This window comes from Pelophylax lessonae (genome assembly GCF_965119305.1).
Source record: "Pelophylax lessonae genome assembly, chromosome: 11".
Lineage (NCBI taxonomy): Eukaryota > Metazoa > Chordata > Amphibia > Anura > Ranidae > Pelophylax > Pelophylax lessonae.
In genome coordinates, this window is record NC_138778.1 from 130810698 (window position 1) to 130882786 (window position 72089).

The following is a 72089-nucleotide window of genomic DNA, read 5'->3' on the forward strand; positions in this document are numbered from 1 at the left end:
TCCCGACCCCCTGTTCTCCTCCCCTCTTTCTGACCCCCTGTTCTCCTCTCCTCTCCTCCTGATGCCCTGTTCTCCTCTCCTCTGTTCTCTTCTCTCCTCTGTTCTCCTCTGTTATCTCCTCTCCTCTGTTTCTGACCTTCTGTTCTCTTCTCCTCCTGATCCTCTGTTCTCTCCTCTCCTCCTGACCCCCTGTGCTCCTCTCCATAGCACCCCATGTCTGACCCTTGACTGAGGGGGGCATTGGGTGGAGCTTGGGCGGTACTTTAAAATGTGGGAGGGGTTATCAAATTTACCTTCGTGCTGAAGCTCCTGGTCTTTTTCCCACCTAGCCACGCCCCTGCCCGGGGGAAGTTCTTTTGGTATATCGCTAGGACAGGCCATACATTATACTTTTTTTTTTTTTTTTTTTCTCCATTTAACCAGGGATTTATTGAATGGATTTCTAAAATGTTTTTCTCCCCAGAACCACAAGGATACCCCTGGTCTGCAAGATGTGCTTCTGGATGCAAAACGATCTTTCAACACACCTGAAAAGAGTTTGCAGGAAGAATGCAGATGAGGCCGAGATAAAGGAACTTGTCAAAGAAGCCCGGTCGAAGATGCAGCATGTGGTCCGACATCTGAGCATCGTTTCATCCGAAGACCTGGAGCACCCAAGTTCGGTCAGGCCTCTCCAGTTTTGTGTAAGTTTTCTTGAGGCCAGGGGAACCATTATCCATCCCGAGTCATCAGGAAGACAACGGTACGTATTAAACATTGCTTTATTTAAAACAGGTTTTTAGAATGCTATAAAACTGCATAGACTCATTTATGGCTCTTACAGATCCGATGAAGAGACCACTGAAGAAGCAGAGGGAATGGAAATGTAAGGGGAGCAACCAAGGTAAAAACCGACATATTAACATGTCTCTCTTGTGTTCATACAGTTTTGCCTATTGTACTTCCTCCTTCCCATCCACTCGTCAGAGCCTAGAAATGTCAGGACTGTACAGGAAGCATTCAGTGGATTCGCCTTGGATCCAAGGATATAAAAAATCCCTGGAGACTTCAGAATCCAAGGAATTCATCAGACGGCAGGTAAAAATAGAGCCAATATTTCACACACTGCAAAGTTAATCTGAACACTTTTTTTTTAGGAAGGCCTCTTTTAAAGTTTATGATCTTAAGCGATTGTAACCCCCATTTTTGATAACAAACCTGTCATACTTACCTGCTTAGTGCAATTGTTTTGCAGAGAGCAGCCCTGATCCTGTTCTTCTCAGGTTCCCCCTATGCTTGTGGCTCCTCCATTCAGAGTGCCCACCATAGCAAGGTGCTTGCTATGGCAACACTAGTACAGACTCTCTTCAAAGCCATTCATTCTTCATTTTCAGGTGAACAAGGTGGCCCGATACCTTTACTACGTGGACTCCGAGGAGGTTTCGTTGAAGTGCATCCTCCAGCCAGGAAGGATCATCGACTTCTTCCAGCAGCTTGAAGAATTTGAAACCGGCAAGTCCACTGCACTCAATTATCTGGACAGCATTCACAAATTTGCAAGGCACGTCGCATCAGAACCAAGATGCCTGGAGGATCCAACTTCAGGATTTCTCGACCTTCTGAAGGATCTACGTGTCAAGATTAACAAGAAAGCTGCCAAAGCAAAAAAGGAAATGGGGTAGGTGACACTGATGGCAATAAACATTGTAGGACTTGAGCTTGAAGACCAAGACCGGCTGACCGTCCTTTATTTTCTGGAAGCGCTCCTGACATTGCAGCATCTACAGAAACCAGCTGTCATTCAAAACATGACCGTGAGTGTTCTACAAGTCAATAGTGTTTTACACCAAATGTTTTATTGGGTGTCGCTTACACAGACATCTGCCTGTTTTTTTTTTTTTTGTTATCCTTCAGGTACATCAATGGCTGCTGAGGGCACGCGAGACCGTCCACTTCAATGCAGAGGTTGTGGATGTAACCGTTGTCAAGGTGGATGTCGGAAGCTCAGTGGCCCCCCGAAGATGGCTACCGTGGTCTTGGAAGGATCTGAGGAAGTATGGTTTAACACATATTTCCAAAAGACTCAACCTTTTTGTTGAAGACCTCCTCCTCCAGCAAAGGGGACCACTTTTTTGTCAACAGCGAGGAGGGAAAGCGCATGATCTTTTATGACCTTACACAGTACCATAAGAGGCAAGTAAAATGTAAAGTTTGCAATTGAAAAGAGAACTGGATATCACCAAACCCCACGGACTCTGTATATGCCCCAATGAGACCGTGCAAATGGTTGTGGTTAACCCAAAATGGGATTTTATAGGTGAGGCTTACCAGGTATATTTGTAGATAAACAATAATAGTGGACCAAAAGGTAATAAAAAGATTTTATTTGTTACTGTGATTTGGTTTTATGATGAAATTGTAACAAATAAAATCTTTTTATTACCTTTTGGTCCACTATTATTGTTTATCTACAAATATACCTGGTAAGCCTCACCTATAAAATCCCATTTTGGGTTAACCACAACCATTTGCACGGTCTCATTGGGGCATATACAGAGTCCGTGGGGTTTGGTGATATCCCGTTCTCTTTTCAATTGCATTATTAATAGGGATGTGGTGCAGGCTCGCTGGGTCTACTGGCATTCAGGCTTGGCGCTTTTTCAATTACTCATAAAATGTAAAGTTTGTCATGCAGCTATGCCACTAATGTGTAAAAGGACTATGAGGTAACCAAAACTTTTTTTTCAGTTTTACAGCCATGTCAGACAACCAACTAAAACAAATCTAACGCAAATCTCTCGCTCTTTAGATTTAACCTGCTTACAGTTACCAGCAGGCAAGGGAGGCTTTCGAGCAGTGCTGTTTGTCCCAGTGCGATGACTAAGTGAAAGATCTTCTGGAAGACTACTTCGGCCAGTCGAAGAAAAGTGAATATATCGAAAGCAAGATTGTGAAGGGTGCCGTAATGGCGACGAGGATTCAGAAAGACTAGACGCCTTCTACTTCAGGGTAGATGTATATTGTTGTTAGGAATTTAGAAAGACGCAATGTAAAAATTTTGAGTAGGTTACTGTTACTAACGTGTGTTCAGATTTGGGCTTTAACACTTGTATTAAAGTGGTTATAAAGCCTAAACATCCCTGTGACGGAACAGGACACCCGGACTGGATATCTCCGCCAAGAAGCTGCTTCCTAAGAAATCTGGAACACGGGATCCGTGAATCTGGCTATAGTTACCCCAAGAACTCGACAGTACAAGTTTTTGGGTCAAACCAGAATGAACTGTTTATTAAACCAACTCAGACTTTTATACATTTGAGAAGTATGTCATTGGCCAGTCAAATATTTACACAAAACATTACACAATAGTTACGATAATGAGGTAGGGCTGACCATGATATCATTAACATACCAATTAACTGAGCACTTAAATCATCCTAGGCGGAATGCACAGAATGCTAGCAGGCAAACAATAGATGACACGATCAACCACCTGAACAATCAGGGATCTCATGCCAGGCCAGACACACCGGCATCGAGATCCCAAAGAACAATAGACAGCATTAAAGTGTAACACATCCCCACAGCAGACAATGGGTTGCTGTGTGAAGGGCAGATGGCTTGAGTTGATGAGGCTACCAAAAAGAATTGCTCCACACAGACAGTGGCCAGGAGTCTAGCCTCCTAATTCTGTGACAATCCCTTAATGCATTCCTTGCATTAAGAAAAAAAGTTTAGTCCTCAATCTCTCCCCCATCACCCCCTTATACTTGCCTGATCCCTCATTCAATCCAGCACTGTGCACATCTGCAGGTTTTCTCTCCCCTTACTCCCTGCCGAGGCACCAGAAGCCATTGGCTCCCACTGATGTCAATAAAACCCAGAGATGAGGGAGTGGGGGGCAGGGCCAAATTCCATTGTATATGGCCATAGACAGCAGTGCTCGGGAGCAAGCCTGCGCAAGTGCCCCCAAAGGAAGCAGCTTCCTATGTGGACACTGGAAAGGGAAGAGGCAGGGTACCCGAGAAGAGGTGGTTCGAGCCACTCTGTGCAATTCTATTGCACAGAGAGCACGCAAGTATGAACCTCTGTGGGTTTTTTTTTTTTATTTTTTCATTTTATATTGACAATCAATTTAATGTTTAAACACCTTTTTAATTTCTAGAGCCACAAAGACAAGGATACAGGGTGATGAAGAGGCGCCATTCGATGACAAGGAGGTGGCCTTCTGGGAAGGTCCTAGATGTGTTTCCAGTGGGACTCGACAAACCGCCGGGTCTGAAGGAATGTCGCATCTTTACTGCGGAACACCAAGCTTACTGCTACAAGAGGTGGCAAAGGCAGCAGTACGCGATGCGTGTCAATGAGATCGTCGGTGAGGATTTATATTCTCTATCTATATAAAAGTACCGTCGGGCCGCGGTGCTTTCCCCGCTTTCATCAAATTTAAGACCTGTTGGATTTCTGTCATCGTTATTGGAGCATCTAATTCTTTAGTAATTTCTGCTGTTAATTTAGGAAGTTTGAATGCAGTTATATATTCCTCCATTTGTGTTGTTAATGGATTTTGTTCTGGGAGGTTATATAAGGAGTAAAACTCTCTAAATGTCTGAGCGATTTGTCTGGGTAATGATATTTTATTACCTTTTAGAGGATATAATTTGTGGAATACAGTAAAACCTTGGTTTGAGAGTAACTTGGTTTAAGAGCGCTTTGCAAGACAAGCAAAATTTTCAAATAAATTTTGACTTGATATACAAGCAATGTCTTGATATACAAGTAGCCTCAAGTCACAGCTGAGTATAAAAGAAGAAGAGAGGTGCTTCTAAGTGTAGCAATATGGTTACATTTAATGAAGGTACAACATTTAGCAAATCACGTGGTTGATGATTAAAACAGGCACATCTAAGGATGCAGGCATCAGGGGTAAAGCTGTCCACATAGACCATCCTCCGCACCGCCATCTACGTCATCCCTTCCATGCTGCCCCTCGCTATCAGATCGCTTTACTCCAGGGTGGTCTTCCCGGTCAGTCAGGATTACAGACTAGCAGCCGGTGGTTCAGAAGATGGTCTATGTGGACAGCTTTACCCCGGATGCCTGCATCCTTAGATGTGCCTGTTTTATTCATCAACCATGTGAGTTGCTAAATGTTGTACCTTCATTAAATGGAACCATTTTGCTACACTTAGAGGCGCCTCTCTTCTCTTTTGATACTCTGTAGCTCCTGCTGGATTTTGCTTCCAATCCCCTTGTGGAAGCGGCTATTTGTGGATGGACATTTTATGGTTACACAACCTATCGCAATGCTATAATCTTTTTATATGGACTATAAATTGAAGGATTTATGAATAAATGGTTGTGGAACGAATCATCTGAGTTTCCATTATTTCTTATGGGGAAACTTGCTTTGATATAAGAGTGCTTTGGATTACAAGCATGCTTCCGGAACGAATTATGCTCGCAATCCAAGGTTTTACTGTATATGTATGGTAGCTGTTTTAATATCCTTTACGGCTTTCGCCAGTTGTCTCCCAAATTTATTTCCTGACTCATAACCTATTTTACGGCATCTTTGTAGGGAAGCTTTGGCCTTGTATCTCAGTAGGTCCGCAATTTGTTTCCACAGAGAGATCATCTCTATCTCAGGCTCCTCTAATAGTGATCTTTTATAATTGATCTCCAGCTCATGTAGTGTCGAGAGCATTGATGTTAATTTCTTCTCTTTCTTTTTTAACTCTAGAACCATGTTTGATTAATATTCCCCGAATAACTACTTTATGTGCCTCCCACAGAATACCCGGATCCCCCTCAGGGCTCTCATTAATCTGAAAGTATTGTTGTAATTCCTCCGATATGTCCCTTAGGATCTCCTGGTTCTGTAGGAGGCTCTCATTCAGTCTCCAAAACCGATTTGTAAATGAAATGGTTTCAGAGAGTGAATATATTAACATAAGTGGGGCATGATCGGACCAGGTTATGTTTCCAATTTCTATTTTATGTATAGCCTGTAAATGTCTGTGGGGGATTAAAAAGTAGTCTATTCTTGTGTATGTCTTATGAACCGAGGAATAATAAGTGTAATCTTTTTCTCCCATATGTAGTAATCTCCATGCATCCACTAGTTGATGTTTATGTAGGTCTTGTTTTATACGTTTACCTATTCTTAGAGGTGTCGAGGAAGACCTGATTAAAGTATCTATCTTGGGAGTCAAAGAAACATTTAAATCCCCCCCTATTATCAACTGGTCTTCTGAAAAATTAATTTATTTAAAGTCAGTGAAATAAAAATATCTTGTTTCTGGTTTGGTGCGTACATAGTTGCCAATGTCACTTTCACTCCTCCTATTGAACCCTTAACAAAGGCAAATCGTCCTTCGGGGTCCATTTGTGTCTCCTGTGGTGTCCATGCTAATCTATTAGAAATGAGAATTGAAACTCCTTTCGATTTAGACAGTACCGTATATACTCGAGTATAAGCCGAGTTTTTCAGCACACTTTTTTTGTGCTGAAAACGTCCCCCTCGGCTTATAATCGAGTCAAGGGAAAAAAAAATAAAAAATTCCCTGTCCGCTCCGACGGGCTTAAGCTTTAAAAATGGCGCCACCCGTCACATACATGTCACCGCGCACGCGCCGCCGCCGCTCGTGTAATTTCGGCTATTCCCGGCCGGGAATAGCCGAAAGTATACGAGCGGCGCGTGCGCAATGACGTGTCGGCGCCGGGCGGCGCCATTTTTAAAATGAAGGCGCCTCTGGAACAGGTAAGTGAAACAGCTTCACTACCTGCCATTATGCAGGGCTGCAGGCACACTACAAGGGATGCAGTGCTGCGGGCATGGTCCACCTGTACCATCTGCATCTCCTGTAGTATGCCCACAACCCCGGATCCTTTTGTACCCTGCATTCTCCTGCACCATGCCAGTACCCTGCATTCTCCTGCACCATGCCAGTACCCTGCATTCTCCTGCACCATGCCAGTCACCCTGCATTCTCCTGTACCATGCCCGCCGCCCTGCATTCTCACCCTAGGCTTATACTCGAGTCAATGATTTTTCCCATCTTTTTGTGGTAAAAGTAGGGGCCTCGGCTTATACTCGGGTCGGCTTATACTCGAGTATATACGGTATATTAGTTGAGTGGTATCCCCATGGGTAATTTTTATTTCTAAGAATAGGTAATTTATTTTCTTTAAAATGCGTCTCTTGTATCATTGCCACATCAATTTGGGACCGTCTTAAATCGTTCAGTAACATGTGTCTTTTTTCCGGTATGTTAAGGCCTCTTGAGTTTAATGTGGAGTAAAATATATATACTATATAAGTAAATACCCTCGCACCTCTGGAGAAAGCCTAATTTAAATCAATAAGTAAATAAATAGATTAAATAAATAAATAATGATGTGTATCTAGTGAAGTGAGTATTAATTAGCAGCTGCTATAGTTTAAAGTGTATAGGAGTTGTAGCCCCCATGATGGCAACTCTTAGCAAAACCTGTCTACTACCAGAGCTTGCAGTGTGAGTCAAGGACCATAGTGAACCACAGAGCCCAGCAGTCACCTACAGGCTTGGGAAGCCACAAGCTCGCAAGGTCTTGTTGCTATAAGGCACTCAAGACCCATCAAATCCGGTGAGTGTGCACCCCTTATGCTACAAGTTATGCTGATATACCAGCAGTTTGAATACTGGAGAAACCTTAATAGGACACTTTTTTGCACAAGATCACAAAGGAACTTCATTTTGATACTTGTCTAATATTTTAAATATTTTGATTGTTTTTACATTTATATATTTATGCACTAATATATTCTAGTTTTATTTGATTCATCACCATGCACTTTATTCTATTTGCTATCACCTTTAGGAAATACATTTTCCTCACTAAATTGTTCACTATTCAGGTGTGTGAACAAGGAATTGCTCACCCCTGACTGTTTAAAAGCAAGCGCTATATTAACCCCTCTGGGGGCTACAACTCCTCTTGAGTTTAATGACATCACTTTTATGTTGGCCATTTGTCCCTACTATGCCAAGAGAGGTAGGTAGCTAGTCCTATATGGGTTTTTATGGTTGGACATGGCCTCAGGGTGAGATCCCGGCTCTCTCTTTCCCCCCCCCCCCCCCCAACCTCCCGGATCCCACATTATCTTACATTTTATTAATCAGCTCATAACTATTTAAAGAGGAAGTAAACCCTCCTCTACAACTTGTACCTATAGGTAAGCCTATGATAAGGCTTACCTATAGGTACTGTAAATGTCTCCTAAACATGTACCGTTTAGGAGATTTTTACCTTACATGCAGCCAGTGACTTCACTGGCGCATGCGCTCTGAAGGAACGGGCGCTCGTGCCGTTCCTTCAGAGTCCCGTGCCGTGACTGTCGGCTCTCGCGCGCGTGCGCGGGAGTGACGTCACCGCGTTTCCGGCCAATCAGATGGCCGGATGCCGCGATCCCAGAAGACGGGCGACTGGACAAGTCGCCCGTCATAGACGTGAGTGAGCGGCACGGCGGGGGCTCGTTCTAAGGTAAGTATTGCATAATGAGCTAGTATGCGATGCATACTAGCTCATTATGTCTTTCTCTTGCAGGGTGGAAAAAAAAACGAGTTTACAACCTCTTTAATATAATCTTAATATTACTTTTTAATATTTTCCCCCCTATTACCCTCCCCTCCTCTCTTCTCCATGGTCTAAGATCCTATTCCCGTCCACCAGCTCAATCTCCCCCCTAGTATTCTCCACTTCCTATCTTCCTAAAATAGAGGGGGGTAGGATGACTAAATCCCCTACCGTCTGTATATATATCTGTGTTTACAGCAATCAATTTTATTGATGGAGGTTATTCTCCAGTGCACACCAACGTGTAGCCATATTATAGTGTTACATTAATGCATTATTGCAGTGATCTCTATACCCTAGTTACCAAAAATACTAAAAAAAAGGAACCCTTTCCCTTCCTTCTTGTTCAGTGCGTTTTGCCCATTTACAATTTATATATAGAAAAATAAGAAAAAAAAAAACAAAAAAAAAAAGTGAATTTGTGTGAACTTTTAATTCTCACCACAGTGCGCAAAATATAAAAAAAAAAAAAAAATGAAAATACAAAAATCGTGTTCCCAAAAAATACATCAATTCATACCTAGTGAATAATGCTCTTTTAATCTCTTCCCTAGGGAGAGAAAAAAAAAATTACAAATTAGTGAATTACGAGGAGGAAGAAACTAAGTTTCTCTCCATTTAGCTTTTTTGTAAAAAAAAAAAAAAAAAACAGGAAATTTTGGAGTGTCTTAACCTCTATCAACAGAGCATGTAATTATACCTCTAGTAAATAGCTGACATATCTTTACACATTCTTTCCCTTTTTTCCTTTCTTTTTCTCCTCCTTTCCCCCTTACTAAACAGGCAACAACACATATACTCAGTCCCCCCCCCCCAAAAAAAAAAAAGAAAGGGAAGGGAAAAAAAGAAAAGAAGAAAAAAAGAAAAGAATCAAGGTACATAGGGGGTGAAAAAATTATGTCTCAGAGCATCTGAGGACCCCGTCCCCTCTCCCTCTCCGAAGAATAAAAGTCCTCAGACAGTGGGTGGGTTGATGCTAGTAGGCAAAGAGTAATAATACCCAAGAAAAAAAAAAAAAAAGACCAGGAGAAGTTAAAACGCAAGACTGTAATGGAAGTCCATCGTTCCCATCTTGGCGCCACACCTTTTTAGCGCCTTTCTTCTACTCTCTCCTTAGTCTCTCCCTCTATTTCGGGAAAAGAGGAGGAGCAAGAAAAGAGAAAAAGGAAAAAAAAAAAAGAAAAGGGGAACCTTAGGGGAGGTGAAGGTGAAGGGGACCAAAAAAAAAAAAAAAATTCTTAGAAATTCCAAGTAGTAAGACATCTGCTTATCTCCAAACTGCTAGCTGGTTTCCCCTGAAGTCCATTCCTTATCTTGACTTCTCATTTACTCTCTTTACTCCCCCTTTTAGGGGCCCTTGCCCTCTCCCTGGGCATACGCCCCCAATTAGGGGGTAAAGCCGCTAGCCAGTTTGGTATACCAATCTCTTCTGACCCTAAAAAAGAAAATAAGTCTACCAAGTCTGTTGTATTGCGTAAGGTGTAAAATGAATTGTCTTTACGAAATGTCACCTTTTAAAGGGTATCCCCCAGTGATATGTAAAGCCCAATTGTCTAGCTCTTTCCAAGACTGGGCGAAGTAAAGCCCTCCGGTATAACGTGGCCCTAGAGAGGTCCGAAAGTATTTTGATATTTGCCCCCTTGTATTCAATGGTTCCTTTAGACCAGGCTTTTCTCAAGATCTCCTCCTTTTGCGAAAAGTACTGGATCTGGCATATTACATCCCGGGGTCTTTTGGGGTCTGTTAATTTGGGTCCCTGGGCTCTATGAACTCTGTCTATTAATACTGGTTTGGAAATGCTAGAATCCAATACATTAGAAAAGATATCTCTCACCATTTCATGAAGGTCTTCCCTTTCTTCTGGCTCCGGTAAGCCCCTTAACCTGAGGTTACTCCGGCGGCTACGGTCCTCCATATCCTCCATGCGTAGCTGCATGGAGGAGATCATATCCCACGAACTTGCTTAATCTCTCTCAATGTTTGCCACATTGCAAGATATTGCCGCAACCGCTTTTTCTCCTGAGGACACTTTATCTGTTAACATTCCCATATCTTGAATTAATTTTATGTATGTCCTTCTGATGGGATTCCTCCAGCCTCAGTATTAGGCCCTCAATCTCAGTTCGTGTCGGCAGAGCTCTAATCAAGGCTCTAATGTCTGCCTCCATTCCTGTATCTATTGCTGAGTCCCTCTCTGGCTGCTTGGTTTGTGCTTTACCTCCAGCCACTCGGCTCCGTGTGGCCGCCATCACTCTTGTCAGCTCTCTCTCCTCTCCACACCTCCGTATGGACCGTGGTCTCTGTTCCAGACTCCACTGTTTCACTCCCCTCAGATTGTTGGGCTTGTACTTTCCCTCCAGCCGTTGGGCTCAGCGTGACCGGGATTGAGCTTGTATCGACTTTATCTCCTCTCCCCTCCTCCGTCTGGTCCACTGTCGCCATTCCAGTCTCCACCTCAACACACCCCTCTGGGTACTCGGCTTGCACTTTCCCTCCTGTCTCCGAGCTCAGCTTAATCGGCGTTGAGCTTGTGCTGACACTTTCTCCTCCCCCCGCCTCCATACAAGCCCCAGTCACCCTCTCAATCCTTTTGCTCTGAGCAGGGTTAAAGTAAGATTTTATCTCCAGCGCCGAACTCCGTGCTAGCATGCTTGCCTGTCTACGTGTCTGTCTGGAAACACCACTGGCTTTGGGCTTCCTTTTTGCAGGCATGTCTCACCGCATAGTTGCGCTGAAAAGCTAAAAAATCAGATCCGGGAGAATCAGGGTGGAAGCAGTCAGGAGCTCATAGCAAGCATGTCCTCACCCCGTAAATTATTAGCATGCCACTTAATTCATTTATTTGGCAGGTGAAATGGGCTACCTATTCTTCTTTGAGGACAAGAAGAACCGCCGAAGGTTCTGCGTGGATGCCAAGAATGTCCCGTGTCCCTGTCATCCATCCCTACCAACCACTTTTGGGCGGAAGATCAATCATTCAAGGAAGAGGACTAACTTGAAACCCCAGCTGAGATACCGGAGCGATGGCACCACCCCTGTTCTTCTGTTAGTGGCCAAAGAAGATCTCGCCGTTGGAACAGAGCTTAAATATGACTACGGGGTCACAAAGAGCTCGTTCAAGGGGGAAGGGGCAGATGTCGACTGGTTAAATACATAAGAACCCAGCTGACTCTACGCTACTGGCAGCAGGATGAGCTCTAGTAAGCTGGTAAGTCATGTTTTTCCCCTCATTCTAAATTGCCCTTCATCTATTCCCCAAATACTTCATTTTTTTCCCCCCTCCCTAATGCTTCACTGAAAGCTGTGTATCCGAGTGAAAATAAAGGGAACACTATGCTAATATGTATATCTCTCTCTCTCTCTCTCTCTCTCTCTCTAACAGCTGAAGACACGGATGCTGCAAACTCTCTACTCTATGAAGACTGCCAATGACCTCCTAAATGTAGCGAAAAAGTCCAAACTCTCCCTATAGCGTAAGTCTTAATGCCAGTGTGCTTTCCACCCCTGTATACTATGAAAACAGAACAGTCCAAAATGTAAATGTGAGAGACAGTCACCAAAAACATTTTCCCAATTTACAGAAAATGACCCGAAGACACCACTTTGAAACTACAGAAGAGCCTGAATGAGAAGCCTTTTAATTACAGCACAAGATTAACCCAATCAAAGAAGAAACACAATGGCTCTTTTCAGAGCCGCCACAACATCCACAAAAGAGCTTGGATACTTTTATTCTCCATAGACATACATATATATGCACATGTGGTGAGTTAACCTGGCCACACAAGCATAAAAATTAGGCCAGTTCAACAGGGACCAGCAACATTTTGAAATCAGCCATGCCATGATATATTTCTGCTACTATAACACCTATATATGGCTAGGAGTGTAGATACATATAAGTATGTGTGTATATACACCACTATACACAAGTTCAGATGTTTTGCCTGCCTCAAAAGAACCCAAAAAAATGCACAAAAAAACGCCAGCGTCAAAAAAAAAAAACGCCCAGGTGAGTTGTTGCAGGCATTTTTTGGGGGTTTTTGGAGGCAGGCAAAACATCTGAACTTGTGCACAGTACCACTGTATACAAGTTCAGATGTTTTTTCTGACTCCAAAGAACCCAAAAAAATGCCTGCTATTAAACTGGCAAGGTGCTGTGAAAGCGAGAAGCCATACTCCAGAAGATCTATAATTACACTAATACAAACGATCTTTTTTTTTTATGGTTCTGGACATGCTACAGATACAAAATCAAAAAATCTTTTTTTTTTTTTAATTTTTTCAATAATTGGCTTTTTTATCAAAAATTACAGTTTTTTTGAGAACTTTTTTGTGTGATTTTGTGTCTGGGGGGGGGGGGTCTAAAAGGTGTACCTGTGAAGTTTCAGCTCTGTAGCATGTCCAAAACCATAAAAAAAAAAGATTGTTTGTATTAGAACACTTTCAGCACAGGATGTTGGCTTCTCGCTTTTCACAGCACCTTACCGGTGCTGTGAAAAGCGAGAAGCCAACATCCTGAGCTTGTGTATAGTGGTACTGTGCACAAGTTCAGATGTTTTTCCTGCCTCCAAAAACCCCCAAGAAATGCCTGCAACAACACACCTGGGCGTTTTTTTTTTTTTGTTTTTTTTTTTACGCTAGCGTTTTTTGTGCATTTTTTTGGGTTCTTTTGAGCAAGACGACACCGCATCAGAGACCATAAACCAAGGAGCTCTAACCATTATTAATCTATCATCACATATATTAACCCAGGCACAAACGGAAGTTCTAACATTAGGCCTATCCTTCTGCCCTAACAAAATATCGGATAAATTTGAAATAATTAAAGACATTAATTTATTTGCCAGGAATTTACTTTTCAAAGCCATGTATACCAAACCTACAACAGTGGAACAACCACCTAACCTAACAGCTGCTGAACTTCGAGCCATCAAGGACCTTAACCTACTATTGGAGGAGGGTGGCTTAGAGGATTGGCCTGAACAAGAGAACCAATCCGATACAGACGAGGAGGAAGAAGAAGATAGTTCTACAGAAACCACACAAACAGGTTTTAAAAAGAAATCACAAAAATTTCCACCCCTAAATCTAAACCCGGCCATCGCATTGTTTGTTCGGGAAATTACAAAAGATATTGAAAAACTAAAAGAGGACCATAAGACACAAAATCTTACCAAAAATTAGCAATAAAAGAACTACAAAATCTGGAAAAAATTACAATCAAACCAGCCGATAAAGGCGGTAATATCGTACTTATGAATAATGAAAATTACAAAAAAATGTGTTTGAAAATTTTGAATAACCCCAACTGTTACAAAAGAATATCACCAGTTATGATCAACGCCTTTAATGAAGATTTCAACATAATACTAGACAAAGCCCTCAATGCAGGGATAATTACGGAAACCCTATGGAATTTCATGAAGATTAAACATCCACGAACACCAACCTTCTACACCCTCCCCAAGGTACATAAAAACAAAATAAACCCACCAGGCAGACCCATAGTCTCAGGAAACGGAAATATTACCGAGACCACAAGTCAGGTAATTGACGCACACCTAAAACCGTACGTCACCAACCTACCTTCATACATTAAGGACACGGTACACCTCCTTCAAATCTTGGAAGATATGATTATACCAGAAACAGCATTCCTTATTACAGTTGACGTAGAATCGCTGTATAATAATATCCCACTTAAAAAAGGAATAGATATTATTAAAAAAACACTAAGTCAAAGAAGTGACCGTGAAACCAAATTTAATGAATTCATCACCCGGATGTTGGAATACATCCTTAATCATAATTACTTTACCTTTGATGGTAATTACTATTTGCAGACATGTGGCGTAGCGATGGGCACAAGTTGTGCCCCATCCTACGCCAACATATACCTGGGAGATTGGGAAAGAGAATTCCTAAACAATGAAGAAAACCGTATGTATACCGACCATATACTATTATGGCAAAGATATCTGGACGATATCCTGATCGTATGGGATGGACCAGAAGAACAAATAAAAGGATGCCTAAATAAAATGAATACCAACAATCATAACATGTTTTTTACGTCAAATTATAGTAATACAAAAGTAGCATTTCTGGATACCTGGATAATAAAAGATGAAATTGGCCAAATACAGACAACACTTTACAGGAAAGAGACTGCAGGAAATACTATTCTACATGCCTCCAGCTTTCACCCCACACCCCTTAAAAGAGCTATTCCATATAGCCAATACCTGAGACTTAAAAGAAACTGTAAAGCTGATCAAGACTTCCAACAGGAAGCAAGACTTCTAACTGAAAGACTCATCCAAAGGGGATACACAAAAAGTACCCTCAGAAAAGCTTACAATAAGGTCAATATACAATCAAGACAAGAAATCCTATTCAAAAAGAAAGAGAAAAAAACCACGAAGGAAAGTGACAATACCAGGATTATAATGAGATATACTAATGAATATCCAAAGATCAAAAGGATACTACAAAAACACTGGCCTATACTTAAAGAAGACCCTACATTAAAACATCTTATACCAGACACCCCAAGGATCACATACCGAAAAGCTGGCTCTCTACAACAGAACCTCACGCATAGCGAATATAAAGAGGGAAGCAGGAAAGACCCCTGTAAAGCCAAAGGCACATTCCCTTGTGGAAGTTGTGCCCAATGTAAGGTCATCCAAAAATGTACTGATACAATACTTCCCAACGGTTAAGAATTCAGACCCAAACACTTCGTTAATTGTAGGACTAGAGGAGTAATATACCTCATGCGCTGCGAATGTGGATCATATTACATTGGCAAAACCAAACAAGAGATGGGAAAGAGAATAAACAAACATATAAACAGTATGGAGCTATGCAACCCCTATCTCCCTTTGGGGAGACACGTAATATACCAACACGGCTACAAAATGCCCAAAGTGACATTTATTGCTCTTGAGAGAATACATATTCCACACAGGGGAGGAGACTGGAACAAAAGACTCCTCCAAATAGAAACAAGATGGATACAACATTTAAAGGCAACCAAACCACCAGGCCTAAACGAGATTGTAAGTTTCCGTCCCTTCCTTGAGGGTTTCGCCTCGGGAAAAACTGACTGAATGTGACAATAGATATCCAGTTTTCCAAAAAAGGAAGTATTCTCATCCATTCACCAAAATTCTTGTACATAGTTCTGCTAACTAAAAAACAATGTGACATCCACCCCACAGGATACTACTCCATAGAGATACTTTACCATGATGAAACCCCTTATCCAGGTTCATCAAAACTAAATAAAACTCCCTCACTACCCTCTCCCTCCCTTTTACCTTCTCCCCTCATTCATTTATTTTATTATTATTTTTTATTTATTTATTTTTTATTTCTTATTATTTATTATTTTTTACCATTATTATTTTTCCCCTCCCTCTTCCCAGAATGTACCCCAAGCCTGATCGCCCCCATATAAACCAGAGAATTATACTCTTGAAACTGCTGTTAAAACTAAGTTTTTTCCATTTATTCTTTTTGCTCCATTACTTGCGTATATATGACCTATTATGTGATACCAATGTTTGATTTCCTTTAACTATATGATTATTCTGTGTTATTTGCTTGAGCCTCATATTAGCCTGGATAAAATCGCACCCGGCACGGTAAGCCCCTGGACAACCAGGGGTTAAGATGGAACACCGGGACATACCATCTTCCCCATCAAGATCCCCCTCCCAGGGATCTTGGTTCCTCCTCTCCGTGTCGGCGGCCAATACGCAATGACGGACCTCGGGATGCGCGCGCACCTTCGGGCGCATGCGCAGTAACCCGGACCGCGCCAATTGCGTAACCTAGCCGAGTACGTGCGGGACCCACGGCGCCTGCGCGACAGGCTTTATAAGGCCGGGGAACCAACGTCTCTCCACGATCCCCTCACACTGAAGGGACTGGAGAGACTGAATGGCAGCACGAGGAAGCAACCACTAAACAGTAAGTCCTTTAAGGATGACCCATCATCCACTGGAAACACTACAAGTCACTTGAATAATAAAACCAGCACTTTTTAGCTCACTGGACTCCATGTGTATATATATTATCTACTTTATATATAACTTTTCACCAACAGTAAGTCTACACAATAACTGTGACTACCACATACCAATGATTGTGCGGGAGGAAAAAGGTCTCCTTTACTACATACCTACGATATAAGAGTAAGTGTATACGCTCACACCGGTATATTCGTGCATACGTGTGCATGCATGCATGTATACACATGTGTGCACATACGAGTGTACGTGTGTAGAGACTGTACAAACATTCTAACAAAATAACCTGGAATATCTTTCAGAAAAACCTAATACTATAAGAAAAAACCTTCAAAAAATTATCAACTAAAAGGGGAAAAAGTTACTTCTATTGTAAGTACCCCACCCAAGAAACTAACAAAAAACCTATTCCACTACCCTGCACAATCATCAAATATTAACATTACATGTATGTATTCTCAGATCCATTCATCATAAGAATAAGATACTACCTCCCACATTCCAACTTCAAAAATTGGAAGACAACAATACAGTAAGTCATATACTTACCTCCAAACCTAACACAATATACACCAAACAATATATAACGCATATATATATATATATATATATATATATATATATATATCCCTCAGACTGCACCATAGTGGTTCCTGCTGCGAATCCATCCAGGCAAAAGGAGGCTCACAGAAATAAACAGAAAAAGTATGTATATATGAATTAACAAATACTAAGCAAAAAAATACTTTATTAAAATACAAAAAGACTTAAACAACATCTATTACTATCTTTACAGAATAGTGATAACCCAAAGCCCTTGAAAAAGGCTACCCTATAGCCGAAACGCGTCGGAAATGCGCTTTGGACTCACAATTGGATCTCTGTGAAACTTTTTCAAGCAACACGCCTGAAAAAACAGAGAGCAACGTCCAAAATAAAAGTCACTTTTTCACCTATGTCACGGATATTCTCCAAAACTTTCCTTTCTTTTAAACACCATTTGGGTCTATAACCCAAAACACATATGCACTGGATATATGTATTATTGTAAACAATATTGTACAAATAAATCTTGACTACTTTTTTACAAATTGTGTATAAACTCACTTGCCCGTAAAAGTCCCACCCCCTCTTTTTTGACTTGAGGCATCAAACAAAAATCCCCCTTTGAGGTAGGCAAAACATCTGAACTTGTGTATAGTGGTGTATATATACACACATACTTATATGTATATACACACCTAGCCATATATAGGCGTGATAGTAGCAGAAATATATCAGTGTAAATGGTTTAATTAGCGCAAGCATATATTTCTGCTACGATCACACCTATATATGTCTAGATATATATACAGACATATATGTGTATATATACCCCCTATACACATGTTCAGATGTCATGTCTGACATCAAACATGTCCTCAAAAAAGCACTGGCAGTGGCAACCCCTGCAGCATAAAAAATGCTGGCTGGTGAGAAGCCATATTCCAGTTCCGAAGCAACTCAGAGAAATGATCATTTTTCTATAGCGGTCACCCTGCTTTGGAAGGGTTTTGTCACCCTTCCATAGCAGTCCCTGTCAGTTAACCCTACACTACACTACGGTCCCCTTACACTTAACACTTTCCCTACAGAAACTGAATAAATTAAAGCTAACTAAAGTGTAAAAGAGCACTCTAACTACACTAGATATCCCTTTCTCACACTAATAAATGCTAAATGACACTTTGGGCCTAATTCAGTATAAGTTTGGAGTAGAGCTGCTCACTTCTCCAGAAATAACTCCAGCCTAAACTCATTGCATCCTAATTAGGTAAGTGGCTGGAGTTAAACCATCAACTAGATGCTTTAATGAATTCGGAGTTGGAGTTAACTTAGACTGAATTCGGGTTTGGAGTTAACTTAGGCTGAATTTGAGTTTGGAGTTAACCAAATTCCCTTTGTGTTTTTCATAAAAGGAAATTTGTCTATTCTGAATCACTATTACACAGCAATGTCATCTATTATGGTTTATTTTAATTTTAAGGTATAGTTATGTATCTTATGTGTTTTAACCTTTAGATTTTCTAATAGCAGACTACACAGCTGTCTAATTAGCAGTCTTCATTCTTTATTCATCTGAAACTTTCAGGCATATCTGATTGTATTCAGCACTTTGGTGTAGTGGGCTAAGCTCACAGCTAAAGATTGCTAGGTCATGAGTTCAAGGCCAGACCATGATAACACCCTGTGTGCCATAATTTTTTTTGGCCACATAGTAATACATTGGCTACATCACCTAAAATTGCATGTCAATGGCCATGTATATTCAAGAAACAAACATGCATATGTGCAGAGTGCAATTATGCATTTGCCAAGTTTCAGTATTTATTTATAGCTGTCTAAAATTTAGGAAGGTGATGGCACACTTGGGATTTGAACTCATGCTCTCAGTGTTTATAGCCAGGAACACTAACCACTGAACCATTGAGCTGGGCATGATTACCCCTGGAATATTTATTCCCATGTTTCAATAGTTAACCACTTCCTTACAGGGCAGTTACACCCCTTCCTGCCCAGGCCAATTTTCAGCTTTTTATACTGTTGCATTTTGAATGACAATTCCGCGGTCATGCAACCTTGTACCTAACACAAATGTATCACAGTATTTTCATTAAAAAAATAGTGCTTTCTTTTGGTGGTATTTGATCACTGCAAGGTTTTTTTTCTATTGGCAAAAAGAACACCTAAATGTTTGACCCCTAAAATAATGTGTTTTTGTTTATGTAATAAAATTTGGTAAATCAATATGTTTTTTGTTGCACTGACGAGCATTGAAGAGGCTGCGCTGGCAGGCACTGATGAGACACTAATAATATGCAGCACTGATAGACAGATAGGTGGCACTGATATGCAGCATTGATGGGCATTGATAGGTGGCACTGATGGGCAATGATTGGCACTGGTGGGCAGCACTGAAAGATGGTAATGATGGGCAGCACTGATGAGGAGGGCACTAACAGGTTCCCTGAGCACTGATTGGCATCAATGGTGGCATGGGTGGGCATCCCTGGTGGCTCTAGTGGCATCCCCCAAGGGTCTGCACTGGTAATCAATGCTCTGATTACAAGCACAGACCCCCCCCCCCCCCACACACACACACTTAATTTGCATATGAATGCCATTTCTTCACAGCTGAAAGTGGCCCTCACCATGATTAGCCAGTTGATTGTGACCACTTGCTGGAATGTGTGCAAGCCAATGTGGTGTCATTTCTGGTCCAGGGCGAACGCCAATGTGCCATTTGCAATTTATTGTAAAGAGATTTTGCTTTTATTTTAAAAATGGCGCACACAGACAACTAAAATGTATTGGAAATGTTTTACCCAGGCCAGTGATGGTAACCCTTAACCCCCCCCCCCCCCCAAGATGTTTTTGCCCTACATTTCCCAAAATGCTCATGTACTCTGCAGTGTAGGTGAGCATCATGGGAAATGTTACAAAACACCTGTGTTGCCAAGGTTCATCATCACTGACCTAAGCCAACTAAAAAGGCGAGTGAGCGCTGTAGCAATCTTTTATTTAGTAATCATTTTTAGTGATTTTTTTATTAAATGTTTTGGTTACATTCATCCACAGAGGCTGAAGGGAAATTTGGTATTATTCCTTAATTTATATATTTTTAGCTAAATATATACATAAACACTTTAATTTTTTCTTAAAATTTAGCCCCCACACACACACACACACACCCACCCCCACACACACACACACACACACACACACACCCCCCCCCCCCCACACACACACACACCCCCCCCCCCCCACACACACACACACACACCCCCCCCACACACACACACCCCCCCCCCCACACACACACACACACACACACACACCCCCCCCACACACACACACACCCCCCCCACACACACACACACCCCCCCACACACACACACACACACACCCCCCCACACACACACACACACACACCCCCCCACACACACACACACACACACACCCCCCCACACACACACACACACACACACCCCCCCCACACACACACACACACACACACCCCCCCACACACACACACACACACACACCCCCCCACACACACACACACACACACACACACACACACACACACACACACCCCCACACACACACACACCCCCACACACACACACACCCCCACACACACACACCCCCACACACACACACCCCCACACACACACACCCCCACACACACACACACACACACACACACACACACACACACACACACACACCCCCCACACACACACACACACACCCCCCCCCACACACACACACACACACCCCCCCACACACACACACACACACACACACCCCCCACACACACCCCCCCCACACACACACACACACACCCCACACCACACCCACACACACACACCACACACACACACACCCATACACACTTTGCTGGAGTAAAGGGAGAAACCCTACCCATGTTCATACTGCACTGCCATTGCACACACACACAAAAAATACAAGAAATTGATTACATTCAATAGACACAAAAGGTATCTGAATTACATCTAGACAAATAAGAAAAGAAAACAAAAAACCAGGAGCTGTGTACAAATGAATAAGCTTTATTGAACATGTATAAAACATCAGTAATCACTCAAGCAAGCATGTGAAATGTGAAATGTGAAATGCCCCCCAAATCAAGTAATTTTTATTCAAATTACAGTGCAAAAAGATACAACATATGATGGATAGATAGAGCTTACAATATCCAAAAGTCAAGCAAAATAAGTTGTAGACACCTTAGTATTAAGCATTAAACATACCCAACATACTTTTATGTTAATTGTTTGCATGAGCCTGTCTTTCCATTTAAATACCATCAAATCAGTAGAACATACAGCTACACAGAGGCATGAAAATAAAAAAAAAACATGTATAGAGTACATAAAGACACACTTTGCAAAAACAATACCAAACTGTTAGAGCATGAAAAGTATTCATCCAAAAGAATACACTTACTGCAATATGGATCATTAGGCATGCCAGCAAACCCCCCACCCCCAAAAGCAAATTCGGACATAAAGACCTGTGGCCCTTCCACAGGCCAAATGATAGGATCTCATACATCCCTTTATATAACCTTGGTTAAACTACACCCACCCAGTATAGGAAACGCCCAGCAAAGTAATTAATTGGGTCTGTTGGTTCCTAAACCAAAATCACCAGTTCACTAATGAATGAGTGTTTGGCTGGCCATCCATGATCCAAGTTTCTTACAAGTCAACACACATAAGAAATGCTTTCAATAATCTCAGCATGAGCACAAAGTGGCTTTTTCATTTAGACTAATGCCTCGTACACACGTACCGATCGTCGGCCGACCGATCGGCCGTCTTTTGTCCAGGGCTGTCCTGTCTGTTGAAAACTGCAAAAGACTGCACACAAATTTTGTCGGCCAACAACAGACGACTGCAGAAGTGATGTCATGTGATGGTTAACTTTCCGTGTGTTTTTTCTTTTCTGAGCATGCCCAGTCTTGCAAATCTGCTGATTGTCGGCCGAATTCTGTACTGACTGGCGAACAATCGGCCGTTCTGGTGTCGGCATACAAACATTTTAATGCTTGCACGACAGATTCTGTTTGGCCGAAAATGCGCTGTCGGCTGTCGGAAGCATCATACTAACAAGCCTACAATCGGCCGATCGGTCGTCGGCCTAATGTTTACGGCCGACAATCGGTATGTGTGTACGAGGCTTAAGGCTGGCCATACATGTTCCAATTTTCTTACAATTTTCTGTCCAATTTTCTTGAAATTTACCTTCAAGTATGTAGTACAAAGGCCTGCCTAATTGGATACAAGTGAATGTGTTTTTTAGCTTTGACCTCACATTATGTGGTTTGTGGTAGATCTACCAGAAAATTGTACAACAAAAGTTGAACATGTATGGCCAGCTTAATGGGCCATACACACTATAATGCCTCGTACACACGTACCGATCTTTGGCCGTAAATATTCGGCCGACGACCGATCGGCCGATTGTAGGCGTGTTAGTATGATGCTTCCGACAGCCGACAGCGCATTTTCAGCCGAACAGAATCTGTCGTGCAGGCATTAAAATTTTTTTTGGCCAACACCAGAACGGCCGATTGTTCGCCAGTCAGTACAGAATTCGGCCGACAATCGGCTGATTTGCAAGACTGGGCATGCTCAGAAAAGAAAAAACACAGGGAAAGTTAACCATCACATGACATCACTTCTGCAGTCGTCTGTTGTTGGCCGACAAAATTAGTGTGCAGTCTTTTGCAGTTTTCAACAGACAGGACAGCCCTGGACAAAAGACAGCCGATCGTTCGGCCGACGATCAGTACGTGTGTACGGGGCTTAAGATTTTCTGAAGACTTTTTCCTTTAGATTTACCAAAACCATATAATATGAGGTCAAACCTAAACACTTTCAATTTGTATGCAATCTTGCAGGCCCTTGCACTACATAGAAAAGGTAAATCTGAAGGAAAAAGTCTTCGGAAAATCTTATAGTGTGTATGGCCATACATGTTCAATTTTTGTTGTACAATTTTCTGATAGATTAACCAGAAACCACATAATGTGATGTCAAAGCTAAACAACACTTTCACTTGTATCCAATTAGGCAGGCCTTTGTACTACATACTTGAAGGTAAATTTCAAGAAAATTGGACAGAAAATTGTAAGAAAATTGGATCATGTATGGCCATACACACTATAAGGTTTTCTGAAGACTTTTTCCTTCAGATTTACCTTTTCTATGTAGTGCAAGGGCCTGCCAGATTGCATACAAATTGAAAGTGTTTAGGTTTGACCTCATATTATATGGTTTTGGTAAATCTAAAGGAAAAAATCTTCAGAAAATCTTATAGTGTGTATGGCCCATTAGTCTTAATAAAAAAAGCCACTTTGTGCTCATTCTGAGATTATTCAAAGCATTTCCTATGTGTGTTGACTTGATGTAGTAATTTTTTATATATATATATATATATCTTTTTTTTTTTTTTGGGTTGTTGAATTCTGAGTTCTGGGGTTGCACTGCATATGTTCAATCAATTTGCAAATTCTCAGATTTGCAAGCTGAAACACTGCTATTTTTCAGAGTGTAATGTGGCTCTATATAGGAAGCAACACATATGGCTCCCCACTCAACAAATATATTAATTTCAATGTTTTATTTTTGGGGTGTTGCTTGTCATATATAACAATAGACAGTTGTAGGTAGTTCAGGGATTTGAACACCCAAATACATTGTTGCAAGGCAGCTGTGCTAACCACTTAGATATTTTGGTCAGTTTATTTAATCAAGCTCAAGCTCAATACATATTTGCAACATTTTTGCAAAACACAATTTACACAAACATAATCACTTTGTTACATTTATTTCATAATATATGCCACTGATAGTTTCTTAGCCTATCAATTTAAGTTTAAAATACAAATTTTTCACAGAAATAAATGTTTTAAACACCTATATATAATTTCCAGCATGCAGGATTATTTTTAAAAATTTGTTGATTTTATACAGTTTCACTAAACTAGGTTAATTATTTGGGAATTGTGGTCTCTGAGGTTTTTTTTTTTTTTAGTTTCTTGTTATCTTTATACCAAGCATACATGCACTGGCACCTTAAGAGCCCATTCACATTGAGGCGACACGACTTCGGGGGGTGACCTGTGAAGTCGCGTGCACCGCTGTGCACTGCGACTTGCAGAGACTTCACATACTGGAAGTCTATGCAAGTCGCTCCGAGGTCGCCCCAAAGTGGTACAGGACCCTTTTTCTAAGTCGGAGTGACTTGTGTCGCTCCTATTAGAACGGGTCCTGTACTACTCAATGGACCCCGACATACCGCGACTTGTCAGGCTGACAAGTTGCCTGACAAGTCGCGCTAATGTGAATGGGCTCTAAAAATTAATATAGTTTGATTCAATTAGTCCATCAAAAAATTTTAATAAATAAAAATTATTTGAGCTTGAATTGGGTCTAAATAGAATATATATGCCTTGCAACAGTGTATTTGGGTGTTCGAATCCCTGAACTACCTACAACTGTATGTTGTTATATATGACAAGCAACACTAATACGGCTTCTCCCCAAAAATGAAACATTGTATATGTGTGAAATTAATATATTTTTGGGGTTGGTTAGATATAGGAAGTAACAATAATATATAGTTTTTTGCATATATATATATATATATATATATATATACACACATATGCAAAAAAACATATATTATTGTTACATTCTATATCTAACCAATCCAAAAATATATTAATTTCACACATATACAATGTTTAATTTTCGGGGAGGAGCCGTGTTAGTGTTCCTTTTCATATATATATATATATATACACATAGGCAAATCAATAAATAAAACATATATATATATATATACATATAATTATTTTTGGGTATCTATCTATCTATCTATCTATCTATCTATCTATCTATCTATCTATCTATCTATCTATCTATCTATCTATCTATATATATATATATATATATATATATATATATGTGTGTGTGTTTATATATATATATATATATATATATATACACACACACACATATATATATATATATTTATGTATAGATATATATTTTTTTGTGATTCATATATATATATATATATATATATATATATATATATATATATATATATATATATATATATATATATATATATATATATATATATATAGACATACATAGATATGTGCAAAAAAAAAATTAAAAAAAAAAAAAAAAAAAAAAAAATTTTATTAGCGCCGGAATAGCGCCGTTTTACCGCGAATTTGCGGCGGTATTTGCCGCAAATTCAATAAAACTCCCACTAACGTTTTCAAAAACGTTATTTTCAGCCTAGTTTTTGGTTTGGAGCATGCTCACATGGGCTATCTGCCAGAAATTGACTCTGGAGCTATTTTTGCATTTTACACTTTTATTAATATCTTTTTTTCTACTTAACATTTTCACACAGTTTAAAAGCAGTTTAGCTCAAAATCATATAACACATATTTCCCACATATTTTTTATTTTTTTCCTGCCATATTTTGTGATTTTGAAAAAATTAGTCCACCTTTTAGCTGGACTGTTTTTAAGTCCAGTCCTGACATTAGTTGATCTTAATGAATCTCACAGTTGGCGTTATTTTCCGCCCGCCGTTCTTTGAATACCAATTTCAGACTTAAAAATTCTCCGGTTCACAAAATCCCGCCGAAAAGCCATTTCTCCGTACTATGAATCAGGCCCTATGTAACACTTTGTAGCAGAAGTAACAGAACAGCATTCCACTCTCTTCCATGTCCCGTACAAGAATGCTAGGAATTTGGCGGGGGCTATCTTATATACTGGGGGGCGTATTCACTAATGATTGGACTATGGACCCCCTAGTCACTCGAATCACATTCCTAGCATTCTCCTGCCCCCTCAATTGGCTTTTGCTAATGGTTCTGGTCCAATCACGGGCTTTTAAAGCCCATTTCCTGTCCCATCGCATTTTGGTCGGTTCTGGTTGCCGAATTCCAAATTTTTTGGGCAAAAAGTTCTAAATTCGGCCGAACCTCGAACACCCAATGTTCGGGCCAAACCGATAAACGACCAGAACTGTTCGATCATCACTATTTATCATCATTAGTCAATTAGATCAACATTGGATCATTCAGAGATCCTCACTGAACTTCTGGAGAGAGTTTGCTGCACTGAAAGTAAAGGGGCTAAATAATTTGCACTGAATGGGGGGGGAGGGGCAGCAGCGCTATCCCACGGTACATAGTCTACAATGTAACTCAGGCAGGCTTGATGGAAAACCTTGAAAAGTTTATTTATAAAAATTATATATAGTGATGATGATTAAAACATAATAAAATGTATTCCAAACCAGATCTGTGGCGTTGCTGGGGGTCACAGGATGACCGAGCCGCTGGGTGAGCCGGAACTGTGTAGATGATCACAGCAGGGAACCAGGCATAAGGGAGAAGGATCTTATGTGCCAAAAGCAGACCGGACCAGCCGGTAAGGTGGCGTGGCTTCCTCCCACCCGATAGCGTGGCTGCTCGCACTGAAGCAGTGTAGACGTGCCGCGGAGCCGCCAACCAGAGGTATCCACAGCGGAGGCCGCTACTCGTAAGCGGCGTCAGCAAGCGTCGGGACCTGGCCTGGAAAGCATCAGAGTTGCCGTGACGACATGTTTCGCACTGCTGTGCTTTGTCAAAGTCACGGGAGGAACAGCAACCTGAACATTTAAGGTGGAGGAGGGGGCGGGCACCCAGTGTCTCGATATCATCATTAACCCCTCAACATCCACTCTTATAAAAGATTTTTTAAAAAGGAACATAGATAAAAGCAATTGCTACTGCATAAACAGTTGGTAATGCTAGTGGACATATGCATTCAGTACTGGTACAAACATAAAACTGCAGATATGAGAAAGAATAATAAAAAAAAAAAAAAAAAAACGCATAATAAAAACGCATAAAAAAATAATAAATAAATAAATGCAAAATAGAAACAAAAATGACCGAATGCAAGGACAACAACAACAATGATGAAATATATGTATAACAAAGAAAAAAAAAAAAAATGCATAATAAAAACGCATTAAAAAAAAAAAAAAAAAAACACAGACAGATTACACAATTGTGTGTACCTCCAACTCCTCATTCAAGCCCCCAGGGGCCAAAGACCCAAATTTAAATATCCAAAAAGTCTCCCTCTTACATAGGAGGGAGAATCTCTCATTGTCAGTCAAGGTGCCTTTAGGGATGGATTCTATAGCCATTACCTCAAGCGCCTTAAGATCTTTTTTGTGGGCTTGTAGGAAGTGGCGAGGGACGCTATGTTTATCGCACCCTTTGTGGATTAACCTCCGGTGTTCACCTATTCGGGTTCGCATTGTTCTTATAGTCCGTCCTACATATAATAAATTACATAGGCACTTCAAAACGTACACCACATAGTCAGTGGAGCAAGTGATGAACTGCTTGATCTGGTATTCCCTGCCTGACCCATCGCAGATCATGGTCCGTCCATGTTGGATGAACTGGCATGTTAGACAGCCCCTCTTCCTGCATTGGAACACCCCTGTTCGATTGTCAAAGAATGTTCTAATGTCCGATAGGGGGCCAGTCGTTGTGCTCTTGAGTTTGCTTGGTGCCAGAATGTTTTTTTACCGTTCTGGCCCCGCGGAAGGTGATCTGAGGTGTAGGTGGTAAAAGGGGAGCCAATCTCTGATCTAATTTGAGAATGTTAAAATGTTTCTTTATAATTTTACCAATTAGTCATTGAAGGTTGTGATAAACCTAACGCCATTGGTGTTCTTATTGGACGCTACAGATCCCTTGGGACGGCTGGAAACAATCTGTTCGTCAAACGCCTTCTTAACCAACCCAGATGGATACCCTTTCTCTAGGAATTTTTGAGACATATGGACTCCCTGAGAGAGGTACTCACTATCTTTAGAACAGTTTCTCCTCAACCTATTAAACTGGCCTCTCGGAATGTTGTTCTTCCATGATGGGTGGTGACAGCTGGAAAAATGGAGGTAAGAATTACCTCCCACCGACTTCACATGATTCTTACTGATGATGTTGCCATCCTCATGCGATAGGACCAGATCAAGGAACACCAGCTCATCCGCATCCAGAACATGGGTAAAAGTCAAACCCATATCGTTGTTATTGCAATGGGCCACAAAGGAGGAGAAGACATCCGGACCTCCATCCCAAATGAGCAGGACATCATCTATGTATCTGCCATAGTACACGAGATGTCGAGCAAAGGGATTGTTGGCCCAGATGTACAACTCCTCCCAGTGGCTCCCCTTTTACCACCTACACCTCAGATCACCTTCCGCAGGGCCAGAACGGTAAAAAACATTCTGGCACCAAGCAAACTCAAGAGCACAACGACTGGCCCCCTATCGGACATTAGAACATTCTTTGACAATCGAACAGGGGTGTTCCAATGCAGGAAGAGGGGCTGTCTAACATGCCAGTTCATCCAACATGGACGGACCATGATCTGCGATGGGTCAGGCAGGGAATACCAGATCAAGCAGTTCATCACTTGCTCCACTGACTATGTGGTGTACGTTTTGAAGTGCCCATGTAATTTATTATATGTAGGACGGACTATAAGAACAATGCGAACCCGAATAGGTGAACACCGGAGGTTAATCCACAAAGGGTGCGATAAACATAGCGTCCCTCGCCACTTCCTACAAGCCCACAAAAAAGATCTTAAGGCGCTTGAGGTAATGGCTATAGAATCCATCCCTAAAGGCACCTTGACTGACAATGAGAGATTCTCCCTCCTATGTAAGAGGGAGACTTTTTGGATATTTAAATTTGGGTCTTTGGCCCCTGGGGGCTTGAATGAGGAGTTGGAGGTACACACAATTGTGTAATCTGTCTGTGGTTTTTTTTTTTTTTTTAATGCGTTTTTATTATGCATTTTTTTTTTCTTTGTTATACATATATTTCATCATTGTTGTTGTTGTCCTTGCATCTGGTCATTTTTGTTTCTATTTTGCATTTATTTATTTATTATTTTTTTTATGCGTTTTTATTATGCGTTTTTTTTTTTTTTTTATTATTCTTTCTCATATCTGCAGTTTTATGTTTGTACCAGTACTGAATGCATATGTCCACTAGCATTACCAACTGTTTATGCAGTAGCAATTGCTTTTATCTATGTTCCTTTTTAAAAAATCTTTTATAAGAGTGGATGTTGAGGGGTTAATGATGATATCGAGACACTGGGTGCCCGCCCCCTCCTCCACCTTAAATGTTCAGGTTGCTGTTCCTCCCGTGACTTTGACAAAGCACAGCAGTGCGAAACATGTCGTCACGGCAACTCTGATGCTTTCCAGGCCAGGTCCCGACGCTTGCTGACGCCGCTTACGAGTAGCGGCCTCCGCTGTGGATACCTCTGGTTGGCGGCTCCGCGGCACGTCTACACTGCTTCAGTGCGAGCAGCCACGCTATCGGGTGGGAGGAAGCCACGCCACCTTACCGGCTGGTCCGGTCTGCTTTTGGCACATAAGATCCTTCTCCCTTATGCCTGGTTCCCTGCTGTGATCATCTACACAGTTCCGGCTCACCCAGCGGCTCGGTCATCCTGTGACCCCCAGCAACGCCACAGATCTGGTTTGGAATACATTTTATTATGTTTTAATCATCATCACTATATATAATTTTTATAAATAAACTTTTCAAGGTTTTCCATCAAGCCTGCCTGAGTTACATTGTAGACTATGTACCGTGGGATAGCGCTGCTGCCCCTCCCCCCCATTCACTGACTTATGCTGAATCAGCATTAATTAGCAGCAGCACCACACGGTAATTTGACTTTATTCATTCCTGAGAGTGAGAGATATCACAGTTAGCGCTGGAAGTCCCTTTGTTGTTTGATCTAAATAATTTGCACGCCCAATTTTTCAGTTTTTTATTTGTTAACAAAGTTTGAAATATCCAATAAATTTTGTTCCACTTCATGATTGTGTCCTACTTGTTGTTGATTCTTCACAAAAAATTACAGTTTTATATCTTTATGTTTGAAGCCTGAAATGTGGCAAAAGGTCGCAAAGTTCAAGGGGGCTGAATACTTTCGCAAGGCACTGTAAGTATGGAAAGAATGAGAAGAAGAGAACAGCTATGAAAGATAAGTGTGGAGGAATCAGGTAGAAGTTAGCAAATATAGTATGTGATCATGTCAGGGCCCAAATAAAGCGATGCTTTAGGGATAGCGGATCCAGGAGACATCACAGTTCTTGCTAGAAAGTGAGGCGTTGGTAAGTGAGAACAGTTCAGCCTCTGGTGTTTTCATAGAGTTCAGATAGTACTGTTTATCATGAGCATAAGAAAGTCAAAAATGGGTTGATAGGGTGTGAAGACTGTGCACACACAGACTGGATTTGTTAAGATGAGTCTTCCTGAGCGAAAATCCGTTTGAAGTATGAGTTTCATGGGCGGAGAGTTTGCAGTGGATTGTAGGAGTTATTCTCTTCTCGCCTTCCTATGAGCAGGGGATGCAGAAACGCCGTCTCCTCCTGAGGAGTGTCTATTTGCAGGTGGGGTGGAGGAGCAGTACATTGCTCTAAGACGTTGTTGTGTTGAATCATCTGAGTGTTGGGAGTCCATTCGTTCGGCTAAACGGTGGGGAGCTGAGTTGTGGTGTGTGTGCCAATCTGGAATTTCTACAAAAGGGATATTCAGAGCAGCACAGAAGGATGAAGAATATTCCAGAACTTTCAGGGTTATAGTGTGGCCTGCAGTGCCAGCAGAAAGGCAAAATGGAAATTTCCATCGATAAGGTATATCACAATCTTTTAATACATCAAGAAGGGGTTTAAGGTCTCTTCGTTTTTGTAAGGTTATCTGAGAGAGATCCTGGAACAGTTTTATTTCTGTGCCTTGATATAAAATGCGTCTCCTCAGCCTGGCTTGTCGTAAGATTTCTTCTTTAGGTTTTAAATTGACCAGGCATCCGATGACATCACGTGGGGGGTCATTTTCTCTGCCTTTCAGGGGGAGAGCGCGGTGTAGACGTTCTATATCAAATGGAGTATCCAATGACCTTCCCAAGAGGTCATTAAATATAGATAGAAACTTTTGTAAGGGTAGCGTTGTCAACTGATTCAGGGAGACCCCTGATTTTAATATTATGGCATCTCTCTTTGTTGTATGGTGTGTGCGTCTATGGTCTGTGAGTTATCTTGTATGGTTGCCTCTTGTCGCTCTGAAATGTCTTCCATTCTACCAATTCTTGAAGTGAGTGACTGCATTTCTGATTTAAGTCTCAGATAGCTGCAGATAATGTGTCTTTGATGTCTGCTGCAATTATTTTGAGATCATTTATACAGGGAGGTTTGGGGCTCTGGGAATGGTGCGGTTGGTGTGAATGGTCTTCAGGTGATTGGGCTGGGCTGCTACTCACCGCCCTGGCACAGCTCCTAGTTTGTGGGGGAGAGGCCCCATCTTGTGATCTGGACCAGAACATTTCAGGTATTGTGCCAGTATTTGGAAGTGGAGAGTCTCTTGATGATCTGGATCGTGATGGGGAAGAGTTGTGGTCTGATTTCCCCATTATCAAGGTAATGTCACCCTTAAAGGATGCTGGGAGAGCTGTGGGGTATCAGTGTGGATGGATTAAGCCTTCATCCACAACAGTGCCCAGGCCAGGCCTTAAAAAAAGAAAATAAGGTTATTAGATTGCCCCCCGAGGTGAGTGGGAGGCAGGTAAATGGGTGAGTGGGTGTCTGGGAGGGGATTGATGTTAGAGACCCTGTTTGCCTTACCCCTCTCCTGTCGGTGTACCGCGCCAAGAAAGTCAGCGGCTTTTCCCGGTTGATAGGCCCCGATTTCATCCTTCCTCAAAACGGGCTCAAACAGGCAATACAGGGTTATAGATGTTCCTCGGGGTTAGAGGCATCCCCTTGAGGTAGTTTGAATTCCGCAGATGACATATTTTTGGAGGATCGTGATGGATTGTTGGCGGTGGCGGCGGAGCGCTCTCCACATGCGTCTTGCTCCGATGTCTGCCGGACACTCCCCCTCAATATTTTATTATCTTTTCATATGACAACACTGAAGAAATGACACTTTGCTACAATGTAAAGTAGGGAGTGTACAGGTGGTATAACATTGTAAATTAAAAGTGAGTACACCCCAAAGTGTCAGCATTTTGTGTGGCGGCCGGTGTGTTGGGGGCGCAGGGGTGCCGCGCCTGCACCAGAAGTGACGAGCCGGACGCATGGAGTTCAATGGGATTTTTTTTTTTTTTGTCACCTGATTAGAGCCAAATTCTCTAATAGGCTTCAGAAGAGGGTGGACCCGGGGCGCAGAGCAGTGCGCCCCGAGCCCACCCATTGTGTGACAATAGCGAATGAAAATTCGCTATTGTCACACGGATCCTCCTCCTGGCCGGTCTGAGGCCCTCTCCTGATTGGCCGAAAGGCGAACACATGCCATTGGCCGAGAAGGAGGCGGGAGGACTCGAGGAGACGCGGGGGGACAAGAGAATCCGTGGCTGCAGGTAAGTCTCACTGCATTGATGGGGGCACGGCACGCTGGTCACTGCATTGAAGGGGGCACGGCACGCTGGTCACTGCATTGAAGAAGGCATGGCCCGCTGGTCACTGCATTGATGGGGGTACGGCCCGCTGGTCACTGCATTGATGGGGGGCCCAGCCCGATGGTCACTGCATTGATGGGGGGCCCGGCCCGATGGTCACTGCATTGATGGGGCATGGCACGCTGGTCACTGCATTGAAAGGGGCATGGCACGCTGGTCACTGCATTGATGGGGGCACAGCACTACCCGGCTCTATTGTAGCCTGCTTGACGGCTGGTCAGCTTTCCTAGCGGTGACCGGGTTCCTCGGCAGAACGGCTATCCCGGAAGAACCTCCCCTCCCGAGGCACCCACGTGGTTGAGCACGGGACTGACGCCGAAGGCTGAGGACACCCCCGGCTGGATACCGCGGAACTGAGGACTGCATGGGGAGAGGCAGGTGACCTGAGTATTACGGTGTGGAGGCGGCGGCGGTGGACTTTAGCTGCTGCGTCCTTTCCCTGACCCCCTGGTGGAGGCTGAGTGCTCCACGCCATGCTATGGAGTTGGTGTTATAGAACCGCACTGCTCCCTCGCCAACTCTCACAGCTAGCCAGCTGAACTGGAGCAGACAGATAAATGTTACATCAAGTAAGGATATAAGAAGGGGAAAACAGAGTGGCAAGCACGGAGGAGCACCCAGCAAAAGCCTGATATAAAGAGGAGAGCACCGAACAGGAGAAAGTAACTGTTTTAACAATGTGTTGAGCTCATTTTATCTACCTACTTCCCTACCGGTCTGTGAGAGGCTTGGAGCCTTGGGAGAAGATGGAGGTATGTGATCCCTAGAGGAGAGAGTGGTGAAGAGGGGACAAGCCTCCTCAGACTGTGAGTGTTACCCCCTGTTATCTGCTGTAATTTTCGGTGTCATGGAACTAACTTACTGAGGATACACTTTTAAAGCATAGGTACACGGGTACAGTGGAAAGAGAAAGTGTTGGGAAAAATCGCACACTGAGATATAAAGATATTTAAACACAACACTGAAGCAGGGGAGAGCTGGAAAAGTGGGAACTTAGGAGGAAACAGTAACATATTGAGCTCTTATGAAAGACACACAAGCAACAGAGGAAGGAGGTATATAGGATTTGGAGTAGTAACCTAGAAAGCGGAGAGAGATCTGTAACCCTATAAACCCCACATTATCGTCCCGATACCTCGTAAGATAAAAAAAAAAAAAAACTAATATGACCCTTACAAAAAAACGGAAGGCTAAAAAGAATACCGTAAAAAATTCAGGAAAATCGGAAGGAGAAATAAGGAAATTTCTGTCAACCAGACACCAACGGAAGCATGTAAAATGGCGGAGATAGGAGATACACAAACAGATTGGGACTCTAGTGGCATGACAGATTCTAGGGCTACGTCTCCCTCACAAGAAAGAGACTTGGGGCCCAATCTAAAAATGCAGAGAGAAGAGAGTATACCCTCGCTGAATGCCCAATGGGCCGTACAAATGGCTGAATTCAAGGCTATGATAGGCTCACTTCCAACCAAAGCGGATATGGAACAGCTTGTGGGGCGAGCAGAGGAGACACATAAAAAAGAAATCCAACTTATTAAAAATGAGATTCAAGTATTGTCTAACAGACTACGAGAGGAGGATATAGAAATAGCCGCAATAAAGGATCGGTTGACAGTTTTGGAGAAGAGGACAGAACAACAGGGGGAAAGAGATGCTAGGCTACAGTTGCAGGTTGAGGACATGGAAAATCGAAGCCGCCGTAACAATTTGAGAATTCGAGGATTAACAGAATCATTAAAGAGCCCACAACTGGAGGAATCGGTTAATATGTTATTTAAAAACATCTTGGGGTCAAATTACCCTGGTAAAATAGAGCTTGACAGGATACATAGAATACCCGGCCCGAGGAAAAAAGACCAGGAGAAACCCAGAGATGTAATCTGTGAATTGCACTACTATTCCCAGAAGGAAATGATACTGAGAATGGCTCGGGACTCTAGAGATTGGGAATTAGAGGGGATGGCCATACAGGTCTTCTCGGACATATCCAAGGGGACTCTACAGAGGAGAGCCGTGCTGAAACCTATCTTAGAACTGGCTAAAAGAAAGGGGTGCACCTATAGATGGGGTTTCCCATTCGCAGTGACATTCAACAGAGATGGGCGCAAATTGGTTGGGAAGGTTGCCTGGAAATTGGCCTAGGGATCCTATACGAGTCCTGCAGAAGTGGTAGCTGCAAATACAGTGAAGGAGTTTAAGCATGCATGGGATAGGCATAAGGCTATCCTTCATATAAGATAGGGCCAGGGACTATTCATAGGATTCAGATATATTGGGCAGACTAGATGGGCCAAATGGTTCTTATCTGCCGACACATTCTATGTTTCTATGTTTAAGGGGAGAGGGGGGAGGGAGGAGGGAAGGTACAAGGACTCGGGACTAGTAGAAGAACAAATAATTGATACATTAAGGAAACCTTAAAGCAATTTGGTTGGTATATAGATGGGTAAATAAGTTTTTTTTTTTTTCTCTCTTTTTTCTCATGGTAAAAGGCAGGGGATTAATACCCCTAATTTTGAGTGGCACATGATAAAGGGTTGGGCTGGCCCCCCTTCTGAAACTTTTTTTTTTTTTTTTGTTTTTTTCTTTTCACAGTAAAAGGCAGGGGAATAATACCCCCAATCCTGGGCACATGTTATGGGGGCAGTTTGAACCCCCTTTTTTAAAATTCTTTTTTTTTTTCTCACGGTGGAATATAGGGGTACAAGACCCCCTTCTGGGATAGGCACATAAATGAGGGGAATGGCGGACTCCCCATCTAAAAATTTTTTTTCTTGTGGGGTTTTCCCCCTGGTTCTTTTTTTTTTTTTTTTTGTTTTAATAAAGTAGGTGCTGGAACGGAATATAAGAATTCTGAAGTTGTTAATGAATTGTTGTAGGTTGGTTTCCCTGCCCCCCGCAGCCCCCCTCGCTCATTAGTAGGCTCTCGGGACCACCCGAGAGGGTGGGAGGGACTGGGGTTGGTACCTTCATAAATGAAGTGCAGACATGGGTTAGTTATGTTTTTAGATAAGACCCTGCATAGGTGTCACACATTTTTTTCTTTCTTCTCTCTTTCTCTCTCTTTTTCCTCCCCCCTCTCACTCCCCCCCCCCCCCCCCCTCTGCCCCCAGCTTTTTTTTTTTATCTTTTCCCTATGCATGGGGAAATATAGGGGTATGACACCCCTATTGGGTCAGGGATATAAATTATGAGGGGAATGTTGAACTATCTCCACTATTTTTTTTTTTTTTCATTTTTTTTTTTTAGCACAGTGAAACATGAGGTATAATACACTTATTTTGATATACACATAAAGTATGAGGGGAAGGTTGGACCCCCTCCTTTTATATAGCACAGTGGAATAAAGGGTACAATACACCCATTCTGATAAACACAAAGTATGGGGGGACGCTAGGACCCCCTCATCTAATTTTTGGGAACAGGGAGGTGGGGTGTTTTTCTTTTTTTTTTATTTATCTACCCTTTTTTTTTTTCCTCCTTTTCTCTCTCTTCGTGTGGTTGTTTAGCACTCGTCTCCTGACCCATAGCGATACCATAGTCAATGTGAAAAGAGCTAACCTCCCCTATAGGGAAAATAGGAGAAGTTTCTAATCTGTATTAAAAATGGAAGGGGAAGGTTTGTCTAGATATCAAGGCTCTGGAATAAGGGGCGGGGGAGAGAGGAAGGGGGAGAAACTTTTTAGAGAGGAAGGAAGGGGAGGAAATTAATGCTATAGAAAAAACTGGAGAATGCCCATAGAGAGAGGAAAGCTAATGAGAAACAGGCTTGGTAGAAGGGAAAAAAGAAAGGGACAGGTATTGGAAAATTAGGAAATAAAAAGCATTTAAATAGAATAGGGAGGGAGGAGCGAGGACTTCAGTGACCGCCCGGAGTATTTCCCCCTAAAAAATTAAGAACACACTGGTGGCAGTAAAATGCCGTGTGTTGGAAGGATTTAATAATCCGACCTGTGGAATCCGACCAGGGCGAGTACTGAACTCCCCCTGGAGGGGTGGGTTCCATAGAGGAGGGGGGAGGAGTGAAAGAGAGAGGAAGGAGTGGCTGTATAATTTGTTGAGTGAGGGATTAGAGGTGAGTGACAAGTGTTGTGAAGAGTGAGAGGGTTGGTTGGAATCTTTTCTGTGGTTTTTTTTTTTTTTTTTTTTTTTGGTAGTCTTCCCCATTTCTCTCCCTTCATCTTTTTAGTGCAGTATAGCTAATAGTTTTTATATGGAAAATATAAAAAAGTGGTCTCCATCAATGTAAAAGGTCAAAACATACCCGAAAAAAGGCGGATACTATTATCAGAACTCAAACGTGTGAAGGCGAATATAGCGTTCATACAAGAAACGCATTTCAAAACAGATAAACTACCGTATTTGCAAAATAATGCCTACCCATTTATATATCATGCAACCTATACACAGTCAAAATCAAGAGGGGTGTCGATATTAATAGACAGCAAAACACCATGGAAGCTGGAGGAGAAACTATGTGATGACAGCGGTAGGTTTCTCTTTTTAAAAGGGAAACTAGGGGAAACCCGGATGACATTAGCAACCCTATATGCTCCCAATAAACAGCAGGACAGGTTTGTAGCTAAAACACTAAATACACTTAGAGATTTCTCTCAAGGACAACTGATATTGGGCGGGGATTTTAATACACCGCTGTCTCCCATGGTGGATTCCTCCAGAATTAAATCGACGTCCTCTGGAAGGATAGGAAGACGGATGATGAAGACGCTGCACAAGGAACAATTGATAGATGTGTGGCGCCTCCAGCATCCAACTGAAAAAGAATTTTCATTTTATTCACACCCACATGGGAGTTATTCGAGATTAGATTTTTTTCTAGTGCCCCATGCCTATCTTCAGGCGGTTAGACATACGGATATAGACAGCATCTCATGGTCGGACCATGCAATGATCTCTATGATATATAGTGCCTCCACAGTTGACTCCAGAAAACAAAGATTCTGGAAACTAAACGAAAGCTTACTTCAGATAGAGGAAGTGAAAACAGAGGTACAGAAGGAGCTTAAGGATTATTTTGAACGTAATGACCAACTTGGATGCGCCATTGGCACACTGTGGGAGGCACACAAATCAGTAATAAGAGGAATATTAATCAAGCATGGCACAAGAATAAAAAGGGAAAGGAATAAACAACTGCAAATATTATTGGATAAACTTAAAGTATTAGAAATGGAGCATAAAAAAAAAAAAGGCAAACACAGTATTGGGGGAGCTGAGCATAGTAAGAAAGCAAATATTAGATCTATTGCAATATAGAGCCAAAGCCGCGACACAAATATCAAGGAAGGTTGCCTATGAGTCGGGAAACAAATGTGGGAAGACCTTGGCAAGATCCATCCAGAGTCAAAAAACAAGATCATATATCCCACAGATTGTATCGCCAGAAGGAATTAAAAAAGTAATACCAGAACAAATAACGGAAGAGTTTAGGAATTTTTACTCAAGGCTCTACAACTTACCGGAAGTTGGAAAAACGCAAAAGGAAAGGGAAGAGTATTTAGCTCAATCTGGATTACCAAAACTTACAGAGGAAGTGAGAGAAGATCTGGAAAGACATATCACAGGAGGAAATAGAACAAATCATAAAAAATATGAAAAATGGTAAGGCACCAGGCCCAGATGGACTGACACCACAGTACTTCCATGTATTGGCCCCCATTTTGGGACCATACATGGAAAGACTGCTCAATCAGAGAGGATCGGAGGGGATGCTAGCAAGAGACACACTAACGGCCTACTTAACACTAATATTAAAAGAGGGAAAAGACCCAGCGAATTGTGGAAGCTATAGGCCCATCTCGCTTCTAAATACAGACTTAAAAATTTATACAAAAATTATAGCAACTAGAATGGCAAAGGTACTGTCAAAAATAATACATTTTGACCAGGTTGGCTTTATGGCTTCGAGAGAAGCCAGAGATAGTACTACGAGGGTTCTAAATCTGATACATATAGCCACCAAAACAGCTACTCCGTGTGTTATACTGAGCACCGACGCAGAAAAGGCCTTTGACAGAGTCGAGTGGGCCTTTATGCAGTCGGTGCTCAAGTATATAGAGTAGGAGAAGTGATGCAGGAAAGGATTTCTAGGGTATACTCCAATCCAACAGCAAGGGTAAAGGCAAATGGGGTAATATCGGAACCTTTTAGTATAAAAAATGGTACAAGACAGGGGTGCCCATTGTCCCCCCTGCTCTTTGCACTTTCATTAGAACCTTTTTTGAACAAAATTCGGCTAAATCCAGATATAAAAGGCGTCACGGCAGGGAAAGAACAATACAAGACCGCAGCATATGCGGACGATCTACTGTTTACATTGACAGAACCAGAAATCTCGATTCCGGTACTCCTGAAGGAATTCAAACAGTACGGAGAAATATCAAATTTTAAAATAAATTATGGGCAGTCTGAAGCACTGGGAGTAGGAATAGCAGAAGTAAAAAAGGCCAGATTAAAGAGCAATTTTGGATTTACATGGGTAGAGAGGGCTGTGAAGTACCTAGGAACTTGTATAACCGCAGATTTGGCCCAGATATACGAGCAAAACTTAATCCCTTTGATGGAAGAGACAAAGAAAATGTTGGAACAATGGAGAGGAGGCCTACAGTCATGGTTCGGAAGAGCAAATTTAATAAAAATGAATATTCTACCAAAATATCTATATATAATGAGAGCACTCCCAATTAAAATACCTAATAGCTTTTTCAAAATAATAAATGGGCTGTTTGGCAGATACATCTGGGCCGGTAAAAAATTGCGTATTGCTCGCAACAGTCTGTCACTACCGAAAAATATGGGTGGACTGGCAGTGCCTGATCTCCGCAGATACTACCACGCTATTCATTTGAATCGAATATTAGATTGGTGGCATCAGGCAGAATCGAAAAGATGGGTCCAAATAGAGCAAGCGCAGACAATGGTATCATTGAAGAGGGCGATTTGGTGCTATAAGACACTCCCTAAAACCTTGAGGACACATCCTTTAATAGGAAATACATTAAAAATAGGCTACCAACAATCTCTGAGACAAGGTCTTACCACAGTAGACTCCCCGCTCTACCCGATCTTGGGGAATCCTGAGTTTGTTCCCGGACTGGATAGGCAACACTTTAAAAAACTAAGGGAAATAGGACAAGATGGCATCAAATCATATGCAAACCAGCGGATGTGGCCCCCAATATCTAAACTAACAGAGGAGGGGGGACTATATGGTCTCTGATTATGGGAGGCTCTTCAACTTCGGCACTTTCTTGAATCTTTACCAGCTCCGGAAAAATTTGAGAGGCCTTTGACATATTTTGAAAAATTATGTGAGAAAACAGGGGGAGTAGAACGGCCATTATCTATTTTATATAAAATGTTGAATACACCTTTGATCCAGCCAAGATTAAAATGGCTGGAAAAATGGAAACAAGAACTAAATATAGACATAACGGAGGTACAAAAACAGAGGATATATAGGGCAATATTTAGGCCAACAAAATGTACTAAAATCCAGGAAATAAATTATAAGATCTTGACTAGATGGTACAATACACCAGATAAGTTACATAGGTGGTATACGCAAGAGTCAGATAGATGTTGGAGATGCGAAGAAGGAGAGGGCACATTATTCCACATCTTTTGGGCCTGCCCAGAGATAAAGAAATACTGGCTAGAGATAGGACATATAGTTCATAAAGTAACAGGTTATAAAATAGAGGGAGATGCGGCCTTTTGTCTATTACAGATATCCGAATTATCAGTAAAGAAATATGAAAAAACAGTATTGCCTCATATGATGAATGCCGCAAGAGCGTAGATACCCCTACTGTGGAGAAAGAGACAAGCCCCTTCGGTGTTTGAATGGGTAAGAAAACTAGAACATATTAATAAAATGGAAGACCTAGTGCTCTCGACACAACATAAACAGGAACAATATAAAATGATATGGAGAAATTGGAACTTATTTGTCTCCTCAGATGAGGGGAGGCAAATGTTAAGACCTTCATCTCAGAACGTTGAAGCTTTATGATTTATGATTAGCATGTGGGAGATGGAGAAGGGGATGGGGGGGAGGAGTGCCCCCTTTTCCTTCCCCCTTTTTTTTTTTTTTTTTTGTGTGGTAATGTTCTTGTGTGTTTTTGTGGGGTGAGTATGGAAGTGAAGATGTAGGGGTAAGAATGGAGGGAGGAAGGGGGGGGAGGGTTGAGGGGAAAAAAAAAAAAGGGAAAAAAGGGGAAAAAGGAAGAGAATGAATGGCTAGGAAGATAAGGGGGAAACATAAATAAATTTAGAAGTTAAGGGTCATTTGAGATAGAATATAGCGAAGAGAGGCAAGGACTGAATTAATAGGGGTAGAGAGGGAGACTTGCTATCTTGACAACACCTTGCCCCGGTTAATATTTTGTTAAATGATTGAAAATGAGATAAGAAAAATCTGATATAGATGATGGCTCTGTAACTTAGCAACCTTATCTTGTGTAACATATCATGTTGTGTATTGATTTTCCTTGAAATTAAAATAAAGTGATAAATATAAAAAAAAAAAAAAAAATAAAAGAACATTAAGAGCAGTGGGACACCATAATAGCTAAATCTGAATGAATAACTTTTAACTTATTGTGGACTTAGAGTGGGAAGTTGTGAATGATTTCCATGTGTGATAAGGAATTTATAATTAACCAGATATGTAATGTATTGTAAAATAACATAATAATAATAATCATCAATATCACGAAAGTATGCCTTCTTAAAAAAAAAAAAAAATTTACACTAACAAAAGGTTTTCCAAAAGTAGCAAACAACACGTATGTTTTACTAGAAATAAAAAAAAAAAAATTGTAATCTCAAAAAAAAAAAAAAAAAAAAAAAAAACCTGATTAACAAAAAAACAAATGTAAATAAAAATAGTTCTGGGTACAGATCCTTCCCGTTTTAGGTTAGTTGCCTTGCTTGGGTCCTGGGGTGGATGAAGTTGTGGCCTTCAAATTTCACTTTTAGTGGGTGCTCTGCTGCTTTGTGATTTGGAGGAGGTCTCAGCCAATGGAGAATTGTACCTGGAAATTGCTTCCAGTAAAGAAAGTCTAACTTGCTCCATTGCCTGGTTCTGCTGCAGGTTTGCCTGGGCCAACATTAATTGAAACTGGACAGTCTGTTCTCTGCCTACCAGATGAATGGCCTGGGTTAGCCTTCCTATGTCATTTGACAGCCTCCTAACTTCTGTAAGCACCCCCTGTAGAAGTTCCTTGACAGTTGCTGGGCAAGGCGGTAGAGCAATAGGTGGCATCTGGGCAGAAGGCGGCAACAGCTGTGGCTCCTGCAGTACAGACACACTGGTGGGGGCAGCATCAGAGACTGGTGGTAGGATGATGAGGGGACTTTGGTCCATGTCCTCCTCCTGTGGCCATGGGGAGAAGGCAGGAGTCTGGGGATTCACAGGGGACAGCTCTTCCTCTTTCTCACTGCCTTCATTTGAAAGAAGGACAGGTGAGTGAGGAGTTCTGCACTGCACTCTCCCCTCAGACTGGTCTTGTTGATCTGAAATAAATGAGATTGGCAATGTTGATGGGAACATTCAAAGAAATGGATTTATAGAGATTAGACTTGAAATAAGTAGTAATAATGAATTATGGAGAGTATGATAGATGAGGTGGGGGGAGGGGAGAAAAGTTGTTTTATTAAAGCGTTCCAGCCGTTTTTGTGTTTATTAAAAGTCAGCAGATCCCCCTTTTGTAGCTGGTGACTTTTAATAAACACTCGCACACCTGTCCCGTGATCCAGCGATGCGGCCACTCCAAGTCTCGGAACTCTCCACTGCCACTCCCGGGCGCCAGATGTGACAGCTTGCGGGTTCGTAGCTGGGTGCACACTGGGCAATCGCGAGTCGCTCTATGTGTCATGAATGGACGGGCAATCTTCTGGGACCTGTGACGTGTCCCAGAAGATTGCAGTAAGGGAGGGGGAGAAGACAACTTCCACAACGGCCGCCTAGGCAGCTGAAGAGGAAGTGGGAGCAGGTACCTTTTTAAAAACAAGGTACCGGCCCCACCAAGAAAATGACATGCCAAATGTGGCATATCCGGGGGTGGGTGAGGAGTGCTTAAAGCGTAACTTTCACTTTTCGGGTGAAACTCCGCTTTAAGGTTCCCATGGATTGCAAGATGAAAAACAACATGGGTTTACTTCAGGGAGATCATGTCAAACAAATCTTATAGATTTTTTTGACTGGGTGACTAAAATAATAGACGGTGGAGGTGCAGTAGACATTGCATATCTAGATTTTAGTAAGGCTTTTGACACTGTCCCACATAGAAGACTTATCAATAAACTAGTAAATTGAATATTGACCCCTGATGCCTAAGTGGTAGGTGTAGCCAACATCCCGGGTATAAATCTTAAAGCAAGGTTTGGTGCCTCAAGCCAAGGGGGTGGGACTTTATGGGCTAAGTCAGGTAATAGGACAAGTAGTAAAATTGTTGCAATTTATTGAAATTATAACATAATGAAAATAATAAAAAATCATACAATGATAATCATCATAATTGTGCCAATGGGTTATAGACCCATGTGAGAGAGTGAGAGAATAAAGGTAGATAAGTGACAATGTGAAAGGTGACTTAGATATAGATCTCTGTCTGTTCTTGCTCATATGTGTGAGCCGTTAGAGAGAGACTGTATATCTGAAGCTTCCGACGCGTTTCGGCCTGTATTGCCTTTATCAAGGAAGCGAGGGGGCCACCATCTCTGAAAGATATATGGTGGGTATATGGAAATACAGTACTTCATGGGTAATAAGAATTTTTGTAAAAATGAGGTAGGTGTACACATACTTGTGACTAAAAGTCGGATCCCGGACCTTTCTATTTGTTCTCCCAAAACTATTCACACAGGATTTTGGAGGACTTGCTATCTGTGGTGTGAAAGAAATTTTTTGATAAATAAACTGGAGTTTTTTATGAGTAGAGAAGGGAGTGATATACCACAGACTTACATAGAAAATGTAGCTACTTTGGTTCGTGTGGAAAGAGCCCTTCTGGTTGGCCTGAAATGTTTATAATAATGGCACATTATATCTGGAGTCAGAAATTTTAATAAATTCTTTCATGAGCCGCTGTATATTGGCTAAGTCACTTACAGATGTAGAAGTAGCGTGGGTATGCCAGCAGGGGGAGCCCCGGTCTTGTGTTCCGGTTATTACCTGGTGAATAAGGGTGTGCAAGTGAGCCTAAGAAGAAGGCATTTTGACACTTGAAAAATACTTCCGACAATGCATAAATATAGCATTGGCGGATGGATAACTTACTGTTTGTTGCAAGAGGATAAGGGAGGGTATCCAAGAGTAGCATGTCCTGGGCGTCCGTCACGTTCCCTCGGCTGGAGGGAAGTGGCGCCCTGTTGAAAATCCCCGGCTATTTATATCCCCTGGCGCATGCGCATAGCGAATCGGAACGTCACGGCGCCGGCCCGGCTTCCGGGTCGGCGCATCGGCGTGGTGCGTGCCAGGATGGATTGCGCGCGCATCCAGCCAGTGATGTGATGGGGAGAAGGTGTTCCTTAGCCGCCGACACAGGAATTGGATGGAGAGACTGCTCCCTGGGCGGGAGCATTCCGGGGGGGTGCGATCCCCTGGTTTCTCCATTCTCCCCCAGAGGGTTGATTCTCTGGGGTTACCTGTGCCGGGTGGGTTTGGGAGAGACAAAAATTAGGTTTGCGGGATGATGGACTTGGTTTGTCAGTGTTTGAAACATATCGATATAGACCACAAACATGGAGAATGTAATAAAGAGTAATACATGCATGATAATGATAATGTAAAGGGTAAATAAATAACAAAGAAATAATATATCACAGCAATATTAATTACAGCAAGAGGGTCAGGGGGGTCTCAAGTTGGGGGGCGTTGTGGGTGGGAATGGAATAGTCCCATCTAAAATGCCAATATGTTAACAGAAAAAGGGGGGTCCTAGGTATTATATATGAAGGAAAGCTTTGTATAGTGGGGTTTTTTTGAGGATTTTGTTTAATCAGTTTTACCAGATGCGAAACCCTCTAGAAAGGGGCGGTAGCTCTCACTTTCATTGAGTCCTGGGGGTCTTGTGGCGTTCATTTTTTTATCCAACGCATCTCAATCTGTAGAAGGGACTTGTTCCAGTCCCCTCCTCTGGCTGGAATGTGGATGCGATCTAATACTGAGAAGGACACTTTCGGTATCTTATATTTGTGGTGATAGGCTACATGACGGCCCAGTGGAAGGTAGAAATTACCGATAGTCATGCTTTGTACGTGTTTGTTGACTCTTAGTCCGAATTCTTGGCGTGTCTTTCCGATGTAAAAAGCCCCGCATTGGCAATTCATGATATACACTACCCCCATAGTTTTGCAGCTGGCAAAGTGGCGAGGGGTGAAGGTTTCGCCATTGGGGAGGATGAGGTGGGTTGTTTTGGGTATTACCGTGCATTGAGCACAGGACCCGCACGGAAAGGTGCCTCTAGTTTTGCAAGGATCTTTTCTGGTTTTCATTTCGCTGTGTACTAAGGTCTGGTGTATGGAACGGGTTTTCTGTAAGTAATTAATGGGTGGTCAGGTACCAGATCTTTAAGTGTAGGGTCTTCGGTGAGAATGGACCAATTCTTTTGTAGAATGTTTCTGATTTTTCTGTGTTCGTTAGAGAATCGCATGATGATTCTGGTGGGGGGTGGTTCTGTTTTTGTGTCCTTCCTTTTTTTATATAGGATCTCTTGTCTGTCTTGTTTGTTGACCCGATTGAAAGCCTTTTTGAGGCCTGTTTTAGAATATCCTCTTTGTATTAGTCTGTCAGTGAGAGCGTTAGCTTCCTTTTGGAAGTCTGTGGGGTTAGTGCAGTTCCTTTTGAGTCTTAGGAACTGACTGTATGGTATCGACTTTTTTAGGGGTTCTCTAACGATTCTCTAACGAACACAGAAAAATCAGAAACATTCTACAAAAGAATTGGTCCATTCTCACCGAAGACCCTACACTTAAAGATCTGGTACCTGGGCGTGGCCGGGATGTGAGCGGGACAAGACGTGCGGCTGCAGAGCTCCGTGTCCATCCGACTTAATCCTCCGATTGCAAGGCGATCCTGTCCCTGAGACCCTGCTGGTTGGATTGCAGTTCTTCCCGGTATCCTCCCGATCCGAGCGCGATGTCGACCAAGCCCAAGGGAAAGGTACCCAAGGATCCGAAGCCTCAGCGCTCGGGCCGGGGGCATGTCACGTGTGCTCCTGGCGCCATCTTGCCTGTCACAGACGGAGCTCGGGCGGGCCGTGGCTCCGGAGCATCAGCGGGGATGTCTTCTCCCCCAGGCTCGCGTACTCCGGACAAGTGCTCCCTGGCTGCAGAGGAGGCGTCGGTGGAGGCTGCGGCCATCACGGCTCCCATCCTGGCCGCCATCGAGGGTAGTAAGGCGTCCCTCATGATCCGGATAGATGGCGTGGCGTCGGAATGTGCACTAATCCGCCACGACCTAGATAAAATCCGGGGCAGGCTGTCTGAAGCAGAGGAGAGGATTGGAGAGGTGGAGGACCGCCAGGGCTCCCACTCGGCTCAGATCTCTGAACTGCAATCCCTGGTTGCCATGCTTACATCCAAGATGGACGATGCTGAGAACAGGCAGCGCCGAAATAACGTGCGAGTGGTGGGCCTGCCGGAGGGTGCGGAGGGGGATCACCCTGAGACATTTGCGGAGACCTTCTTTAAGTCCCTCTTGCACCTGGATAACCTTCCCGCCACGTACGTGGTCGAACGGGCCCATCGGGTGCCCACGGGCAGGCGGCCCTCCGGTGCCCCTCCTAGGCCGTTCCTGGTCAGGCTGCTGAACTATCGAGACCGGGATATGATCCTGGCTGCGGCTAGAAAAATGGCGGAGTTGCCTTATGAAAATACCAAAGTGATGCTGTTCCCGGATTTTTCTGCCGAGGTACAGAGACGCCGCCGATCCTTTAACGATGTGAGACGTCACCTGCGGGAGAGGAACATCAAGTACAGTATGCTGTACCCCAGTCGCTTGCGGGTGGCCCACCAGGGTTCTGTGCGCTTCTGGGTCCTCTCGGTCATGCGATGTCCTGAAGGTGGTAGGATGGTTCCTGAGCTGACTCCTGTATTTCCTTGTTCTTCCTTTATTTGCCCTCCCTTTCTTTTTCCCTGCATTGTCCCTCCTGGACAGTGAGACCTTGCCCCTGCTCGCCTATGGGCGACGAACGCATGTGTATCCTTGTTTAGCCCTTGTACCATTGCTGATTTACCACGGAGCTCGGGTGGACTGTGGCTCTGCTGATTTATTTATTTATTTATTTTATTTTTTCCCTCTTCACTTCAGCTCCCGCTCTGTGCAACGGACTGCTAGTAGTTGGTCGGACCACTGTGGACCCTACAATATTTTTTGTTATTTTTTTGGTTCCTTTTTTCTTTTTTTTTTTTCTTTCTTGGGGGTGTCTGGGGGTCCCTCACTGCGGAGTTGACTGGTCGCGGCGGGGGCCCTTCTGGTGCCCTGGCGGAGTTCACGCCACAGGACTCGCTCCCACGATAGGCCCAGCTGGTTGTACGGCTGGCGCCTGCTCGTGCTCCTTTTTCCAAGTTTTGGGACAAAACTGGCCCTGGTCTCCCCCTTCTGGTTGATGGGGGCGCCGGGGTACGATAGGGTAAGACTTCTATGTTGGGGATATTGTTCTCTCCCCGTTGGAGAGCCTACACTGTTTGTACATGTTTGGTGCATGGGTTCGCTCAGCCTTGCTGCTCCCCAGGTGACTGTGACCGCATATGCTTTTTCTGGGGTGTCTATTTTTATAACCTTCCATGATGGCATCACATAAATCTCCTACCTTTTCGGTGCTATCCTGGAATGTGCGGGGTCTCAATTCCAAGTTCAAGCGGGCTCTGCTCTTCCAATATATACAGCGTTACAGTCCCTCTATACTGATCCTGCAGGAAACTCACCTGGTGGGCAGTAAGCTTCTGTCTTTGAAAAAACCATGGGTGCAGAGGGCCTTCCATGCCTCCTATTCCACATATGCCAGGGGCGTCTCCATTTTGATAGGAAGGTCCCTGCCCTGTGTGGTGGAAGCGGTACATACTGACCCCTCTGGTAGATAGGTTATACTGGTGCTCTCCTTGTGGCAACAGAGGTATGTGGTGGCGGGTGTCTACGTGCCCCCGCCGTTCAGGGCTGGGGTCTTGTACACCGTCCTGGAGAAGATTTCCACCTATTGTCCGGCCAAACTGCTTCTCCTGGGGGACTTCAATGCCATTCTCTCCCCGGACCTGGATAGACCCACGCCTCCCAAGTCCTTCTCTGGGGACTTACTCCACTGGTCCGAGGCCGCGGGGCTCCAAGAGATTTGGCGTTGGAGAAACCCACAGGAGAAGGTTTATTCCTGCTTCTCTGCTTCTCATAAGACATCCTCCAGGATAGACTATGGTTTCGCTAACCCGTCCTTGCTGACTGATGTGGAGGACGTTTCGTACCTTCCCAGCGGCTTGTCGGACCATAGTCCCCTGCAGGTTGTCCTCAGGGCGGGGTGGGACCGTAGTATTTCCATGTGGCGACTCGGGGCTCAGTGGATAGACCAACCTGAGATAGTAACCCAGACCCCGCCTGTAATTCGGGAATTCTGGAAAATTAATGCGGGTACGTCCTCTCCCGGGGTGGTGTGGGATGCCTTTAAGGCGGTTACCAGAGGCCATTATATTTCAGCTATTAAAGCGGTTAAGGTGCAGCAGGCGGCGGCGGTGTCTGCCCTGGAGGCGGCAGTTGAGGAGGCATCGGGCTGTTACGCCCGGGACCCCTCGGCCGTCAACTTTGAGGGGATGCAGTCGGCCAAGCGAGATTTGCATCTCCACCTGTCTGAGGTTACCCGACTGTCCATGTACCAATCCAAGCAAAGGTTTTTTGAACATGGGGACCGGAACGGGAAGTTGTTGGCGGTGATGTCTCACCATGATGCCCCCCTCACCCTGGTACCGCAGCTCACCTTCCCTACTGGGGAGGCTGTCACGTCCCCGGCGGAGATCTTGGGGGCGTTCTGTGCCTTCTATTTCAAATTATATGCCACTACTCTTCCCGCGGATCTCCGGCTGGAGGACCTACAGCAGCTACTTGACCCGGTGGCCCTGGGCTGGTTATCCGATTCTGAGCACGCTGGTCTGGTTCGGCCGGTCACGGAGGAGGAGGTGGAGGTTGTCATTCGTTCTATCCCTGGAGGCAAGGCTCCCGGCCCGGATGGGTTACCCATCGAATTTTACAAAACTCACTCTGGTGTCCTGGCCCCTCTCCTGGCGGCGCTGTATAACGACTGCCTGGCGATGGGCTCGCTACCACCCTCTATGGCGGAGGCACACATTATCCTGATTCATAAACCTCCGAAGGACCCTAAACAGTGTGCCTCGTACCGACCAATAGCACTGCTTAACAACGACCTCAAAATTCTTACAAAAATACTTGCCTCCAGGCTTCGCCCCGTCCTCCCCTCTGTGATAGATCAGGTCCAGACCGGGTTTATGGCCCACAGGTCCACTGATGTCAACCTGCGTAGGCTTTTCACCAATTTACAGACGCAGCATCTGAACTCCGGTACGAGGGTGGTCGCCTCTTTAGACATAGAGAAGGCTTTCGATTCTGTGGAATGGCCCTTTCTGTGGGAGGTCCTCAAGTGAATGGGGTTCCCTCTCTTGTTCATCGAGTGGCTACGGACTATCGATGGATCTCCGGTGGCGGCCATTCGAGTGGGGGGCAGGCTATCCCCCTCATTCCGGCTATCCAGAGGCACGCGGCAGGGCTGCCCTCTCTCTCCGGCCCTTTTTGCTATAGCTATGGAGCCACTGGCCGAGGCGCTCCGGACCTCACCGGAGGTTCGGGGGCTTCGGGTGGCATGGCTGGAGGAGAGGGTGGCACTGTACGCGGATGACCTCCTCCTGTTTTTGCGAGATGCGGGTCCCTCGCTTAGGGGGGCGCTTACTATATTGGATGATTTCTCCAAAGTGACGGGACTGAGGGTGAATTGGTCGAAGTCCCAGTTGCTCGCGATCGACGAGGAGGCCAGGAGTGGCGCCCCGTCGGATCTCTCGCTACAGTGGGTTGACAATTTCATGTACTTGGGTGTGCGAGTGTCCAAAGATCCTACGGAGTTCGTATCCCTCAATCTGGATCCGGTGGTGCGGGACATTCGGGCCAAGTTGAAGGCATGGGAGAACCTCCCCCTTTCCCTACTGGGCCGTGTAAACCTAGTAAAAATGAAGATCCTCCCCAAATTGACCTACCTCTTCTGCCACTCGCCCCAGTGGATCCCCAAATCTTTCTTTACCAACTTGAACAAGATCTTTTCCTCCTTTATATGGGGCTCCCGCCCCCCCCCCCCCCGTTACAGGTTCTCCACGCTGAGGAGACCCCAGTCTCAAGGGGGCCTGGCCTTTCCAGATTGTCATAAGTACTTTTTGGCTTCCCAACTGGTCACTGCGGTGTGGTGGTTATCTCCCGATGCTTTCAACTCCGCAGTGGTGACGGAGGTGGCAGTGCTGGGGTCCGTAGAGGCGTTGTCGCATCTGTTATTTAGGGGCCCCAAAGCTCCATACGCCTTGACCTCTTCCATGAGGACGACGATCAAGGCCTGGCGCCAAAGTCTGGCGTTAGAAGTGTACCCGAGCGCCGCGGTCTCCCCCAATGCACCACTGTGGATCAATCCTACCCTGCCACACCTATATAATATCCCTGACCCAGTGGCTTGGACTAAATTTGGAATCAAGAGGATCTCGGATCTGTCCGCGGACCTCTCCCTTCCCACGTTCCAGGGCCTCATAGACTCTCATGGGGTACCGCCATCGTATCTGTTCCGTTACCTGCAGTTGTCCCATGCCTTCGGAGCTCAGTTCCCGCCCGGGGGGGGGGGTGGGGGCGGTGCAGTCGGACCTGGAGAGAGTCCTCCGTTTTGACTGCTCCGACCGTGCTGCCTCCGTCCTGCATGCCCATCTCCTTCGGGTGTCCTCTCCGGAGCTCTCGGGCCTTCGGGCCCGATGGACGCGGGACATCCCGGACATGGACGAGGAGGACTGGCGCCAGATGTGGGATTCCCCCTTTAAGATACTGATCTCCATCAGGGACCGCATGGTCCAATATAAAATTGCCCACAGAGCATACATCACCCCTCACCGCCTTCACCTGATGCACGATTCCCACTCCCCGGAGTGCTGGTCGTGCGGCCACACTCCCGGGGACTTTATACACCTCTTCTGGCCATGCCCGGGTCTGGCAGATTATTGGTCGCGCATATTTGCGGTTGCGAATGGGGTTCTGCAGGTTTCGCTCGACCCCTCGCCTAAAATAGCTCTACTGGGTCTCCTGGATGATCTGCTGCCTAGGGTGGCAGACCGCACCCTCATGGGTCTCCTCCTATTCTTCGCTAGGAAGAATGTTGCCCTCCACTGGAGACAGCAGTCCCTCCCCTCGCTGCAGCGGTGGAGAGCACTGGTGGACTCAATGATACCGTTGTACAAAGACACCTACTTTCATAGGGGATGCCCCAAGAAACATGACAGTCTGGGCCAGATGGCTGGCGGACTCCTCGGTACAGCTGCTTGCAAAGTGTCTGGGAGGGGGAGGTCCGGGAATCGCCTAGATACATCTTGGTCTTGGATGGGCTACCGCCCCGATTGTTGTCTATGACTGGTATGGTTTACTGATATGTGCTCATATCTTGATGTCATATTGATCCGCCCCTGCGTGGGCACCCCAAGTTCCTGATTGTTATCCCTGCTGCCGGTCGCGGGCTGTTGCTGACTCTTTTGCACCAACTGTTTGTATGTTGTTGTTTATGCTAAAAATAATAAAAAGATTTTCAAAAAAAAAAAAAAAAGATCTGGTACCGGACCACCCTTTAATTACTTACAGAAAAACCCTTTCCATACACCAGACCTTAGTACACAGCGAAATGAAAACCAGAAAAGATCCTTGCAAAACTAGAGGCACCTTTCCGTGCGGGTCCTGTGCTCAATGCACGGTAATACCCAAAACAACCCACCTCATCCTCCCCAATGGCGAAACCTTCACCCCTCGCCACTTTGCCAACTGCACAACTATGGGGGTAGTGTATATCATGAATTGCCAATGCGGGGCTTTTTACATCGGAAAGACACGCCAAGAATTCGGACTAAGAGTCAACAAACACGTACAAAGCATGACTATCGGTAATTTCAACCTTCCACTGGGCCGTCATATAGCCTATCACCACAAATATAAGATGCCGAAAGTGTCCTTCTCAGTATTAGATCGCATCCACATTCCAGCCAGAGGAGGGGACTGGAACAAGTCCCTTCACAGATTGAGATGCGTTGGATAAAAAAACTGAACGCCACAAGACCCCCAGGACTCAATGAAATTGAGAGCTACCGCCCCTTTCTAGAGGGTTTCGCATCTGGTAAAACTGATTAAACAAAATCCTCAAAAAAACCCCACTATACAAAGCTTTCCTTCATATAGAATACCTAGGACCCCCCTTTTTCTGTTAACATATTGGCATTTTAGATGGGACTATTCCATTCCCACCCACAACGCCCCCCAACTTGAGACCCCCCTGACCCTCTTGCTGTAATATTGCTGTGATATATTATTTCTTTGTTATTTATTTACCCTTTACATTATCATTATCATGCATGTATTACTCTTTATTACATTCTCCATGTTTGTGGTCTATATCGATATGTTTCAAACACTGTGACAAACCAAGTCCATCATCCCGCAAACCTAATTTTTGTCTCTCCCAAACCCACCCGGCACAGGTAACCCCAGAGAATCAACCCTCTGGGGGAGAATGGAGAAACCAGGGGATTGCACCCCTCCGGAATGCTCCCGCCCAGGGAGCAGTCTCTCCATCCAATTCCTGTGTCGGCGGCTAAGGAACACCTTCTTCTCCCCATCACGTCACTGGCTGGATGCGCGCGCAATCCATCCAGCACGCACCACGCCGATGCGCCGACCCGGAAGCCGGGCCGGCGCCGTGACGTTCCGATGCGCTATGCGCATGCGCCAGGGGATATAAATAGCCGGGGATTTTCAACAGGGCGCCACTTCCCTCCAGCCGAGGGAACGTGACGGACGCCCAGGACACGCTACTCTTGGATACCCTCCCTTATCCTCTTGCAACAAACCGTAAGTTATCCATCCGCCAATGCTATATTTATGCATTGTCGGATGTATTTTTCAAGTGTCAAAATGCCTTCTTCTTAGGCTCACTTGCACACCCTTATTCACCAGGGAATAACCGGAACACAAGACCGGGGCTCCCCCTGCTGGCATACCCACGCTACTTCTACATCTGTAAGTGACTTAGCCAATATACAGCGGCTCATGAAAGAATTTATTAAAATTTCTGACTCCAGATATAATGTGCCATTATTATAAACATTTCAGGCCAACCAGAAGGGCTCTTTCCACACAAACCAAAGTATCTACATTTTCCATGTAAGTCTGTGGTATATCACTCCCTTCTCTACTCATAAAAAACTCCAGTTTATTTATCAAAAAATTTCTTTCACACCACAGATAGCAAGTCCTCCTAAATCCTGTGTGAATAGTTTTGGGAGAACAAATAGAAAGGTTCGGGATCCGACTTTTAGTCACAAGTATGTGTACACCTACCTCATTTTTACAAAAATTCTTATTACCCATGAAGTACTGTATTTCCTGACATATACCCACCATATATCTTTCAGAGATGGTGGCCCCCTCGCTTCTTTGATAAAGGCAATACAGGCCGAAACGTGTTGGAAGCTTCAGATATACAGTCTCTCTCTAACGGCTCACACATATGAGCAAGAACAGACAGAGATCTATATCTAAGTCACCTTTCACATTGTCACTTATCTACCTTTATTCTCTCACTCTCTCACATGGGTCTATAACCCATTGGCACAATTATGATGATTATCATTGTATGATTTTTTATTATTTTCATTATGTTATAATTTCAATAAATTGCAACAATTTTACTACTTGTCCTATTACCTGACTTAGCCCATAAAGTCCCACCCCCTTGGCTTGAGGCACCAAACCTTGCTTTAAGACTTATCAATAAACTGCAGTCATTGAGTATGGACTCCCATATTGTTGAGAGGATTAGGCAGTGGCTGAGTGACAGACAACAGAGGATTGTAGTCAATGGAGAACATTCAGAACAAGGTCATGTTACCAGTGGGGTACCTCAGGGATCTGTACTGGGACCAATTTGGTTTAATATCTTCATAAGTGATATTGCAAAAGGCCTCGATGGTAAGGTTTGTCTTTTTGCTGATGACACAAAGATATGTAACAGGGTTGATGTTCCTGGAGGGAAACGCCACATGGAAAAGGATTTAGGAAAACTAGAAGAATGGTCAGAACTCTGGCAACTGAAATTTAATGTGGATAAGTGCAAGATAATGCACCTGGGGCGTAAAAACCCAAAGGCAGAATATAGAATATTTGACACAGTCCTGACCTCAGTATCTGAGGAATGGGATTTAGGAGTAATTTATTTCAGAAGACTTAAAAGGTGGGAAGACAATGTAATAGAGCAGCACGAAATGCCAGCAGAATGCTTGGATGTATAGGGAGAGGTATAAGCAGTAGAAAGGGACAAGTGCTTATGCCGCTTTACAGAACACTGGTGAGACCTCACTTGGAGTATTGTGCGCAGTACTGGAGGCCATATCTCCAGAAGGATATAGATACTCTAGAGAGAGTTCAGAGAAGAGCTACTAAACTAGTACATGGATTGCAGGAAAAAACTTACCAGGAAAGGTTAAAGAACCTTAACATGTATAGCTTGGAAGAAAGAAGAGACAGAGGGGATATGATAGAAACTTTTAAATACATAAAGGGAATCAACTCGGTAAAGGAGGAGAGCATATTTAAAAGAAGAAAAACTACCACAAGAGGACACAGTTTTAAATTAGAGGGGCCAAGGTTTAAAAGTAATATGAGGAAGTATTACTTTACTGAGAGAGTAGTGGATGCATGGAATAACCTTCCTGCAGAAGTGGTAGCTGCAAATACAGTGAAGGAGTTTAAGCATGCATGGGATAGGCATAAGGCTATCCTTCATATAAGATAGGGCCAGGGACTATTCATAGGATTCAGATATATTGGGCAGACTAGATGGGCCAAATGGTTCTTATCTGCCGACACATTCTATGTTTCTATGTTTCTAAGAGAGAATCCCAAAAAGTTTTATCTAGCTAAAATACGGTTACAACCTATTTCGCTAGATCTACCCATTAGTGTAAATTGGATTTATATGTTATATAGCCATAGTTTGTTTTCTCTTGTCTTTAAACTAATATTCTAATCTATCACTCCTGGATGCAGAAACCTAAACCTATTTACAAGATGATTGTATATATAATTCAAACCACAATATTTGATTTTCCACTATTTTTAATCAAATAACCTTTAAATAAATTCTGTAATATAGAAGATAAAGCCTTAAGTTTTTTTTCTTCAATATATGTTTATCTAATATTTTATTTTAGCTACTCTTTCATAAGTTCCACCCTAGTTACAGGCGCCCTACTGTAGTGGAGGATACTAAGATCCAATGAATTTCCAAATAATTTAGAAATATAATAAACCAATTCTAGGTTACACATACAAACATTGTTTCATACATTAAAACACAACACTTCATTGGATGATTTCATGGAAAAGGGATTGAGAGGTATGGGGTATGTGTATGAATCTGAAAATGGATTGTTGTTAAATCTCTTATGTGTTTATATCAGTGGCGACTTGTGCGTTGGGGGCGCAGGACGCATGGAGTTCAATGTTTTTTTCCTGAATCACCTGATTAGAGCCAGAGGCTCGAATAGGCTTTAGAAAAGGGTGGACCCGGGGTGCAGAGCACTGCACCCTAGCCCACATATTTGTGTGACAATAGCGACTGAAAATTGGATATTGTCGCACAGATCCTCCTCCTGGCCAATCAGGAAGTGGGTCAGAGACCCGCTTCCCGATTGGCCGAAAGGCGAACCCATGCCATTGCCCGAGGAGGAGGCGGGAGGAGTCTAGCAGACACGGGGGACTGAGTAGAAGCCGCCGCTGCAGGTAAGTGCACTGGTCTCTCTGCATTGAAGGGGACACTGCGCACTGGTCACTCTGCATTGAAGGGGGCACGGAACGCTGGTCATTCTGCATTGAAGGGGGGCACGCTGGTCACTCTGCATTGAAAGGGGGCACGGCACGCTGGTCACTCTGCATTGAAAGGGGGCAAGCTGGTCATTCTGCATTGAAAGGGGGGCACGCTGGTCACTCTGCATTGAAAGGGGGGCACGCTGGTCACTCTGCATTGAAAGGGGGGCACGCTGGTCACTCTGCATTGAAAGGGGGGCACGCTGGTCACTCTGCATTGAAAGGGGGGCACGCTGGTCACTCTGCATTGAAAGGGGGGCACGATGGTCACTCTGCATTGAAAGGGGGCACGATGGTCACTCTGCATTGAAAGGGGGCACGATGGTCACTCTGCATTGAAAGGGGGCACGATGGTCACTCTGCATTGAAGGGAGCACGATGGTCACTCTGCATTGAAGGGGGCACACGATACATTGATTACTGAAGGCCCCTTTCACACTTTTGTGACCTCAAACTCACGCAATTTTTTACAGCGTTTTTTGCCGCAAAGCAATGCCTATTACATTTTTCTGTTTGCGCGCCCCCCCCCCCCCCCAAAAAAAAAATTTTGAGCACCAGCCGCCATTGGTTTATATGATGATGACTATGTAGAATGCCAGTTATGTTGGCAGCTTGTGTACTTATGCTGAGGAGTAGGGTTGAGCGAGCCTGAACTGTAAAGTTAGGGTTCATAACGGACTTTAGGGTTTTTGGTACCCGGACCTGAACATTTTACTGTATGTTCGGTATTATGCAAGCTCAGTGCACTAGCACTGCATATGTGCTTTTGTGAAAAATTTTACACCCTTTTTTGGCAATACCCTCCAACTGGGGCCTCTGCAGCATTATTCAGTGTGCATTTTCAGCTATATAGCTATAATTTTCTGGGTTTTTGAAAACGCCCTTTTTGGGCTGAAATTCACAATTTTACAGCCCTTGCTGCATCTGTACGTGTAGAATTCAAGCGTTCTATACTGCTGTCATATTGTGTTAGTAAAAAAAACACCTTTTTTGCGCAATATACACAATTTTACAGCCCTTACTTGGTGCATCTGTGATAAAAAACAAACTTGAAATACTTCAAGAATTTTCAGGCTTTGAAAAAACACACATTTCTGGCAATACCCTCCATCTGGGGCCTCTGCCGCATTATTTAGTGTGCATTGTAAGCTATATAGCTATAATTTTCTTGGGTTTTAAAAACACCCTTTTTGGGCTAAAATCCACAATTGTATAGCCCTTGCTGCATCTGCACGTGTAGAATGCAAGCGTTATATACTGCTGTCATATTGTGTCAGTAAAAAAACACCCTTTTTGGGCAAAATACACAATTTTACAGCCCTTGCTTGGTGCATCTGTGATAAAAACAAGCTTGAAATACTTCAATTTTATAGCCCTTGCTGCATCTGTCATTGTGAGATACACCATTTAGATACTGTTGTTCTATTCTGCTATTCAAAAAAACACCCATTTTGGGGCAAGATCCTAAATTTGAGAAATACGATGAGAACGTCAAATAAGGGATGTGGCCCCGGTCGTGGTGCTTCTGGTGGAGCTCCTATTGCAAGGAGAGGACGTGGTCGATCTGTGCCAGCTACACGCACAAGTGAAACACCTTCCTCAGGTGCGAGTAGGTGACAGAACCTGCAGCAGTATTTGGTCGGGCCTAATGCGGCTCTTCGAATCTTGAGGCCAGAACAAGTACAGGCGATAGTAGATTGGTTTGCTGACAGTGCCTCCAGTTCCGTCATATTGTCTCCCACCCAGTCTCCTGCTGAACTATCAGAGTTGGCACCTGCAGCCGATGTCCATCAGTCTTTCACCTCACCCCCTTGCAAATCAGCCAAGCAGTCTGAGCCCCAAGTCATGCAGCAGTCTTTTCTGCTTTTTGCTGACTCTGTTAGCAGGGTTTCCCAGGGCCATCCGCCTAGCCCTTCCCCAGAAGTGGAAGAGATGGAGTGCACTTATGCTTCAAGATGAGTACATGGGAGGACCATTGCAGCATGTCTCCATGCAGGTGCCAACTGCTGCGGCTTTCGGAATTGTGCAGACCGACAAGGAGGGCAGGGGTGAAGACTGGGTGGAAGATGATGTGGAGGATGAGGTCCTCGACCCCACATGGAATCAACGTCATGCAGGTGATCTGTGTGGTTCGGAGGAAGAGGTGGTGGTCGCACAGAGCCACCAGCACAGCAGAAGAGGGAGCAGGGTGCAAAAGCGGAGCGGCCGTCCCCTAGACAGTACGCCTGCTACTGCCCAACACAGCAAGGGACCGAGCACACCAAAGCCAGCTCCAAGGAGTTTCCCAGCATGGCAGTTCTTCAGACAATGTGCTGATGACAAGACACGAAAGGTTTGCACGCTGTGCAATCAGAGCCTGAAACGAGGCATAAACGTTCTCAACCTGAGCACAACCTGCATGATCAGGCATCTAAGTGGAAAGAACGAGCTGCAGTGGAGTAGACACCTCAAAAAGACACCTCAAAAACTAAGAAAGGTCTCTGGCTCCTCCTGCTTCCTCTTCTGCTGCAGTCTCGGCCTCTTCATCCACCTCTGTACTGACAGTGGTACCTGCCACCCTGCAAACAGAGGATCTGCCAGAAACACCACCACCTGGGTCACCAACCATCTTCACAATGTCCCATGGAAGCGTTCAGCTCTCTATCTCCCAAACACTGGAGCGGAAGAGGAATTACCCCCTTACCCACCCGCGATCCCTGGCCCTGAATGCCAGCATTTCAAAATTCCTGGCCTTTGAAATGCTGTCATTCCATCTGGTGGAGACGCAGAGTTTTAAAAGCCTTATGGCGGTGGCTGTCCCACAGTACATCGTGCCCAGCCGCCACTACTTTTCCAGGCGAGCCATCCCTTCCCTTCACAACCAAGTGGGGGACAAAATCAGGTGTGTACTGAACAACACCATCTGTGGCAAGGTCCACCTAACTACAGATATGTGGATCAGTAAGCACGGTCAGGGACATTAGATCTCCCTAACAGCACACTGGGTAAATGCAGTGGCGGCTGGGCCTGAGGCTGATAGCAGTTTGGCGCATGTCCTTCCACCACCGAGGATTGCAGGGCGCTTCAGTTTGCCTCCTGTTGCTAACTTCTCCTACTCCGCTTCCTCCTCCTCTATCACCTCCTCATCTGGTCAGCGTAACACCTTCGCCACCAACTTCAGCACAGCCAGGGATAAACGACAGCAGGCAGTTTGAAAACTTGCCTGTTTGGGGGAAAAACCCCACATCGTGCAGGAGTTGTGGAGGACCATGGAACAACAGACCGATGAGTGGTTGGTGCCCTGTGAGCCTCAAGCCCGGCCTCGTGGTGTGCGATAATGGGCGAAATCTCAGAGCAGTTCTGGGCCTAGCTGGTTTGACGCACATCCCTTGCCTGGCGCATGTGCTGAATTTGGTGGTGCAGAGGTTCCTTAAAAATTACCCCGATATGTCAGAGCTGCTGCAGAAATTGCAGGTCATCTGTGCGCACTTTCAGCGTTCTCACCCTGCTGCTGCTCGCCTGTCAGCACTGCAGCGTAACTTCGGCCTTCCCGCTCACTGCCTCATATGTGACGTGCCCACAAGGTGGAACTCCACCTTGCACATGCTGGCCAGACTGTGCGAGCAGCAGCAGGCAATAGTGGAGTTTCAGCTGCAGCATGCACGTGTGAGTCCCTCTGCGGAACAGCACCACTTTACCACCAATAACTGGGCCTCCGTGCGAGACCTGTGTGCCTTGTTGCGCTGTTTTGAGTACTCCACCAACATGGCCAGTGCCGATGACGCCGTTCTCAGCGTTATTATCCCACTTCTATGCCTCCTTGAAAAAACGGTTCAGGCGATGATGGAAGAGGATGTGGCACAGGAGGAGGAAGAGGGATCATTTCCAAGGATTTCAGGGCAGTCATTCACAAGTGCCTCTGAGGGTGGGTTCCTGCACCCACAAATGCCAGGTACACAATTGTTCAGCAAGAGCACAGTTATGGAGGATGACGAGATGAAGGATGAGGAGGAGATGGAGGAACCATGTTCACAGTAGAGTGGCACCCAGACCCCCACAGCAGCGTGGCTGGGGGGATACGGAGGACACAGACGATACACCTCCCACAGAGGACAGGTTTTCGTTGCCTCTGGGCAGCCTGGCACACATGATCGATTACATGCTGCAGTGTCTCCGCAACGACCACAGAGTTTCCCACATTATAACTTGTGCTGATTACTGGGTGGCCACGCTGCTGGATCCCCGTTACAAGGACAATGTACCGTCCTTAATTCCCTCACTGGAGCGTGATCATAAGATGCGTGAGTACAAGCGCATGCTAGTAGATGCGCTGCTGGTGGCATTCCCACCTGACAGCGGGGTCCCAGTGGAAGCACAAGGCGAAGGCAGAGGAGGATGAAGAGGTAGCCAACGCAGCCGGGGCACCGCCAGCACCTCAGAAGGCAGGGTTAGCATGGCCGAAATGTGGAAAAGCTTTGTCAACATGCCACAACAACCAGCACCACCAGCTAATATGGAATGTCTTAGCAGGAGGCAGCATTTCACCAACATGGTGGAGCAGTGTGTGTACACATGCCTAGATGTACTGAATGACGGGTCTGCCCCCTTCAACTTCTGGGTCTCCAAATTGGGCACATGGCCTGAGCTTGCCCTTTACGCCTTGGAGGTTCTGGCCTGCCCTGCAGCCAGTGTATTATCTGAACGTGTATTTAGCACAGCAGGGGGCGTTATCACAGACAAGCGCAGCCACCTGTCCAGAGCCAAATTGGACAAGCTCACGTTCATTAAAATGAACCAGGCATGGATCCCACAGGACTTGTCTGTACCTTGTGCAGAATAGACATGTATACCGGCCTTACCCAGCCATTGTTGTATTTTTGATCTTGCTCACTCTTTTTTGGGGTGTACCCTAATTTAAAAAAAAAAATTAAAACCAAAAACCAGTGTTGGCTACTTCGTCTGCTTCCACCTAATCCGCCACCTCAACCTCCTACTCCATATGGACCTCGTCCTCCTACATCAAGATTATTATTTATTACTTTTATGTATTTTATGTTATTTTAAGTTATTTCCCTATCCACATTTGTTTGCAGAGCACTTGCCATGCCAAAACAACATTTTGCTGCCATTTGCAGCCCTCTAGCCCGTTCCATTACTTTTTTAGAGCCATTTTAGTGCTCAAAAGTTCGGGTCCCCATTGACTTCAATGGGGTTCGGGTCCCGAACTCAAACTTTTTTGCGAAGTTCGGCCGATCCCGTCAAACCCGAACATCCAGGTGTCCGCTCAACTCTACTGAGGAGTAATTGACCGCTGCGTCCTGACAGAAGCTGTCATTGGTGGGGTATGGCTTTCTGTTAAAGACAGAAGTATCAGGAGTCAAGGTAATGTTCAATATAAAGTCAACAGCCCTATTTATTTTTGCTTGTACAACAACATATTTGATAATCAAAGCGACTCTATTCACAAAAAAGTGCACCAAGGTGAATTTGCAATTGAAATGTAAAATCTAATCTAGAGTTGCTGATGTGTTAAAAACAGATGTTACATTTCTTTGCAAATTTACCCCAAATAACATTTTTGTGAATAGGCTTTACTATACCACAGGACTTATTTGAGCTTTTAAGACTTCAGACCCAGACGGTTTTACCCCCTTCCTGACCAGGCCATTTTATGCCATATGGCACTGCGTTACTTTAACTAACAATTCCGCGGATGTGCGACACTGTACCCAAATAAAATTGATGTCCTTTTTCTCCCACAAATAGAGCTTTCTTTTGGTGTTATACTATTTGATCACCTCTGCAGTTTTTATTTTTAGCAGAAAAAGAGCAACAATTTTGAAGGAAAAAAAAAAATTTTTTTTTTACTTTTGGCTATAAAACACTTCCAATTAAAAAAAATTTAAAAACTGTAATTTCTTCATAAATTTAGGCCAATAAGTACACTGCTTATGCTACATGTTTTTGGTGTAGCACTACTCCCAAGGGAGCTGCTGAGTGTGGGTCCCCCTGGGTTACCGCTAGCAACAACAGTACCTTTAGACATGCTTCTCCAAGTGTGAGCACCTCAGACAAGGACCAGTCCAGTTTCTTTGTTTTTTTTTTTTTTGGTTTATTTGGGAACTTGGATGGGAGAAGGGATGAGTGGGATACTCCAATAACTGAACTATGCACAAATGAGCAGGGACTCTAGAAAACGCTGACTTGACGCTGGTTAACGCTAGCTTAATGCCGGTTAACGCTGACTTTGCCTTTGACTGCTAAAAGTCCTTTGAGTTCCCTGAGGTACTCCTTCCTGAGGTAGCTGACTTAACTTGTACTGTACTGCTGAATACTTCAGGGCCCACCCTGGCGCCCCTTTACTTCCCTATCTTGCTTCAACAACTGGTTAGCTGGTTCCTGGATCCCCTTGAGCTTCTGGAGTGGTCCCCTCTCCTAGGCAGATCCCTGGGCAGATCTCGAGTACTCACAACACTGTTTTTTTCCTGAAGATCTCTGCCCAGCAGCTCCACTCAGCCAGCATGGCCCAGCTCAACCTCTGGTCCCTAGGCCGACTGCCTGGACCACTTTCACACTTTCCAGGAGAGGAACACTAGTCACCTCCTCCTGCGACTAATGCTCCCACCAAAAGACCCTCTGTCACATGCCCCCTCAGGATTTAGTCCACATCCCAGGGTGCATTGCAGCAATCCCCGCCCACTGGGACAGGCATAAACCCTAGTGTGCTATTGGCTGGATTTCCTCCACTGTCCAACAAGGTTCCTCCTTGGATCCAGTGGGGAGACTCCTCAGACCACACCTGGAAATACGTGACAGATTTGCTAACTGATCAGGCCCCCCTGATAAGCAGACAGGGCCACAATATGCTTTTTCCCTAGCACCTACCTAGGAGGGTGCTACATCTGTAAAAATATTTCCAATAAGTATATATTGATTTGTTGGCGCAAAGGGTATAGCGTCTACAAACTATGGGCTATCTTTATGGAATTTGTTTTTTTTTTTACTACTATTGGCAGCGATCAGCAATTTTTAGCGGGACTGAGTCATTGCGGTGGACAAATCTGACAATTAACTGACACTTTTGGGGAGCAGTGACATTATTCCAGTGAACAGTGCTAAAAAAAAAAAAAAAAAATATGCACTGACACTGGCAGGGAAGAGGATAACACCAGGGGTGATCAAAGGTTTAAGTGTGCTCCTAGGGACTGCTTTCTAACTGTGTGGGGGATGGTGTGGCTGTCCCTGACAGAACAGTGATCTGCCTTGTTTACATAGGCATATCGCCGTCTTGCCTCTCCCGGGGATGATCACGGGTAGCCCCCTTGCCGGCAGACATTGGGTCCACCGGAACCGCTGATTGACATCCCCTCTAGCCAGTCACGATGTAATCATGCCATCTAGTGGCTATTGCACAAAAACTGAATTTTTGTAAAATCTTACCGTAAAACTCCTTTCTCTGAGTCCTCTGACAGTCGCCGCCCACTCATACAGTCTTCGCCAATGGGTATTGACCTCTTATCCACAGGAGCAAGCTAGGCATAAGACTTGTTAAAAACAAAGTAATTTACATAGACACACCTGTAGGGGGCTGTCCCACTGATCCAATACCCCCCTGCTATCAGCATTCCCAACTTAGTTTGGTAGCAAGCAGTTAAAGTCCAAAAAAACCCAAAAGTGGGGCGGGAGCGGCAACTGTCAGAGGACTCAGAGAAAGGAATTTTACGGTAAGATTTAAAAAAAAAAAAATCAGTTTCCTCTGACAGTCGCCGCCCACTCATACAGTCTTCACCAATGGGATGTCCCAAAGCAGTGTAGACATGAGGGGTGGGAAGCGCAACCATCACAAAGGCAACGCAGCACCCAAGTCATTGAAAGGAACCTTATCTGAACAGAAGGTAAACCCTCTGGGTAACAGAAAAGCTCAACTGGAGCAAACAACCCAGGAAAGCAAATAAACAAGGGGGAAACAACCCCAACTGCCAGGGACCTGCAAAACTAGGGCCCCCTTAAGGCACTGCCGCACACAGGACTTTGCGGCCAAAGGAAGCATCTGCTGATGCCAGAACATCAATTTGGAAAATTTGGAAAAGGTGTGCACAGATGACCAAGTCGCAGCCTTGCACACCTGGACCACTGAAGCCTGATGCCGGAAAGCCCAGGACGCACTCACCGCTCTGGTAGAGTGTGCCTTGACAGGGAAGGGCGGTACCCGTTCCCTAATCGAATAGGCCTGCACAATCGTCTGTCTGATCCATCTAGAAATGACGCAGCCATACCCTTCTGAGGACCCTCAGGAAGGACAAAAAGAGAATTCGACTGTCTGAAGGATTCAGTGGACGACAGGTAGACCCTAATCACCCGGACTACATCCAAGGAATGCAGGGCACACTCCTTAGGATGCTTGGGGTTCGCACACAGGGAAGGTAAGACCATATCCTCGTTATTGTGAAAATCAGAAACCACCTTAGGAAGGAAAGATTGGTTAGGTCGCAAGACCACCTTATCCCTATGAACCACCAGGTAAGGGGAGCGGCAAGACAAGGCCGCCAACTCCGACACTCTGCGAGCAGATGTGATTGCCACCAGAAAGGCAACCTTTCTCGTCAGCAGAGGCAGAGAGATTTCCCTGATGTTTTCAAAGGGAGGACGTTGCAAAACGGACAGGACCAAGTTTAAGTCCCAAGGAGGTAAAGGTGCTCTCTGAGGAGGAGCCAAATGACGCAAACCTTGCATAAAAGTGCGTATCAACGAATTAGACGCCAAGGGGCGCTGAAAAAGGATGGCCAGTGCAGATAACTGACCCTTAATAGTGGTCAGCGCAAGATGCTGGTCCACACCAGATTGGAGGAAGGCTAACACCCTCGCCACTGAAAAGGAGCGAGGATGTATGCCTCTGGATTCACACCAGGCAAAATAAGCCTTCCAAGTATTGTAATAGATCTTACCGGACGAGGCCTTCCTAGCCTTGAGCAGGGTAGGAATGACTGCCGACGAGAGACCCCGATCTCTCAAGACCTGGCTTTCAACAGCCACGCCGTTAAAGCCAGCGACCGTAAAGCAGGATAGAAGATCGGCCCTTGAGACAGCAGATCATCCCGTAAGGGGAGTCGCCACGGGGGCTCGACGACCAGTTGCATGATGTCCGCGTACCAAGACCGGCGCGGCCAGTCTGGGGCCACCAGAATCACCAACTTCGGTTCTGAAACCAACCTGCGAAGGAACCTGGACAACAACTGAATCGGGGGGGAAGGCATAATTCAGGCGATACTGATGCCAAGGCACCACCAGCTCATCCGAGGCGTCTGCCAGAGGGTCGCGCGTTCTTGCCATGAACCTGCCCACCTTGTTTTTTAGCAGAGATGCGAACAGATCCACATCTGGGTTTCCCCATATCGCACACCTCCGGGTGTTGGGACCATTCCCCCTGGTCCAGGGTCTGGCGGCTCAGATAGTCGGCCTGCCAATTCTCCACACCCGGAATGTGAACCGCCAAAATCGCCGGGACATGAGTCTCGGCCCAAGCCAGAATCTCGGTCACCTCCTGGGCCGCCCAGGCACTCCTGGTGCCCCCTAGGTGATTGACGTAGGCCACCCCAGTGGCGTTGTCCATCTGCAACCGCACAGGGCGACCCCAAAGCTCATCCGACCAACGGAACAAGCACAGCCTGATCGCTCGCAGTTCCAAGATGTTTATCGGCAGAGAGGACTCCTCCTCCGACCGAGTGCCCTGGGCAGACAGAATGCCCAGCACGCCACCCCAGCCCGACAGGCTGGCTTCCGTGGTGATCACCGTCCACAACAACCCAACGGAAAGATTTTCCCTCCGTCAGAGCCAGGGACTGAAGCCACCAGAGAAGATCTACTCTGACGTGGCGGCTCAGAGATATCCTCCTTTCCAAGGATTGAGGAAGCCTGTCCCATCTGGCCAGGATCTCCGCTTGAAGAGATCGCGTGTGGAACTGTGCAAACGGTATCGCCTCGAAGGCCAATACCATCAACCCCAGGGACCGCATGCAGGTCCGGAGTGATGAGGATTTGTTGCCCTGAGGGACCTGACCTCGTTCTGCAGAGTCCGGAGCTTGTCCTCCGGTAGAAAGACTTTTGCTAGGGCAAAGTCCAGAACCATTCCCAGGTAAGGGAGATGAACAGAGGGGGATAAGGTTCGACTTCTGCATGTTGATGGTCCACCCGAACTTCTGGAGCGTCTGAACGGTAGTTGACAGATCGCGTAATAGGCTCGGGCTGGCACTCGATCTTAACAGGAAATCGTCCAGATACCCCCAAGATCCCAATCCCCTGCGCCCGACACAGGGCCAGCACAGGGGCCAGCACTTTGGTAAACACCCTTGGAGCCGAAGCGAGACCGAAAGGTAATGCCACAAACTGATAGTGTTCCTCCGCGATTGAGAACCGGAGGAACCTCTGATGACCCTCGAATATGGGGATGTGTAAACACGCATCCTTGAGATCGATGGAAGCCAGGAAATCTCCTGGGCTTTAAGAGGCCACCACCGAACGGAGGGATTCCATGTGGAACTTCTGAACCCGCACAAAGCGGTTTAGAGCTTTCAAGTCCAGAATCGGACGTACCTTGCCCTCCTTTCTGGGCACAGTGAACAGATTTGAGTAAAACCCCCGAAACCTGTCCCAATGAGGCACCGGGACGACCACCCCCTGGGCAAGGAGATCCTGAACCACCCGATGAAGATCGCGCAAGCGATCTGGGGTCAAATGAAGATTTGAGGGAAAGAATCTGTCCTGTCCGCTGGACGCAAAAGGAATTCGATCTTGTATCCCGATCGGATGATTTCCTGAACCAACCTGTCCGGAATCCGGAACAGCCATGGTTCTAGAAAACCGCGCAGACGTTCCCCCACCCCTGGAACGGATGAGGGTGTCCCTTCAGGTTGAGGCGACGGGACCTGCCGAGCCAGCATGGCTTGGTTTCGGCTTGCCCACCCTAGGGCTTCTTCTGACCACCGTGGCTCTTAAAGGGTTTCCCCTTGTCCTGCGCCTTGAAGGCACGAAAGGACCCCTGATTTGGTTTAAAAGGGCCCCGCTTACTGCGGAAAACTTTCCCCTTGGGGTTCTGGGGCAGCAGAGTGCTCTTGCCCCCAGTGACCCCTTTAACCAATTCGTCCAGGGATTCCCCAAAGAGACGATTCCCCGCATAAGGAATGTCAGACACCGTCTTCCTGGAGGACTGGTCAGCCGACCAGCTCTTCAGCCATACCAGACGACGGATTAGCACCGCGACACCAGCTACTAAAGGAGCCTCATCCAAGGCTGCATCACACAGGTACAGAACCGCCAGACACATCTGATCCACCATCTCCACAGTAGTCGGAGGGGCGGAATCCGCCACTAAAGTGCGTTTGAGCACCCGGGCCCAATCAGCCACAGCCTGACAAACCATAACAGAGGTGAAGATGGGCTTCAGCAAAGAACCCGCCACCGTATAAGCGTGGAGAGCCAGAGATTTCCCCCGCCTGGCTGTAGGGTCCCTAAACACCGGAGAATCCTCCGAGGGCATAAGAGTGGCCTCGTTCAACCTGGACACAGTATGATCCACTTTTGGGGACACAGTCCAGCGCGAATCCGTAGGAGACAAGAAAGGGTAACGAACTGAAACCGTTTTGGTACCACAAAAGGGCGCTTTAAATTGCGCCATTGTTCGTTCACCGTTTCGTGAAACTCAGAGGGACAGAGCGGTGCCGCCTTCTGGGTCCTGCGAGTCTCAAAGGAAGACTGCTTACCCAGCGGGTTGGGCTCATCCTCTAAATGTAGTGTATCCTTTATAGAAACCATAAGCGCAGACACAGCAGCGCGTTCTTTGGCCGCTTCAGGGGAAAAATCATCCTCCTCCACCTCCCCATCAGAAGGAAAGGACTGAGACCCTTCAGGGGGACACTGTCCAAGGCAACCATATCAGATTCAGAATCAGAGGAAGGCGAAGGCCTAATTCTCTTCCTAGAAGCCCTTTCTGACATCAACAAGTGCAGCAGTCAGAGAAGGAGAAGAATCAGGAGTAACTGATTTATTAACCAAGGCTGGGGGAAATTTGCTGTCCTGGGACTCCATGACAAGTACAAAGGATGCTGGCCCTTTAAGACGCGATTGCGGCGCCCACCGCAATGTACTGAAAGTTAAGCAGAGGAATATCCCCAAAAACAGCAAAAAAGGACCCCCAGGAGTGTTACCACACTGCCAAGCGATCTCTCTTCATGCAGAAAAGGAAGTGATGTCACACCACTAGAGGACCAACAAGGTTTGGTATAAGGAAAAATGGTTGCCTATGTATAGGAATGGGAGGCTCCGGGAAAATGGCAGACGAACATGTGCAAAAAGAAAACACCTTGCCACACACAAGATGGCGCCCGAAGGTGCCAAAACACTACAGAGAGGAGCTGCAGAAGTGCCCACAGTGAGGCCAAAGCAGCTACCCACACCTAAAACGGCGGTCCCACGGTTTTTACACCGCAGCGGTCTACTCCACCATGACTGTACCCCCAAATACACTAACAGTGCGGACAGGGTTAGGGACCCCCACACAGCATAACATGCTCTAGAAGCCCCTGCAGGAACCGGGAGGGATGCGAGCCCCGGACACAGACATGAGGGGAGACAGACACAGTTGAATGTAATCCCCAGACAGAGGCCCCACACAGAGGTTTTACTTACCGCTTCACAGGGCGTGGGTGCCTCCAGATCGCGGGAACCCCCCACCCCAGATGGCGGGGGGGCAGCCAAGAATAGGATGCGTCTCACGGTCAGAACCGCATGTTGAGGCATCCCAGCGAGGTAGCCACCTCGCAGGCTTTTGCCCCTGAGGACAGGGGCAGGTCGTTTGCAAGGCCAGGGCGCACACATAGGCTGCTAAACGCTCGATGGCGGGCTGGGATTCCCCAAGATCCTCTGTCCTGAAATGTCAGGACGACCAGTCCGATTCCCAGCTCCGCAAACGCTGTAGTCTTCCGGAGAACTTACTAACTAAGCGCCCAACAAAATAAAAAGCTAGTAGTGCAAAGAAAAACACATTGCAGAAAATAAAAGTAATAAAATAGAAGAAAGGCTGAGACCGTAGCCCCAGCACAGGGATAGCCTATCTTACTCCTTAACTAGACAGAAGACAAACTGAGTTGGGAATGCTGATAGCAGGGGGGTATTGGACCAGTGGGACATCCCCCTACAGGTGTGTCTATGTAAATTACTTTGTTTTTAACAAGTCTTATGCCTAGCTTGCTCCTGCAGATAAGAGGTCAATACCCATTGGTGAAGACTGTATGAGTGGGCGGCGACTGTCAGAGGACATAAGAGAAATAGCCACTATAGAGCCACTTTTCTGCCGTAAATGTACGTTATGCAGTTGGCAAGTGTTTAATTAATAATAATTTTTTCCTTGTAGGCTTGCACAGTGTGCCATTCATTGGCTGAGACCAGTCCTCTAAAAATCTCTCTGCCAGCAAATGGACGGCAGGATTGTCATCAGGCTTCTGCAGCATAGCAGAAGCCAGATGTCCTAAATCTGACTTCAGAGCAAACAAGGATCCCAGCAAGTTGGTGCTAAACAGTTTGACCTTTTAAAAGAGGAGACTGGGCCTGTGTACCATCGGTATACTATTTCAATAAACCTTTAAATCAGGGGTACTAAATTAAAATTTGCATAGGTCCAATCAGTAAAAGTTTATGCAAACAGAGAACCGAATCGCATGTTTGTCACATCACAAGCCCCCTCTTTTATTTCACAATCCCATTCTTACATCAGTTTCCTCAGTCCCCCTGCACATCACAGTTTCCCCTTCATAGTAGTGCTTTGAACCCCCCTTAGCAATGGTATCCCCTGCCCCCCTTTACAGCACCTATCCACAGCTGTGTCTTCTGCCCCCCTTCACATCTCATCCTCTGCAACTATGCCCGCCTTCACATCACAGCCCCCTGCATCTGTCCCCCTTCACATTCCACAACATCCTCACCTCTGCCCCCCTTCACAATATACAGCCCCCTGCATCTCTGAGCCCCTTCACATTACACAGCCTCTGCATCTCTGCCACTTTCACATCTTAACCCCCCAGCAGCTCTGCCCCTCTTTACAATACAGCCTCCACAGCTCTGCCCCTTCCTACCTTACTTCTGTACACAGGGCCGAAGACACAGCGGGAGACACAGCAGTGCTAAATAGTGGACTGGAATCGATGAAGTTAACTTTCAAAGTTAACCCATCCACTATTCAGCGCTGCTGTGCCTCCAGCTCTGTGTGCAGAATGGTTCTGCCTCCTGCTCTCTGCTCTGCTGTGATAGTGACAGCGGCGGAGGCTGGTAGACAGAACCGGCACCTATAAAGGTCAGCATCCAGCCTGCGGTCCACCATTTAGTGATGACTGAATTAAATGTTAAATAGATGTTCATCATTATATATCCTTTGTGTTTGTGTTAGGTACTCACCAGAATGTTGATGGGATGAGCTTGAAGCTGATCTCTCTACAGATGATGTTGTTGGATCTGGAAAACATGAATGTCTCACATGCATAGTCTTAAAAAATAATAGTGAGCTTAAAACAACCATATAACTGAAATATATATAATGATATATTTCATTTTACTCACCAGCTCTCTGATGTTCAGCTGGACCCTTTCTGTTGCTGACTCCAGGGACAGCCTCTGCAAGAAGGCCATCACTCAGCTCTGCCTCCTGCTCTGTGAACACCACAGCCTTTCCCCCAGTGGACTGTTCCTGAAGACGCTGGTTGCCCATATTAAGTTTGACTGTCGACCTACAATCATATAACATGCACATGAAAAAACATTATTAGTTAAATAAATTAGAAACTGAATTTGAAACAATAAAGCCTTTCGTTTCACACAGCGATGGTTTCCTTCTACTAGAAGGTTTACCACAAAATAAAAAAGTATTGTTTGACCAAAACTTGGTGTAAGTGTAAGGTGTATGATGCCTATCTCCTATACATGGTACAATATTTTCCATATATGTTACCTTTATGAATGTGGCTGTACCAAATAAAATTTTTTTTTAAGTTCAACTCAGTTTACTATTGACTATACTGTGTATATTTTCATATGTGTGCTCTAAGAGTAATATCATTTTTGAATAAAAAGCAAAAGAAAGACCTATGCGCTGCTAATTAGGTATAGGATGAGAGAGTAATAAAGAGAGTGGTGAATCCAAGTTTCCAAATGTGAAAATATTATTGAAAAGAAAGCAAGCAGCCAATTCTGTATTTTCACAAAATACTAGTGCTGATCAACATAAAAAGGGATGAATCGGCGCTAATTTCTTCACAAATAATAATGCAACACTAAAACCAAACTAAGCATGGATGATTCGTGGACACAAAATACAAAATCCATAGGAATATATAAATATAAATGATGATGCAAATATTATATAAATAAGTGCAAACTAGTGCAAAAAAAAGTGCTTGATATTCTATGAAGAAATAAATAAAGCGAATCTTTCTGTTAGAAAATGTCCCAGTGCAAAAAATATCGTGGCTAGAGGTGATGTCTCATTTTCTTTGTGAGATCCATGCAGAGTGAGCAAGATATCCAAAAATAGGTGCAATGGCCGCTCACCTCACATCACACCAATAAAGGCGTTCTTATATTATGGTAGTTGTTCAAGGATCAGGATAATGGATTCCTCCTTTTCTGCTTTTGGATGGGATTTTCAATTAGGAGCTCCCTCGATAGCCACTCTTATGGTGTGTGAACTCGATATTGGACAGATCACTATTCTCACTCCCAGTCTCTCAAAGAGAGACAAAATTGGGATCCCATAGTGAAGTATATAAGGTTTATTTCAAACAAGAACAAGTAGAAGACAGCAAGCAGCCGTAATAGCGGTGTATTAACACGTGGACATCCGGTTTCTGCCGTAACTGGAAGTGACGTCACCTGGTTCCTCCCAACACGTTGCGTCACTAATCACGTGACTTTCTCAAGTAATTATCTGTGCCTAACACCACTGGTGGCCCTGGGAACCTTTGCTACCACTTTCACCGAGTTCTGTACTCTTTCCCAGGCTGCTGCCTTCTCAGATGCTGATGCAGTTAAGCAGAAGAGTGTCAATTTATCTTTTATAATTTGCAGCAAGCAATGCAGCATTCTCCTGAGCTAAAC